This window comes from Pelophylax lessonae, assembly GCF_965119305.1.
Source record: "Pelophylax lessonae genome assembly, chromosome: 1".
In the NCBI taxonomy this organism is placed as follows: domain Eukaryota; kingdom Metazoa; phylum Chordata; class Amphibia; order Anura; family Ranidae; genus Pelophylax; species Pelophylax lessonae.
Window position 1 is genome coordinate 54,792,113 of NC_138768.1, and position 72,089 is coordinate 54,864,201.

At 45.7% G+C, this 72,089-nt stretch overlaps 1 protein-coding gene across 1 annotated transcript; it reads left to right on the top strand.

Annotated features, from left to right (window-relative positions):
• The first annotated feature begins 5,186 nt into the window (after positions 1 to 5,186).
• LOC309546477 (CD5 antigen-like) lies at positions 5,187 to 33,418 on the top strand. Its single transcript, XM_082246205.1, has 5 exons — positions 5,187 to 5,258; positions 8,098 to 8,124; positions 14,225 to 14,542; positions 28,794 to 29,111; positions 33,373 to 33,418. Exons 1-5 carry the CDS (start codon positions 5,231 to 5,233, stop codon positions 33,375 to 33,377), a joined length of 696 nt encoding a protein of 231 aa, XP_082102331.1. The 5' UTR covers positions 5,187 to 5,230; the 3' UTR covers positions 33,378 to 33,418.
• The last annotated feature ends 38,671 nt before the right edge of the window (positions 33,419 to 72,089 follow it).

Sequence of the window (72,089 nt, forward strand, 5' to 3'; positions counted from 1 at the left end):
AGGCCGAAAAACTCATCTTCATTTGTTCTGGGGCGGTTTTCTGCCTGAAAACGCCCCTGCCAAAAAACGCTGATTGCAGCCTATGAGTGCAGGCTCACATAGGATAACATGGTGGAGACTTTATTGGCAGTAGAAAAAAAAAACCTGACGCCAAAAACAGCCGCTGTAAAAACGCAAAGTGTACATGAGGCCTAATTTTTCCAATTCACGTACACCTGACTGCTGACCAGAAGTAGTTGCTTTCTTGAAACCCATCACCAATGGTGACCATTAGTGACTTCAGATGACAGCTGCCCACTTTGCAACCGTACAGATTTCACCATCCTTGTTCTCTTTATTTGTTCTCTTTATTTATTGCAACATTTTTTTTAATTTCAGAACAAATTTGCGTAGTAATTTTAGTTTATTAGGAAGTAAAAATACATATTTACTGGAAAGGAGATCACTTCTTTCTTCTAAATAACTCTAACAGGCAACCTTTTTGTATTTTTTATTACAAGTTCACAAACAATTTTTACCATCATTTTTTCTGTAATCCTTTATCTTATGAATAACCTTCAATAGCACCCTCCTAGGCAGTGTTGCCAACCCCCCGGAGTGAAATTTACTGGCAGAACGCCAAAATTTACGGACGGCACAAATTTTTTACTGGCACTGCAAAAATGTGAACCGTGCAAATATGAATAATTAAACTATAAACATGATGTAGATAGTGCTATTAGCAATGTGTTTAAGTTAAACAAAAGTCAGTGCCCACTTACATTATTGTATTCTCTCCCCCTTACATCAGTGACCCCTCCCCATCAGACTGGTCTGGCGGCGCTGTCACTGACCTCCCCTCAGGTGCACTGTGCAGGGCTCAGTCAGATGGCTCTGGTCTCCACTCCGCAGGCCGGGGCCCCACACATCTAACTTCTCCCGTGACCCCCATCCTGGCGGCGCTCTCACTCTTGACTCCTCTCCAGACTCCCCTGCAGAGACTGCAGACATGATATAAGAAAAGATATGGTTAGAGCCTGCGGACATTGAACAGGAGGTGGTCAGAGACTGCGTACATGGAACAGGAGGTGGTCAGAGACTGCGGACATGGAACAGGAGGTGGTCAGAGACTGCGGACATGGAACAGGAGGTGGTCAGAGACTGCGGACATGAAACAGTAGGTGGTCAGAGACTGCGGACATGGTACAGGGGGGTGGTCAGAGACTACGGACATGGTACTGGAGGGTGGTCAGAGACTGCAGACATGGTACAGGAGGTGGTCAGAGACTGCGGACATGGTACAGGCGGGTGGTCAGAGACTGTGTACATAATACAGGAGATGGTCAGAGCCAGCGTGGACAACTGGACATGGAAGTGCCCTCCTCACCCCCTCACAGTAGTTTCTTCCTCTGTCCCCCTTCATATTAGCTCTCCACATCAGTGTCCTCCTCCTAAGTCCCTTTCACCTCTCCATAGCCATATCAGTGACATTACTGCAGAGTGAAGCTGTGACACTGCCTGTGGAGAGGTGAAGGGGGCACAGGAGCAGGACACTGATGTCCTCTGCCCCCTGACTCATCTCTCTACTACTCCAGTCTGCTCTGCTAGCTGAGTGTCGGAGGCTCGGAGCCCCACTCACCAGTCCTCTGCTCTTCTGTGTGCTCTGCGGGCGGCTGCCTCTGCTGTCACAGTCTGCTGCTCTGTCCACTCCACCATCCGTCCAGACTCCAGCTGCATCTTCTAGTACTCCACAGGCACAGTTCAGACTCCACTCCACAGTCCACACTGTCACTAGCCGACGCCTGGCGGCCAGCCCGGCTGGAAAACTTAAATGACGGCGGGGGCGGAGGCAGGGGCGGGCGCAGGTGGGCCGTGGCACTCGTCCGATGATCTGACACTCAGTGGCAGTGCGAGTCTGCGTCTCTTCGAGAGAACTCGGCTTGCCTCTGGGATCTCCGGGAACTGCGCGCCGCGCATGCGCAGTTCTGACCTTGCCGCCCGCCGCCTTAGATTTACTGACACTTTTCTCCTGCTACGGGCATTTACGGGCAGGAGAAAAGTGCCCTGTTTTTACGGGCTGTCCGTAAATCTACGGGCGGTTGGCAACACTGCTCCTAGGTAGGTGATAGAGGAGAGAATATCATTTTTGGATCTTTTCTGCTTACCAGAATGATTGTCAGGTAAATTTATATTGCTGTCTGCCTACCAGAGAGCAGGATCTACTAGTGAGGTCTGCTCATGGTGCTCAGGTGCAGCTCAGTTTGTCTGAAGTGTTCCACACTGGTCCAATAGGGAGGCATATTGGACAGTGGGAGGAAACCTGACAAATGAGTGCACAGGCATTTAGTACAGCCCTGGTGAGTGTCAGAGGAAAGTGCTTTGGTGCATGCTGTGATACTGTATAAATGCCAAGGGCACATGTGCTCGGGTTCTTTCAGCAGGAGAGCGTTGTCTCGGAGGGAGGGGGCGGTTGCCCTTCCTCTGTAGAAGCTGCCATGCAGCCTCAGGTGGTCGACTTGAGGGCCTTAGAGTCAGAGAGGAGCTGAACCCAGGGGTCCTGCAGAGCTGACTGGAAAGGAGACACTGGAGAGGATCTGATTATGCCTACAGTGAGTACATATCGGTGTCATGGGGCCTGTCCTTTGAGGGCCACCTCTTCTGTTGGAAGAGTCAGTAGATGGGTGTCAGTCAAGGGGATACTAGAGAGTGTCCTGAAGATAATGTAGTTGCATCAAGTCTGCTGCTAGAGAGAGCAAGAGGACTTAATTCTTCCATACAAATGGCAGTATGGTAAGAGCAGTGTGTCTGCTTCCACAAATAACCTGGTGAGGCCAAGTGAGAGTTGTCCTTATCTACTGTGAATAGTTCAAGTTGGAGTATCCCACTATTCCCTTCTCCCATCCAAGTTCCACAATAAATATAAAATCAAAACCCCTGGACTGTTTATTGAGTAAAGAGCAACTGGGAGTGAGGATGGATAAGTGAGCTGTCCCTAAGTGACTGTCTGCAGATCAGAGGAGGCCCAAGAAGTCATCACACAGCAGGCCCTAAGGGGACAGTGCTACACTTCTAATTCAGAACCTCTCCATGATGCACATGAAAGCCCAGTACTTCCCATGCACTTCCCTGCAGCCTCTGTATATTGGATTACACCAGACAAGCCTGTCTCTGTTGGAGAAAGATGGTGTCCTTGTTTCTTGGCCTTTTGGCTGAGATTAAGTGTAGTATCTGTTCTTACCAGTGACCACTAAAGGTGCTCCTCCATCATTCTGGCCATCTGGCTGGCTGTGTAGTACTTCTGCTGGCATAATGGGGGTCCTGAGGGACCTTTCCTGTGGGAAAGAAACTAAATTCAGTGCCCAATGGGTAAAGTGGAAGTCAGGAGTATTTCCCTGGTGTGGAGAATTCCGAGGAGCCCTGTGCCTCCAGATTTGAGGTGTGCTACCTTGTCTGCCTAAGGGCCAATATCAAGCATTCCCTGGCATTGGAGACCCAAAGGGTGCCTGAATAACACTATGGGTTCGAGATCTCACTGTGTAAAACTGCACCTCTTGCTTTTTTCTGCACCTCAACTCCTGTGCGGGGGGGGGTTTGGCAGAGCCTCTCACCTAGTACTTGTTGTTGGTTGGCTTGGCTGATCACAAGAAGAAGGGTCTATCTGGCTTTTACCTAGGTTGACCCTTGTCAGGAATTTTGCACCCCAGGGGGTCATGGAAGGGTCCTTCCTCTTCAGCAGGGGATCATATGACACACCCTAGTGCACTTTTTTTTGTTCACTTTGGTGCTTTGTTTTTGCACACTGCAGGATCAGAAAATAGTAGAAAAAATGGTGTCCTTGCTCCAAGTCATTCAGCAGTCTGTGTAATCTGATTTATTTTTTTTGTTTAAAGCGGTTGTAAACCAGTGCCCACTACTGCCACCTACCAGTGCCCATCAGTACTGCTAATCATGGCTCACCAGTGCCACCTGTCAGTGCTGCCAATCAGTGCCTCATCATCAGTGCCACCTATCAGTGCTGCCTAATAGGTGCCACCTACCAGTGTCTTTCAGTGCCACCTATTAGTACCCATCAGTGCCACCTACCAGTGTCTATCAGTGCCATCTATCATTACTCATCAGTGCCGCCTATGGGTGCTGCCTTGCAATGCCACCTACCAGTGTCTATCATTGCCACCTATCAGTACCCATCAGTGCCACCTACCAGTGTCTATCAGTGCCATCTACCAGTACCCATCAGTGCTGCCTATCAGTGCAGCCTCATCAGTGCCTCCTGATGAGTGCCGCCTCATCAGTGCCACCTATCAGTGCCCATTAGTGCAGTCTCATCAGTGCACATCAATGAAGGAGAAAAATTACCTGTTTGGGAAATTTTATAACTATGAAAACAGGTTTTTTTTTTTTTTTTCTAAAATGTTTGGTCTTTTTTTGCTTGTTTAGGAAAAAATAAAAATCCCAGAGGTGAATAAATACCACCAAAAGAAAGCTCTATTTGTGCGATATGATAAAATTCCCCATGGGTACAGTGCAGCACGACCGCGCAATTGTCATTCAAAGTGTGACAGCGCTGAAAGCTGAAAATTGGCCTGGTATATGTGTCCAGTAAGCAAGTGGTTAAAAAACTAGAAAACAGCTAAAAGCCACAAGTAAAATCAATCATTTGAGTTCCAGTGATATTCAGCAAACCGAGCCGGACTCAGTGGGGCTGATTTACTAAAGAAGTAGACCATATTCTCTTTGCAAGGGAATTTTCACTTAGTGTAGCAAATGCAGTGAAAATTCACTTTGCAAAGATCACCCAATCACACGCAAGGGAAATTTGCATAAGACAGTTTTGGTAAAGCGCTCTATGGAGAGGTCACTATATTACACCTGAGGGAAAAGGGAAAAGTCACCTATTTGCCTCTGCAGCCTATAGACACAGGCCTACTGTGGCAAACGATAAATTTGGCCCTTCATAATCTCCCCGTATCACTATCGGTCGTTTACCTTAATTTATGGCAAAACAGTAACAAGCTGTCTACTTATATGGGAAGGTTTTAAACTACTGACCGTGTGTGGACATTTCTCCAAATTTCTACTTTCTGTTACGTGCAAGTTGCATAATTTATTGGCAGAAGATAAAAGATAGGATTTGATTCTCATTTCATGCATTCAGCAGGAATTTTGCTGAGGCCACTCATATTTGGCCATATATAATGTGTTAAGGTTTCAGAGCAGCGTTGGCACTCCATTCTGAACTATATTTGAAGCCATGAGAGTGATTGAGCTCTTCTTATTGGGTGAGCCTTCTTTATTCTCTTCCAGTTTGTGTTTCTATAGCAAAACCAAAAATGTAATATATTGCAATCATTAGATGCGGTGACCGCATTCGTTTTATTTTTATTGTAAGCACCCCTGCCAGTGTTGAATAGGTTTTCTCATCCCTGTAACATCTGACAAGGGAGCTGAAAAAAAAAAAAAAGATTTACTGGCTGATTTACCAGGTGAAAAACAGAAGAAAGAAGGCCTTAAAAAAAGAAAACAAATGCAGCAATCACATCTAAGAATTGGTAAGCTGAAATATAATACATGTTTGATTTTGGGTTTAATACCCCTTTAAAGGAGAAGTACAGCCAAAGCTTGTTTGGCTGTACTTTTCCTGTGGATCACAGGAGTGAAGTTCGTTCTGCACTTCTGTGACCCGTTTCAGCAGACAGCGGGCGTAAGCCAGCTGTCGGCTGATGTCACGGAGCTGGTCCAGGTTCAGAAAAGATTGAAACCATAAAGTCGGGATCCGCCCCTATGCCCGGACCGACACCTTGCTCAGCCTCTTAAGGCACTTCTCCACTGCATGATACCGCATGGTACGGTGTTGGAACGGTTCAGTACGGTACGGCGGCGCTTTTCCACTACATGGAACCGAACGGTGCAGCTCGCTTAAACAGTACCACCTCAGTTGTGGTTCCAAGATTGCTGTACCGGTACCATATCCCACAATCCTTTGCATGCAACCTTGACTGTTTGTCACTACTAGCCACTGATTGGTCAGAGAATTGTGGTTATCCCACCCACTTTACTTTAGTGGAAAAGCAAACCGTACCAAACCGTACCGAACATGCAGTGGAAAACCAAACAGAGCCTAGCAGGGCCGAGTGGAGCCGAGCCGGTACTTGCAGTGGAAAAATGCCATTAGCGAGCCGCTGAAAAGTTGAGCCGGCCGCTCCCGCCCCCTCCACAGCCCAGGGCTCTAGTGAGCGAAGGGGAGGGGGGGGGGCAGAGCAGAGAGCGGTAACTGATAGTCGCAGAGCTCTGAGCAATCGGCAGTGTTTGATCGCTCGGTTCTCAGTGTTAGAGCCAGTGGGGGACAGATGTAGCATGCTCCTAAGTGAGTATGGTTAAAAAAAAAAATCCTATTGTTCTCTTTTAATTAAGAAAAGTCTATTTCTCCATATTTAAAAATCCTTTTTTTGCTGCTGTGATCTAAATTCCTGTTAGAGGGTGGCTATGGACTGTGGGATTTGTTGATTTGTGTAGAGCAGTGCACGTGACTGCATATAATATGTACAGCTCATTCCAAACAAATGGAAATGAGGGGTAAAAGGAGTTTGTGAGCTAGAAGAAAACTGTAAGCCTGGGTTCGCACTTATGCAAATTAGATGCAGGTTTTCGTCGCATCCAATTCGCATGACAGGAGATTCTGACCGGCTCTGTTTCAGGTCTGACTTCATCCTGAAAAATGGGGCCTGATTCGTCCCTGAAATGGAGAACAGGGACGCACCGTACCCATGTTGTCAGCCACATCCGTTTCAAGCGTGAACCCAGCCCAAAGATTTCAAGAAAAATAGAATACAGGGCTATTAAGTAGTGGTTGTGTGTGTGGATACTTTTTGGAGAATAAGGATATCGTTTAGCCTTCATTCACACTGAACGTGGCTTTGAAATTGTGCAAGTTCATCTGAATTCGCACGATTTCAAAACTGCATTTCAGTCCGACTTCCAGGGCGACTTCAAAGACATCTGTGTGAGTTCATGCATAGATGTCTATTGAAATCGCCCCAAAGTCGCCAAAAGTAGTGCAAGAACTACTTTTGGAAATCGGGTGCGCTGCCGCAAAGTTGGCGTCACACTGATTGCCGGCAATAGGCTGCGATTTGACATGCGATTTGACCTGTCAAGTCGCATGTCAAATGGCGCTAGTGTGAACGGGAGCTAAGTGTCACTTTATAACACCTGCACTGTGCGACAGTCTAGGTATCCCGCAGTCCAACGTACCCCCTTCCCAGTGCCATGATGAGCAGCACGCCCCTCAGTGCTGGGCAAGAGGCATGTCTAGGGTACTGCAAAAAGCAGCTTTACTTAGGCTGGCCATAGACGGTGCAAATTGTTTTCCTGCAGCCATGGGAGGAAGGGGAGGGTGGGGGAAGCCATCACCGCTGGGAGAAGACAGTGATTATCACTAGCGGCTATAGCAGCCGCTTGCGATAATCGATCAATCAACTTGGTACATTCAGCCTGCTCATTAATAGTTTGAATCTCGGCCAGTTTCTGCTGAACTGGCTGGCTGAGATTAGAACCGTGTATGGCCAGCCTTACCCGATCGCCTGCTCCACTGGCAGCTTGCACTTTCCACTGAAGGCAACAACCATGTCAACCAAGTAGTGCAGAGACAGCTCTACTACAAAAAAAACTATTTTTGTTTTCCCTAGAGTTTAGCCTTAACCCTTACTTCAGCAGATAACACTGCTTAAAAATTAAAATGAAGCTCCTAATTAATACTGTGCTTGCAGCCTGGTTGCATTACTTGCATACTTAGTGAGTTCTTTGACATCTAGCCTGACTTTCCAGGACATAAAAGTGATGAATGGATGGAACAACCAGGGCCATATTTAACACAGGGCAAAAGGGGCAGCTGCCCCGGGCTAAGTCATTGTTATGGGGCCCAAGGCAGCTTCCCCTTGAGACCGCACTGCCTGCAAATAATTGATAAGTGGATTCGGGAGGGCCAAAGAAAATGTTTGCCCAGGGTCAAACTATTAATAAAGATGGCCCTGGGAACAACCACCAGTTTTATATGGCAAATGGCTTTGTGTGTTCCTCAATCACACAAAATAAATACAGTACATTTTTTTTCTTTTTTAGGATCAATTGTTGGATTTGCAGTTTCTGGTAAGTGTTCTTTAACACAGCTCAGCTAACTAACTAAACAGCTGCAACATATCATTTGGCTCACATAAGAGGTCCATGGCTGCCCTGGTAGGGTACTAGAAAAAGCATTTGTAATTGGACTTTGTTGGCACGACAACAGGACACAATGTCATAAAATTTCTATATTTTTATTATAGAATATTAAAAGATTATTAGGATGCAAACGTATACAAAGCATTATTTTAAAATTAAGGCCTGACAACCAATATATGAGAAACCCACCCTACCACACAATTCAAAATGTAAAGTACCCAAACAATAGGTAAACCGTGTGTTCCCAACAGAGAGCTTGTATGGTAGAAAACGGTTTGACAGTGGATTCCAACGGTGGCGGTGGGTTCACTTTATTCACGATAGCGCTCTCTACATGTTTCGCGCTACAACGCTTCTTCCGGAGAGCATCGTTATGTGAGCTAGTCAAACAGTCTACAGAAACAAAGGGATATGCATGAGATTCATACATCACAGCCCAATTTGTATTCCATGAATGCTTTGAAATATATCATAGCCATATTATATAAACTAATCACATAAAAAACGCCTGCATACAATCACATATCTTACCAGGTGGTGAGAAATTTGTTGCAGGATACAAGGAAAAAATCCACACACATCAAAACTTGGTATTTATACTACAGCAGCGGGTCAGCGCGTGCTTATGGCCCAGACCAGATGGAGGTGGGGGATATTTAAGGCTGCATTCACATGTCAGCGTATAATCGCGGGCAGAACCGCCGCGGTTCCGCCCGCGATTCGGAGATTTATTGCAAATAAAAGTACTCCAAAAAAGTACAAGAGCTTCTTTGGAGCGTATTGCGTCCCGCGATTTTGTTTGCGCGATGTTGCCGCGATTTGGCGGGCGTAAATCGCGGCAACATCGCTCGGCGTTTGGGGGGCTATTGCAAATCAACGGGCAACGCTAGGCGTCCCGCGATTTGCAATAAATCTCCGAATCGCGGGCGGAACCGCGGCGGTTCTGCCCGCGATCATACGCTGACATGTGAATGCAGCCTAAGGTGAATGAATTCTTCAAACCTAAACATATAAAAGGGTAAAGCCTTATAAAAAAGTATATCCCAGGGGGTCAAAAATGTTTGTAATAATATCATAGTAGAGAAGAAGAGAAAAAATCCTCTTATATCCTTACCCAGATATCAAGTGTGAGGATGGGTATGTTATATCTAGAATGCGAATATCAAAGGAGGATTTAGGCACGGCGTGGATCCATTTATGGAACACCTGATATTTCCAAAAACATATACCATAGTTCACTCTAAAGAGAGGAAAATAAATAGCCATATAAACATATAAGCATTTATTATGCTACTGTATATATGGATAGGCTGCATTGAGGGACCGTTCAGTTCCGCCAAAAAAACTGACAGGCGGATCTGAACGGTCCGCCTGTGTGAAAGGGGCCTTAGTGGTATTTAATCACGCCTGTGTTTTTTTATTTTTTGCTAAACAAAAATTAAAAAAAAAAAAAAAATGTTTTCCATATTTTCTTATAAAATTTTGCTAACAGGTGATTTTCTTCTTGACTGATGTGCGCTAATGAGGTGGCACTGATGAGTAATGATAAGCTGCACTGATGGAAACTGATGAGGAAGCACTGGTGGGCACTGATCAGGAGGCACCGATGAGGCTGCACTGATGGGTCGCACTGATAGGTGGCACTGATGGGCACTAAAAGGCAGCACAGAGAGGTGGCACTGATAAGCGGGACTAATGGGCACTGATGGACACTAATAGGCACTGGTAGGTGGCACTGATAGGCAGGACTGATAAGTGACACTGATGGCGCGGCACTGATTAGCAGTACTGATGGGCACTGATTGATGACACTGCAGGGCACTGATTAACGGCACTGGAGGGCACTGATTAGCGGAACTGGAGGGCACTGTGTGGGACCAATGTCCCTCTAACAGAAGTCGGTTAATGATTTTCTTCTTTTCTTCAGGCTGACAGTGTGAGGAGAAAAAAAAGCAGATAACTAACTTCCATTTACTTCCGTGATCAGCTGTCATTGGCTGACAGCAGATCAGGTGGTAAAGGGCTCGCTGTGTTTGGTCCTTTACCCGATCTGTGATCAGCTGAGTCCCAAAGAGAACGGGAGGATATCTATTTACACCCTCCTTGCATTTTAAGCCTGCACTGTAGCCATCTTTTAGCTATGGCACAGGCGCCAAGTAGTTAAGCTTTCTCCTTCACTTTCTTTGTGGCCACTGAGCCCAGCACCACTTCTTCAGGCATGCCAATCCATCTGGCTGCATCTGCCCCTTTACACCAATCAGACCGACTGACTCTTCACCAGCCCACCCGGCTGACTCTCAGATGATGTCTAGAGAAGGCCTGAAGACTTAAACACACTGCTGTTTTCAAGGGAGACTGACTACATGTGGCAGTCTCCCCCCTTTGTAGCCCAACAGTGCTACTCACTTTGTCCTCTATTGCTCCCATGCCTCCAGGAAGACGTCTTCCTCTGTGTTTCAGCAGGAATCCTCCACCATCCATGCCCCTGACCCAAGGTCACCCCCCCTCCAGACTAGGAGGCACCCCAGAGGGCCACGACAGCCTCCGCAGCACTGCATCTCCATCTTCCACCTGACTGCCCCGACTGGCATGGCTCGTGTCTATTTGTGAGGTTAGCTCTGCCCCCTGCCAGCCCACTACAGGGGATTGGCGGAGGCCTCATAAATATGTATAGCAGCGCCTCCTTACTTCCACCCTCTAGTTCTAGAAGTTTCTACAAATTTCCAGACCAGGGGGAAGTGCCAGAGAGCCCCTGAGTCACTGAACTCTGACCCAGATTCCACAGCTCAGGCTTAGCTAAACTAAATTGACCTACTCTAACACAACCTACATTATCTCTAGCACACACTAGGGTGCTACATATGAATATTATATATTTTATATCTAGCGAGTAGATTAAGCTTTAGGCTTCTTTTCACTATTACTTCCTTCTTCCCCTCAAAAGAGTAAAGTAGATCTATAGGCAACATTTTTTCATTTTAAGTAAGGGAGGGTTATAACCCCGGTTAGGTTTATTTTTGCCATCTGGGGAGATTTTCCTTCACTTCCTGTCCCATAGCCACAACAGAAAGTGAGAGGAAATCCCTGCAAATTAAGGAAATCTTTTGGGGACCCCCAGGTCACCAGAAATAGTGTCCCCATTGGAAGATTTTCCCTCTTACGTTTTTTGGGGATACCCAAATTTTGAGATTTTTGTTTTCTTTCAATTTCAATGATAATGGTAAATAAGACAATACGGAAGGATGGGCACAGACAGTAAAAAAAAACCTGACATATGTTCTAATCCATCTCTCTTCTATCCAAAACAAACAAAAAAAGGTTTTGCCGTTCTAATAGGAGCGACACAAGTAGCTCCGACCTAGAAAAAGGGTCCGGAGCTTCTTTGGGGCGACCCGGAGGCGACTGCCATAGACTTCAATGTTATGAAGTCCGTGGCGACCGCTCCGAGGTCGCGGTGCGCTGCTCGCACCGCGACCGAAGTAGCGTCGCTGCAGTGTGAACCGGCGCTTAAGTTATACTTTAAGTTGCAATTTACACACACAAGATAACAAGTCAGAGCCGTGATTCCCCCCACCCCTCTCAATGCAGCATAATCTGAGGTTACAGTCAGACAGAGTCAGCCTGAAGGCAGGCAGCAATGGGCATGCTCTCTTTAGAAAACCCATGGTGCTCTAGGAATTCTTTGTTCCAGATTTTGTTCTAAGTTTTTTGAAAATAAAAATAATCAAATTGCCAAGCAGCTTTGAAAATAAGAGATGCAGCTTTTGCTATAAAAGTTACTCCAGTGATGAGCTGGACCATTGGCAGTCTTCCTTCCACTCTGCCTTTAAGGAGATACTTAATGTCTCCTTGGTGGAAGCGAGCGTCAAGGTCTGTACAAGATGGTATATGGTTCCGGCGCGCATCATAAGGCTATGACCTCCTCGCCATTTTGTTTCAGGGGCTGCCAATCTCTGGGATTCGGTGGCAATGCCCTAAAATCAGGGGTTTCTGGAACAAAGTTTTTGTTACAATAAGGAAGGTCCCCGAAACACAAGTTTCCCAGCTACCTTGTATAGCCCTTCTTAACAAAAAAGTTACAGATAGCTCCCATTCAACACAACAATTAATTCATTTTATGCTTTTAGCTTCTTGGAGGTGCCCCTCAGTTCATATCGCTTTGTTAAGGCACAAAGGTTCCTGGATCATGCTCAATGAGCTTTTGGCAAGTAAACTTACTGACTCAGTGCCTAAATTTATGAAGATATGGGAGCCTGGAAGTAATTACATCTATATAGATCTGTATGTCGCCTTTTGTTTGGCACTCCTCCTTGGTCTTCTTAGGGGGATTTGACAAGGCACCAGCCTCCCCTGAGTTTCTTTCCCTCCTCTCCCCTTGCTTTTTCTTCCTCTTTGTCTTATCTCCATTTTCTAGCCCCTAGTTTCTTTTTGTTCTTCTTGTCTTTTGGGTCCTGTAGTCTGATGTGTTGACAGGGTCCCTGTCTCTTTCCCCTGTTATTGTCTTTTCTTCCTTTTCTTTTGTACTGGGGCTATGCTTGGGGTTATCCCCATTTTCAACTTTATGTAACTGTATGGTCATTTGGATGAGATATCCTCCACACACACCCTTTGCCCCTTTTTCTTTTGGTCACTCTGAATATTTTTAGTGTACATATGTTTATGTGTTCTGTGAGTGCCCATGTTCTTGGGGTCACATTCATTGAATCTGAAATGATGCTGTTCCTGCACCTTCATTGCTCCTCTTTTGATTGGGGCCCTGGCCCATGTAATCTCTTTGCACATTGTCCCCTTTGTACATTGACTTTCTTTAATAATAAAACAGATTGAAAGAAAAGTTAATCTAGTGCTGTCCCCATAGACACTCTGCTTAGTACCCTTCTTGCCATTGCTGTTTAACCCACTTGTTGTGAATCTAGGACATCATCAATCAACCCTCTGAGAATGCATGACTGATGATAAGCTTAGGCCCATTCTGACCACTTATTACGAACACAAGACCTTGCCCCCCGGAAAAGACACACAGACTTGTTTAAGTTGGAATTAGTGCAAGGCCACAGCTTTATTGAACTTATCAACTGTAACAATGTTAAATTACCACATAACGATACCAGTCAAGGTCTATACCGTGAGTATCATAACAAACACAGATAGTCTAATAGGCCTGTCTCCACCATCAGTGCGAGACAGGCATTAAACTGATCCCAGACTTAAACTTGAGGGCATGGTCCATAAAGGAATATCCATCGCTGGCAAGGTAAAACCGCCAACAAAGCTGTGACAAATTCGCAACAGCTGGGCGGGTGGGAAACTTTTGTGACGTCAGAATCTCCTCAGAGTGGTGGGACGTGGCCTTGCGTAGCCCCTTTTCTGGAGTTCAGGCTCCACCCCATCACCTCGTGCCTTAGTTGCCAATCTCGTCAAATCCACCTAAACTCCCCGTTTATCACAACGCCCACATATCTGCCAAGCTTCCAGCAGTCAAGGCTCCCTTTCCCTAGATGATGGGGTCAAGGGGCCTTCATTTTCATGCCAGTTCAAAGTACTATTGTCAAACTAAATAGAAAATCAGTTTAAAAAGTTATAAAATGAATCTTAAAGAATTATAGATTATCTTTGAAAGTACAGAGACAGGGGAAACCTGAAACTAAATGCAAGGGCAGCTGAAATCCTCCCTATGTGTATGTGTTAATTATAACAACAAGATACCTCAGGGTAATACACCATGGGAAAGTTAAAAAATACCCCAACCTTCAGCCCTCAACAATTTGCAGATATATGGGGAAGAAACGCTGCATGTCTTGGAACCTACTAAAATCAGAATATCAACACTGGTACAAATACAGAAATTATTAAACTGAGAGAGGATATGGCCTAGATGTTACTCTTGGGCATGGTAACCTCTGTGACTACCCTTACATTCACGCTGTGACACCATGTGCCGACATGGCCGAATAATTCTGCAAGTGGTTAGGTCATTCTAAGAATAAACTAAAATTGAAAAGTTTGACATGCTATACTCCCATTTCAGAAAAGTCACTGCAAATCAGATTGGTGGATGGACCCCACCACTGCAGCGGGAGGTTGGAGGTTCACCATGATGGAGAATGGAGCTCAGTGTGTAGCCACAAGTGGCATGAATTGGACTCCAAGGTTGTGTGTAAAGAGCTGAAGTGTGGATCCTTCATGAAGGGTAAGCCATGTGGCCCTTTGAAGAAAGGAAGAGGGCGAATCTGGCAGAATAAAGTGAAGTGTACTGGAGATGAAGAGGCCCTGTCTGAATGCCAAACTCAACTTATTAAAGCCCACCATTGCCCCCACAGGGAGGATGTCTGGATCACTTGCAGAGGTATGGGCTCATTTATTGTCTTATCATTGGTTGTCATTTGACCTCAACATATTGAAAGAACCTGAAGATCGAGTCTTAAATAGTAAAATTGTGCAGATGAAGTTCAACTTTAGCCAAAACTGTTTATTTTGTTTAATCTTGAGTAGGGATGAGATTTTTATTGCTGCCTGTGTCGTCAGTGTTCCATGTGTTCTTTGTATGCATCTTTGTGCTATATATGTTCTGTGTGTTTTTTGTGAATGTTCCATGTGTTCTCTGTAGGTGTGTGTGCCCTGACTGTGCATGTTCCATGTGTTCTGTGTATGCGTGTGTGCTCTGACTGTGCATGCTCTATGTGTTCTGTGTATGCGTGTGTGCTCTGACTGTGCATGCTCCATGTGTTCTCTGTAGGTGTGTGTGCCCTGACTGTGCATGTTCCATGTGTTCTGTGTATGTGTGTGTGCTCTGACTGTGCATGTTGCATGTGTTCTGAGTATGTGTGTGTGCTCTGACTGTGCATGTTCCATGTGTTCTGTGTATGCGTGTGTGCTCTGACTGTGCATGTTCCATGTGTTCTGTGTATGCGTGTGTGCTCTGACTGTTCATGTTCCATGTGTTCTCTGTAGGTGTGTGTGCTCTGACTTTGCATGTTCCATGTGTTCTCTGTAGGTGTGTGTGCTCTGACTGTGCATGTTCCATGTGTTCTGTGTATGCGTGTGTGCTCTGACTGTTCATGTTCCATATGTTCTCTGTAGGTGTGTGTGCTCTGACTTTGCATGTTCCATGTGTTCTCTGTAGGTGTGTGTGCTCTGACTGTGCATGTTCCATGTGTTCTGTGTATGCGTGTGTGCCCTGACTTTGCATGTTCCATGTGTTCTCTGTAGGTGTGTGTGCCCTGACTGTGCATGTTCCATGTGTTCCGTGTACGCGTGTGTGCTCTGACTGTGCATGTTGCATGTGTTCTGTGTATGCGTGTGTGCTCTGGCTGTCCATGTTCCGTGTGTTCTCTGTATGTGTGTGTGCTCTGGCTGTGCATGCTTTGTGTGTTCTCTGTTTGTAGGTGTGCTTTGACTGTGCATGTTCCGTGTGTTCTGTGTAGGTGTGTGTTTTCTGGCTGTTTGTTTTTTGTAACACTGCAAAGGAGTGATGGAAAGTACAACACTTATAGATAGCAGAAAGAAAGGGGTGCTAATGGTTCCCGAGGGTGTAGTAACCCTCAAACACTTCTTATAGGAAACAGGAAGTGGTATTCTGTAAATGAGAACAAAGATTGTTAACCACGGAGAGCAAAAAGGTGGCTAAAACATCAGTCGCTAACTGTGTAAAGCTAAATGTGTGCTCTAACCTTCACAGAACACAAGAATACTAAATACAGAACGCGGATCTGAAGAAAGTTTAAAAAAAATAAATGACATACTTAGATAAACAAAAAACTTCATGCAGAATACTATTCCACAGTTTTACATCTCTTACAATAAAGAATCCTTTCTGTATGCGAAGGTCAGATCACTTTCCCTAGTCAAAGTCACTAACTGTGTAAAGCTAAATGTCTGCTCTAACCTTCACAGAACACAAGAATACTATATACAGAACGTGGATCCGACTAATGTTTTAAAACAAATAAATGACATACTTAGATAAACGAACAACTTCATGCAGAATATTATTTCACATCTCTTACAATAAAGAACCCTTTCTGTATGCGAAGGTCAGACCACTTTCCCTCCAGTTACAAGTGACCTTAAAGGGACACTAAACTGGTTAAAAAAATAATCTATGCAAGTATGTGTTCTTAACTCAGAACAGCAAAGTCCCCTCACCTAATCTTCAAATTCTTTTATTTTTGTTTGCTGCTGTGATCTGACTTCCTGTTGGAAGGTGGCTACATTCATTCCAGGGACGTAACTACAGGGGTTGCAATTGCAACTTGGCCCCATGCTCCAGGGGGCCTGTGTGGCTCCCCTGTACACATGGATAGGATAGGATAGGATGTCACAATAGAGAACCAGGAAGGGGGTCGGTAAATATGTAATTTACCAGCTCCTTTCTTTTCTGAATGGACAGAGTCATAGTCAGTGACATTGTAATAATACAATTAAAATACCAAAAAATAAAAACTACCAGTGGATGAACTAGCAGGATCGCAAAGGTCACACTTGCAACCGGGCTCTGACATTCCACCACCGTGGGGAGGCCCCAAGATGGCAGGAAGGGAGCCCACTGCAGAACTTGTGAAAGGGTCCCGCTGGGGGACCGTAATAAAGAACAGAGGCGTAAGTAGAACCTTCAGGGCCACGATGCAACAAACCATGAAGGGCCCCCAGGACCCCTGGCCGGGGCCCTTCCCTTCTTCCCACTGATCCTGGGGCCTTTTACTCTCGTTGAGCGGCCCTTTTTTACTTTCCCGCAGTGGGACCCTTTCACAAGTTCTGCAGTGGGCCCCCTTCCTGCCATCTTGGGGCCACCCCATGGTGGTGGAATGCCAGGGCCCAGTCGCAAGTGTGACCTTTGCGATCCTGGAAGTTCACCCACTGGTGTCAGTAGTTTTTATTTTTTGGGGTTTTTAACTGTATTATTTATCATTTTATTTTATTTTTTCACTGACTATGACTCTGTCCATTCAGAAAAGGAAGGAGCTAGTAAAGTACATATTTACCAATCCCTTCCTGGTTCTCTATTGTGACACATCCCCTGCAGCAGCCGGCAGGAGAGGGGAGGGAGCACAAGGGGGGAGGGGGGGGGCAGCATAGTGGGGGGGGGGGGCCAGGGGAGCACACAGGGGCCCAGAGACAGCAGAACACAAGTGAACTGGATAGGAGGAGTGGCGGGGGCAGCATACAGAGGAACCAATCTCCTCCATTTTCCTCCTGCAGCTACTACAGGAGGAGAAAGGAGTACAGTGATTTCGCTACATGCTGCCCCCTCTGCCCCTCCTATCCAGGTGTACAGTTGAGCCGCACAGGCCCCCTGGAGCATGGGACCCAGTTGCAATTGCAACCCCTGTAGTTAAGCCCCTGATAAAGAACGAGAGTAAAGGGCCCCTGGATCAGTGGGAAGAGCCCCAGACTTGAAGGGAAGGGCCCCAGCCAGGGGTCCGGGGGGCCCTTCATGGTTTCTTGCACCGGGGCCCTGAAGGTTCTAGTTACGCCTCTGATTCATTCCCTGTGGTCCCTCTGTATGCAAGGATGTAGCCACCCTTAAAGTGTAAGTCCAGGCAAAAAACAAACTAACTCTAAACCTGCTCTCTGACACATTCTAAACCTAATCTATATAACCCTGTAAAGCAAAAAGCACTGTACTTACCTATTCTGCAGCCGATCCGGTCCGGTCTCCAGCTGCGGAAGCTGTGTGGAGGAGAGAACCGACAATGGCTGTGAAACGGCTGGGAAGTGACGTCACCCATAGAGTTACTATGGGGCTTCTGTTGTCGGCTGCCTCTCCTGCACCCGCCAACACACTGAAGCCTCCGCTGACAGCTGATGCTTGGACGGGATCGGCTGCAGAATCAGTAAGTATAGCAATTTTTTGCATTACAGGGATAGATAGATTAGGTTCAACACAGTCCCAACATAAGACAAGGCAGTTTGCCTCATTTACAATCAGCTCAGTTCACACCACTATGATGCGGTAGTCTGCGCTATAAAAAGTTCAGCACGCAGTGCTTTTTTTTTCAGTGCAATGCAGTGTGACGCAATTCACCACATAGCACTGCGCTGTGGCCAATGGAACTTTGTGACATTAACCACTTCATGACTGCCCTATAGCAGTTTTACTGCTACACTGCGGATAGGTGTGTGCAGGATCATGTATATATACGTGATCCTGTACTTCAGAGTAGGGGGCGGCTATGCGTCCCAGGGTCAGTTCGCTTATGCACAGCAGGAGCCAATCAGCTGGGTAATGCAGACTCTATATCTGCCCGGCACCCTCCGATAGTTCGGTACAGAGGCAGAACCGCAGTCTGCCTATGAATACAAGGAAGATTGCTGTTCTGTCAGTAAGGAAGGAATGGATCCTGCGTCTCTGCAAAGCAGGGATATGAATCCATGTCTTCCCCTAGTAAAAGGACCTCCCACACAATACACGAACACAGGCTAGGCACACATTTCACCCTTTGATTGCCCCAATGTTGAACCCCTTCCCAGCCAGTGTCATTAGTACAGTGACGGTGTATATTTTTAGCACTGATCACTGTATCAGTGTCACTGGTCCCCAAAAATTGTCAGTTAGTGGTTGTTTTGTCCGCCGCAATATCGCAGTCCTGCTATAAGTCGCTGATCGCAGTCATCTATATTAATAAAATGGAAGTGTCCCTGCTTCCGTCCCTGTGTCCGTGGAAATGCGCTACTGCGCATGTGCCGCACGAACAGCCGAACGCAGAGAGACTTCGGGCGGGCGGCCGGTGCTGGGTGGGCGTGTTAGACAGGAGCGGATCCCCGCCCACTTCACTTCCTCCTCAGAAGAGCGCAGCTCCGGAGGAAGAGGCCTGTCGGATGATGCCTCGAAGGCATTATCCGACATGACAGCGGCATCATCCGACGGGCCTCTTTCTCCGGAGCCGTGGGGGGAGCCAGCATGCACACAGCGAAAGAAGCAACAACAGCAGCAGCAGAAGGTACATCATAGCGAGCAGTCTCTCCGATCTGTCCCGGCTCCTCCGATCACCTCCCCGCCATAAGTTCCAGCAAGTCACCACCAAAACTTCCAGCAAGAGTCCACCAAACTTCCCACACACCTGCGGTAAATCCACACTGACAGCCCCGGGATCTCACCGATCACACACCGCACTCCCAGCGCTGCACTCTGCTACGATACATGCCGACCTCATGAATATTTATAGAGGGACCGGACAGGCCCGCCCCCCGACCAATCTGTTAATCCCCTCTGGAGGGAGGCGGCAGTTGAAAATTTGGTGTGTGTATATATGTATATGTATATATATATATATATATATATATATACACACACACACACACACACACACACGTGTATATGTATATATATACACACACACCAAATTTTCACCGCCTCCCTCCAGGGGGGATAATCGGATTGATCGGGGGGGCGGGCCTGTCCGGTCCCTCTATAAATATTCATGAGGTCGGCATGTTTCGTAGCAGAGTGCAGCGCTGGGAGTGCGGTGTGTGATCGGTGAGATCCTGGGGCTGTCAGTGTGGATTTACCGCAGGTGTGTGGGAAGTTTGGTGGACTCCGGTGACTTGCTGGAACTTATGGCGGGGAGGTGATCGGAGGAGCCGGGACAGATCGGAGAGACTGCTCGCTATGATGTACCTTCTGCTGCTGATGTTGTTGCTTCTTTCGCTGTGTGCATGCTGACTCCCCCCACGGCTCCGGAGAAAGAGGCCCGTCGGATGATGCCTCTGTCATGTCGGATAATGCCTTCGAGGCATCATCCGACAGGCCTCTTCCTCCGGAGCCGCGCTCTTCTGAGGAGGAAGTGAAGTGGGCGGGGATCCGCTCCTGTCTAACACGCCCACCCAGCGCCGGCCGGCCGCCCGAAGTCTCTCTGCGTCCCAACGGCTGTTCGTGCGGCACATGCGCTGTAGCGCATTTCTACGGACACAGAGACACTTCCATTTTATTAATATAGATATATATATATATATGTATGGGGGGGCGTGTCCTGGACGTGAGGCCGTGCGGACGTATCTCCACAGAGCTCCGAGGCCTACATTGTATCCACGCGGATATCTCCGCAATCCTGGCCCCCACGGCCATAATATTACCTTTGCTGGATTGCCCGCTTCCCCGCAAACATTTTGAGGCCTCTCTTGCGGGGATGCGAGCGGGCTGACCGCACGGTCATTTGCGGCCTACCTCCGTGATTGAAGCCGCGGCCTCGAGTACCGCACGGCGGCCGCCTCCGGAGGTGTAATCGGGACGCTGCAATCCCTGTAAGGTAGGACACGGCTCAAGGGGGGCATTCCGCCTACCATTCCACCACCACAACCATCAGGCTCCTCTCCCCTGGGATCCCATACTCTGAGCTCCAGCGCTCTCATCCTAGGCCCCGGTCGCCATCTTGGATCGGGCCCAGCGCTGCCCTGTATTACATCCCTCCTGCTATATCCACCGTGGGGAGATTTGGAGCCACCAGCACACTGCCTATACCACACAGGTGGGGCACGCATCAATTAATCCTGGGACTTGAGCCGCCTGCAGCCCACCTAATCTCCCCCTGGGATTGCCATCCATAACTGGCAGGCTCATCACAACCTGTACAAGAAGAGGTAACAGTTGGGTTTATACCATCATTACCTACTGCTGTAGTGAGCTCTCACCATCTCCCTGAAAGTACTGTCTGCCTCACTGTCATCTGAGCGGTACGGCCTGCAGGCTATTGCACCCTATTTGCCTCACTGTCATATGAGCTGGACTGCCTGCAGACTATTACACCTTGTCTGCCTCACTGTCATATGTGCGGGACTGCCTGCAGAATATTACATCCTGTCTGCCTCACTGTCATTCGGGAGATAGTGCCTGCAGAGTATTGCACCTTGTCTGCCTCACTGTCATCTGTGAAATACTACCTGCAGATTATTGCACCCTGTTTGCATCACTCGTTTCAATACCCTGGGCATACGCAGATATATGTCTTTCACTGTATTGAATATATATGCATCAATTAATGCAGTAATGCTCGGCGCTGATATGAGCGAGTGCTAAGTGCGCAGGTTTTTCGGAGGGGAGAGAGATCGGCTGGTTCCCCGGGGCCAATTTAGCTTATACTTGCTCACAATTTTCAACACCCCCGGGGGAACACCTGGTGCATGCCGTCAGCCAAGAAAAAGAATCGGGGGGGCACGCCAAAGCACTCCCTGACGACCTATCTGCTCCGCACAAAGGAAATCACCAAGATGTCTCAGGATGGCGCCCAAGCCCCTCCATCGCCTCAGGCAGTTCCTGCTCAACCACCTTCACAACCCAGCCCTCAACAAGTTCCCCGTGAGAACTCATGTATGGTCACAAAGGCGGATTTAGATGCAGGTTTTGCTGCTATGTATGAAAAATTAGCAGACAAATTTCAAACTGAAATTCACAAGGCCACTAATACGCTAACCCAGGAGATAGCCGCTTTGGGAGGCCGCACAGATTTACTGGAGACCAAGCACGACGAACTTTCTATCGCCCATAATGACCTTAGAAAGGACTTTGAGCTGCTTTCTGATAACTATAGCTTGTTACAATCACAAGTGGAGGACTTGGACAATAGAAATCGCAGGAATAACCTGCGCCTCAGAGGTATTCCTGAAACAGTTACAGATCTGATCCCCGCAGTTTCCAAGCTCTTCAAAGACCTGCTGCCTGACAAACAGGAATCGGATTTCACCTGTGACAGGATTCACAGGGCCCTGCGCCCCAAACCTCCTCCTGATAAGCCTCCAAGAGACATTATTTTATGCCTCAAAGACTTCCTAATCAAGGAGGATATTTTGCGAGCTTCCAGGAACACTCCCAACATCTTATTGGAGGGCACTCGCATACAGATCTATCCCGATATTTCCCAGGCCACACTTGAAAGGCGGCGCAAGATGAAAGAGGTCACCTCTGTGTTACAAGCAGCCCGTATCCGATACAGATGGGGTTTTCCCTTCAAGCTGACAGTCCCTCACAATGGCACAGTTTACGTGGTGTATAACCTGGCGGAAGGAAAAGAACTTCTAGTCAAACTGGGCCTACTGGAAGCTGCTCCTGAGGTTCGCCCTCAGAACACCCCTAGGCCGTCGCCATCTTGGTCCACCCCAGCAACCAGAAGAGATCAGCGAAGATGGCGGAATCCTTTTAGAGACGGCGGTTTCTGAGGATGTCCACTATAGAGCTAGGCATTCCTGGTGATACACTAAATCTCACTTGAGTGTCTCCTTGGATTTCTTGAACGCTGGTGTGCCCTTGCCCTAGTGTGGTCGCTCCCCACCATGGGGCGGCTGTGCTGGGGTGACTGTGCCCACTAGTGTGTCTGCAAAGATAATCTGATGGTTTAAACGCTCTTGATATAATTACTTGAATTTGCTTGTTTACCTTTCTCTCTCCTCTCCCGTGTGTCAGTCCCCTATGTACCGTTTTGCGGATGCCCGTGCGCCCGAGGCGGGGATGGTCCCCCGGGTCTCTCCGCGCCTTCGGTGCCCGGATTTCCGCACGCGGTTTTTGGACGGTTTTGTCCAATCGGTAATGTTTTTTTGGATGGGTTTTATTTTTCTGCCCATCTCCAAGAAATTTTCTCAGGTTCAAAATTTTTGTATGATCTTCTTTTATTTGATCAGTTGTTGTTTCAAAAAATGTTCGTTTGTTAACAGAAAGTCATTTTCTCAGGTCTTTATATACAACATGCAAGTATTTTGGTTGTTCTATACTTTTCTAGCCCCTAATTGGGAGCGAGGTTCACACTATACCGAGTCAGAGATTCAACCCCCAATCAGTCTGGGGCCCACTCCTTGGGTTCCCCAGAGGTTTTACCTGTTTGGTTATTTACACTCGGATCTGGTCATTTTTCCCTTTTCTCAAAAGTTTACCCTACAGGAATTTCAGTATGAATGTAGTCCTTTTAATATAAATTATGGGGATTAAAATTTTGTCACACAACGTTCAAGGGCTCAATTCCCCCAATAAAAGAAATAAGGCCTTCAAACATTATAAAAGGTTAGGAGCGGACATAATTTTATTACAGGAGACGCACTTTGCTACTGACAGACACCCTAAATTTTTCGATAAATCTTTCAAGCAGTTTAAATGTTCATCTTTCCATAATAAAACTAGAGGAGTTGCCATCTTTATACGTAATAGTATAATTTTTGATATATCATCCACGTACTGTGACCCAGAGAGCAGATTCTTGATTATTAAGGGGAGTATTGCAGGCAAGGCTATTACCTTAGCTTCTGTGTATGCACCTAATGACACGCATGCCACATTTTTTAGACAATTTTTTGAAGTTCTTGACAGGTTTGAATCCCCACACATGGTGGTTGGAGGGGACTTCAATCTAGCTGCCCATCCTTCATTGGACAGAAGTAATATTACGGCCTCATCCAAGGCTTTCCCTAAAAGCCTGAAACGTGCATTAAATGATAAACAATTGATAGACACCTGGCGAGCCCACAATGTTGGTACAAAGGGTTACACTTTTTATTCTCATCCACACGATAGCTCGGCCAGGCTTGATTATATTTTTTGTACCCCGGTTTGGCTGGCTAATTCCTCAGCTGCAGGTATACATGTCTGCCCTTGGTCCGACCACCAGATTGTGCTCTTCGAATCGGGGGGAGTGGGTCTGGGTGGCACGACATTTAACTGGAGACTGAATGACTCCTTACTGAATGATCCGGCGTTGGTTGCCCAGATCTCCTCTTCACTGATAGATTATTTCCAGATTAATGAGGATGGGATTTCACCCACTCCTGTGGTGTGGACGGCTCATAAGGCAGTCATCAGGGGAAATCTGATTGCCCTGGCCTCGGCCAGGAACAAAGCTAGATTGTCAGACATTAAATCCCTCACGAAAGAATTAGATCAACTATACTATAAACATAATCTCTCCCCCTCCTCTACACTTATGGATCAGATCCATATTAAAAGAAAAGCTTTGGATGACATCCTTTCTAGTGATACTGAAAAGGCCCTTAGGTGGTCCAAAGCCAAATTTACACTCCACAGCAACTCCACATCCACTATGTTTGCAAAGAAACTAACTCAAACAACAAGACCTACTCATGTATACAAGCTCAGAGGGCCAGACGGGAGGATGGTTTCGCACCCCAAGGAAGTCTTGGAAATCTTTACAAACTTTTACAAAAACCTCCTCTCGGTGCCCTCTACGCTACCTGTAAATGAGTTTCACCCCTGGATAGATAACCTTTTTGTCCCGTCTCTGTCAAGTACACAAAAGGATACTTTAGAGGCACCTTGTACAGTAGATGAGGTCCTAGATATGATTAAAGCTCTCAAAACCTCCACCGCCCCCGGCCCAGATGGCTTTTCCTCTTCCTATTATAAAACCTTTGCCACAATTCTTGCCCCCAGACTTGCTAAATTATTCAACCATGTTCTTCAGGGAGGAAACTTTCCAGCAGAAATGCTCCTGGCTAACATGTCCCTCATCCCGAAACCGGATAAAGATCATTCCTTTCCTCAAAATTATAGGCCCATCTCGGTCATGAATAATGACCTTAAACTATTCGGCAGACTGCTAGCTAACCGACTATCCAATGTAATTCATAAATTGATCCACCCTGACCAGACCGGGTTTATTCCAGGTAGACAGCTTTCAGATAATATTAGGCTAGTCGCTAATATTATTAATGACGCCAATCTTAGTAAATCCCCTTCATGCCTTGTGAGTCTTGATATTCATAAGGCTTTTGATAGCGTCAGCTGGCCTTATCTAGAACACCTTCTTCCTAAGTATGGACTAGGAGAAGGGTTCATTCATGGATTTAAAGCTCTATATCAGTCCCCTCAAACAAGAGTTCGCCTTCCCGGGTGTAACTCTGAATTTTTCACTATACATAGAGGTACGAGACAGGGTTGCCCACTTTCCCCCCTCCTGTTCGCTCTAGCAATTGAACCCTTGGCTACAGCCATTAGAAAGAATGGCCTTATTACTGGGCATTACAAGGGGGATAATGAATACAAATTAAGTATGTATGCCGATGATGTTTTATTATTTTTATCCAAACCTCACATTTCCCTCCCTCACTTGCTGATCGAACTAGAGAGATTTCGATCCATGTCGGGCTTAGGGGTAAACCTCTCCAAATGCTCTATTATGCCGATTAATCTGCCTAATTGGATGCAAACCTCCATCAGAGAGAGTTTCTCTTTCACCTGGTGTTTGAGATCTTTTCGCTACTTAGGGGTCCAGATTACTCCCCATTATGAATCAATATTTATATCCAACTTCCCTCCAGTATTTAAAAAATTAAGTTTGCTATTGAAGACGTGGTCTTCATACCACATCTCGTTTCTGGGCAGAGTTACAGCCATAAAGATGAATCTTACCTAAGGTCTTGTTCTTCTTTAGGGCCCTCCCCGTTAATGTCCCTAAATCTCATATTAGCTCTTTTCAGCGGGAGATCTCTAAATTCATATGGAACGGTAGGAGATCCAGATATAACAGTCATATACTTTATGCCCCCCAATCCCAGGGTGGCCTGGGCATTCCAGATTTATGGTCCTATTATCTCTCCGCCAAACTCATTCAAATGGCTCAATGGAATGCAGACCCCGAGAGCATTCCCTGGCTTTCGTTCGAACAGGCCGCAGTTTTTCCGAACTTTCTCTCGGCGGGTCTCTGGAATGGTGCACAGCCGTCTAGTTATAACGCAATTGCGAACAAAATTGTTGTTCATTTATACAGGCTGTGGCAGAAATTTAAAACCCCCTTGGGTCTGTTGTCGCGAGTCTCTCCGCTAACATCCTTTTTGGGACACTTTGACTCAGGTTTACTCCCTCTAAGCAGAGAGGACTTATCCCCTTGGATAACCAGAGGCCTGGTGAACCTCAAAAAGCTCTCCATAGGCAATATTTTCTGTACATTTGAACAACTGGTAGATTTATACGGTCTTCCCAGCTCTGAAAGGGACCACTATACTCTAGTGAGGGCATTTTTTCAATCACAGGACCTCCTCACACTAAACCCTCCATTTACCATTTTCGAAAACATTTGCTCCACCTCACCTAGAGATCGAGGGCTTATATCTAGCCTTTATTCTCATATTGTTACTAGTACCCTCCCAGATAAACATAAGTATATGACTGGATGGGAACAAGACCTAGGCTGTAGTTTCTCCATTCCGGAGTGGCAACACATGATTTCAAACATGCGTAAATGTTCACGCTCTAGTGCATGCAGGGAGACACCCCTAAAAGTAGTTACAAGATGGTATTTGACTCCCTCCTTGATTCACTCCTTCTACGATTCAGTCTCTCCCCTCTGTTTCAGGGGCTGTCCAGAAGAAGGTAATTTACTTCATATTTTTTGGAGCTGCAAATGTTTGCGACCCATATGGGATCAGGCACAGAGACTGGTGACCAGATTGGCTGGGTCAGAGGTTTCTCTCTCCCCTAAGATATGCTTGCTCTTTGTAAAAGTCCCTGGTGTCCCGAAATCTACATCTAATCTGATTCATACTTTGGTGTGTTCCATTCAATGGATGATAGCTTGTAATTGGAAATCAGATACTCTAGTATGGTCTCAGGTGCTCTCCAGGATGGAATGCATCAAACTAACAGAAAAAATCTTTCATTCCCTTCATAGCACCATGATGACATTCCATGCTAAATGGGACTCTTGGGACAATTGTGTTGGACCAGTTAGTACTTCTTAACCTATATGGTATGTCTAACTAGACAGTTCTGACCCCTCAGGTGTATTTGACTACTTTATATTCTGCTATATTATGACCAACGTTTATTGCACACTTGCTATGTTTTCAGAGTATTTTTCTATGCAATATATTTTTATATATAGATTCGATGTTACATTGTTGACCTGTGTAAAAGTTAAATTGTTTTCTTGTATTGACTTTCTAATAAAATCTTTTGTAAACAAAATATATATATGTATACACACACACATATATATATATATATATACAGTGTATATATATATATATATATATATATATATATATATATATATATATATATATATATATATATATATACACACACACATATATATATATACGTATATATACATACATACATATATACATACATTCTAGCGCCCATTTAACGGGCTTAATGTCTAGTTAGTAATAAAGAAATAAATAAATAAACAAAAATTCAACAAATCTATCCCATAGTTTGTAGACGCAATATATTTTGCACAAACCAATCAATATATGCTTACTGGGATTTTTGTTTTACCAAAAATATGTAGCAAAATACGTATTGGCCTTAATTGATGAAGAAATTTAATTGTAACTGTTTTTTATTGGATATGCTTCATAGCAGAAAGTAAAAAATATTGTTTTTCGTTTTCAAAATTGTCAGTCTTTTTTAGTTTATAGCGCAAAAAAGAAAAAAAGGCAGAGGTGATTAAATACCACCAAAAGAAAGCTCTATTTGTGAGGAAAAAAAAGGCACAAATTGTATTTGGGTACAGTGTCACACGGCCGCACAATTGTCAGTTAAAGTAGCGCAGTGCCGTATTAGGAAAATTGGCCTGGTCATGAAGGAGGTAAATCTTCCGGAGGTCAAGTGGTTGAAGTTTAAAAAAGAAAAGGTTCCTATGTGATGTGCTTTTTAGAGCACATCGGCATCACAGCCTTCTCACCTGCACACCAGTAGCTGTGTTTTAGATATAGTAGGCAAGGGTTAAAACCTCTGTCAGGGGTTTTTACTGCAGATCTATGCACTTTATTTGTTTGGTGGTGTTGTCACAGGGAAAGAAAGGGATGCGAAATTCAAAATTTTACAGTTGTCACTGGAACAGGAAGTGAAGGAAAATCTTATCTGTTTCATTAATACCTATCTAAAAAGGGAAATTAAACTAATTTTGAGAGGTTTCTTCCCATTTCCTGTTGTGCCTCAGGGACAGGAAGTGAGGAGAAATCTTATTGGGGGGGGGAGACACTAAATTCAAACTTGAAAGAAAAAAACAAATTAGCTGTAGATACACTTTTAAATACACGACTTTCCATGGAATTTGCAATATAGACTACTTATATTTTATCACCTCTTGGTTGGATATACACTGCCTGGCCAAAAAAAAGTAACCACCAAAAAAAAAAAGTAACATACTCTAATATTTTGTTGGCTTTGATTACGACATGCATTCGCTGTGGCATTTTTTCGATAAGCTTCTGCAATGTCACAAGATTTATTTCGGTCCAGTGTTGCATTCATTTTTCACCAAGATCTTGTATTGATGATGGAAGAATCAGACCACTGCGCAAAGCCTTCTCCAGCACATCCCAAAGGTTCTCAATGGGGTTCTGGACTCCATTGAGTCTCAATTTGAGCCCGATCAATCCTGGCATTGTCCTCTTGGAATATGCCTGTGCCATCAGGGAAGAAAAAATCCATTGATGAAATAACTTGGACATTCAGTATATTCAGGTAGCCTGCCTCATTATTTGGGCACATGCAGTAACTATCCAATAGGAGATGTCCTGCATGCTTAGTTTAGTTAGTTGCTTAGTTAATTCCAGGTGGCGACTTTTCTTGTGGCCAGGCAGCGTATATAGTGCACTATTAAGGTTGGTACTAACAAGTTTTAATACCATAATATATATTTATCTTCATTTAGAGCCATTCCAGGTCAGGCTGGTTGATGGGCCGGAAAAATGCGTGGGTAGACTGGAGGTCTACCATGATGGCCAGTGGGGCAGTGTGTGTGATGACCTTTGGGATGACAAGGATGCCAATGTCACCTGCAATCAGATTAAGTGTGGCTCTTGTCGGCCATACATTCGGGGTAGGAAGCGGTTTGGCCAATCAACAGGAACAATTTGGCTAGATGATGTTGAATGTACCGGAAAAGAAATGTCATTGGATAAATGCAGGCACCGTGTTTGGTCGTACAACGACTGCAGCCATGAGGAAGATGTCAGTGTATACTGCACAGGTACACAGCTATCCATCTTCACTTACTGTACATGTCTACCATGTATTTATCTATCCTTCTTCCATTCCCTCCTTCCTTTATCTCTTTAATATCTATGTTTGCCCAGTATGGACCCCCTGTTAGCTGTCAGCTGCCCCCTGCTCCCTCATTAAATGTCATGATGAGGGTGCAGGAGGCAGGGCCGGGTCGCCCAGTCTGTGTCAATAGACACAGACAGGGTAGCTCCGGGGCGAGCACCCACAGGTGCCCCCCGAAGAGGAAGGGCCTGGAACACCTGGGGGGGACCCCAGAAAAGGAGGATCAGAGCTGCTCTGCACAGAGCAGGTAAGTATGACATGTTTGATATTTAAGTTAAAACAAACAAAACAAAGGTTTAATATCACTTTAAAGTAAGAACAAAAAGCAAAACTTTTTGTTCGTTTCTCATCCAGGCTGCCGTGACATGGTTCTGTCTGGGTTCCCCCATAGTCTCGCAAACATGGAACCCAGATTGTTCCAAATCAGCATCATGAGTTGGCATGGTTCAGGCAGGCCACTCATCAGCACTATAACAGCCAAAAACACTCTAGGTCCAGGAAGCAAAGCGCCATGCATTACTATGGTGATGGTGGCCAGCCCATCCACACCATACCAGTGCATGACTCTGATCCAGGGCCTCGGCATGCAGCACCACCCCCAGCATTCTGGAAAAAACATAAGTCCACTTCCTCCAGACCTCCTCCATCTCCTGCCCTCTGCCACACTGCTCAAGCCAAAGGTAGGGCTCTAATGTAAAGAGGGTACCCTGTGACTGAGGGGCTTTGTGATGGGTTGGCCTGTATGTAGGCAGGTGCAGTCTACTTTCTCCACTGCAGGCATAGCTCCCAACCGACTTCGTATCGGAACAAAGTCCCTCTGTCCCCCTTTCCTCCTCATTTGCCCCATATTTTGGTCTGATATATATAGTTGTATGAAAAATGCACTTTTTATCTTTCAAAAAGTGTTTCCCCGTCATAAACCTTTTATCCAATTTCTAAATTCATGCATATGTAAATTTCAAAAGCCAATATAAAGGAATAGTAGTGGTAAATGAAAAGGTACTTGTGGATTTAAATAATCTTGTTTTGTATAATTGTCCTTTAGGGGGCGTGGCATGGTGTGTGTTCTATGCTTACATACTTTTGCTACCAGGTGTCCATTGTTCCTATCTCAAAAAGTTGGGTAGTATGCACTGCCGGTGGCACTCTTCCACAGCAACATTGCAGCTGGAGAGGAAGTCAAGAGAAACATTGTTACTATATGGTTTTCTGGGTCAGTGAGAAAGCTTTCCGATTGGATGCTGCCACCCTATGTGATTCTTGCAACCATCTTGAGTCAGGTAGAGCCTATTTAAGGCCCTGTGACCCAGGCTTGGCATGCATTTTTCTAGTGGGTAGAGTAGGGGCGTGGTACCCTGCCTGATAGGGACAGAACTAGTGGAAGGAAAAGGTTCCTGACGAGGAGGAATAGCGTAGCACTTGCAACTTCCTGCTTGGGCACAAGATGGCGAGGCCACATTCTGCCCCTCTCAATGGACGCTGTCAGTTTGGCTGAAATGTTGTTGGACCTGTGAGTGTTATCCGCTTGGGCTGTTTTCCCACTGGGTTTATTGTGAACTGTCTTTGCAATTTTTCAATAGAAGTTCTTTCAATGCACTTGGACAGTGTGTGTTGCACCCCACCTACACATGTGTCTGGGGGACTGTGTGATTGTGGGATGTTCTGTGATGGGAGAACTGTGTGGTCATGGAGGGGGGGGGGGGTTGACTCTGATTTGAAGAGGGGCTTCTTAATTGAACTAGAATATGCATTGAAAGATTTCCTGAAGGCCAGGAAGAGCACAGTCTAGATGATGACCACAAGGACTGCTTAAGAGATAAGTTCATGCCAAGCTTAGGGTGCCTAAGCGAGAAAAGCCCCGAAGAAGAAGCAGGAGGCTACCCTTGAATTAACCCCTCCAGCGAAAAATCATTGGCATAACCTTCATACAGGAGGAGGAGGTGGCTATTGCAAAATGAATGCAGCATCTCATCTAAAAATGTCGTGAGCCTGGTACGCAGCCTCTTGGAACTGTTTGTCCAAGGAGTGTTACATGAGCAAAAACGCTCTCATAAAGAGTATTATGAGTGCAAAAGTAGCCTCACAGTGACTAACCAGGGCCACAAGATGGGCCAGTTTCCTGTTATTGAGGTTGCCTGGTTAATACTAGGTCACAATAGATGAGCAATAGAGAGGAGCCATTTGAACTCAAAATGTATGCTCATGAAGAAAGTCCAGCTGAAACAAACATCAAACTTCCCAGTGTGGCAGGTAACATAATAAAGAAGGTTATAAGGTTTCGTAGTAAGAGAATGGACTAACAATGCGGTACCATTGAAAAGGAGGAGGAGACCCGTATAAGAAGGTGGCCCAATCTAAATTTTGCACCAAGGCTCATTCAATCATAGCTATACCATTCTATCTATCTAGTTACAGTATCTCACAAAAGGAAGTATACCCCTCACATTTTTGTAAATATTTTATACTGAAGAAATGACACTTTGCTACAATGTAAAGTAGTGATTGTACAGCTTGTATAACAGTGTAAATTTGCTGTCCCCTCAAAATAACTCAACACACAGCCATGATTGTTTAACTTGCTTGTAACAAAAGTGAGTACCCTAGATGAAAATGTCCAAATTGAGCCCAAAGTGTTAATATTTTGTGTGGCCACCATCATTTTCCAGCACTGCCTTAACCCTCTTGGGCATGGAGTTCACCAGAGCTTCACAGGTTGCCACTGGAGTCCTTTTCCACTCCTCCATGATGACATCACTGAGCTGGTGGATGTTAGAGACCTTGCACTCCTCCACCTTCCATTTGAAGATGCCCCACAGATGTTTAATAGGATTTAGGTCTGGAGACATGTTCGGCCAGTCCATCACCTTTACCCTCAGCTTCTTTAGCAAGGCAGTGGTCGTCTTGGAGTGGTGTTTAGGGTCATTATCATGTTGGAATACTGCCCTGCGGCCCAGTCTCCGAAGGGAGGGATCATGCTCTGCTTCAGTATGTCGCAGTACATGTTGGCATTCATGATTCCCTCAATGAACTGTAGCTCCCCAGTGCCGGCAGCCCCAGACCATGACACTCCCACCACCATGCTTGACTGTAGGCAAGACACACTTGTCTTTGTACTCCTCACCTGGTTGCCACCACACACGCTTGACACCATCTGAACCAAATAAGTTTATCTTGGTTGCATCAGACCATAGGACATGGTTCCAGTAATCCATGTCCTTAGTCTGCTTGTCTTCAGCAAACTGTTTGCGGGCTTTCCTGTGCATCATCTTTAGAAGAGGCTTCCTTCTGGGACGACAGCCATGCAGACCAATTTGATGCAGTGTGCGGCGTATAGTCTAAACACTGACAGGCTGACCCCCCCACCCCTTCCACCTCTGCAGCAATGCTGGCAGCACTCATACATCTATTTCCCAAAGACAACCTTAGGATATGACGCGGAGCACGTTCGATGAACTTTGGTCGATCATGGCGAGGCCTGTTCTGAGTGGAACCTGTCCTGTTAAACCGCTGTATGGTCTTGGCCACCGTGCTGCAGCTTAGTTTCAGGGTCTTGGCAATCTTCTTATAGCCTAGGCCATCTTTATGTAAAGCAACGATTCTGTTTTTCTCAGATCCTCAGAGAGTTCTTTGCCATGAGGTGCCACGTTGAACTTCCAGTGACCAATATGAGAGAGTGAGAGCGATAACACCAAATTTAACACACCTGCTCCCCATTCACACCTGAGACCTTGTAACACTAACGAGTCACATGACACCTGGGAGGGAAAATGGCTAATTGGGCCCAATTTGGACATTTTCACTTAGGGGTGTACTCACTTTTGTCGCCAGCGGTTTAGACATTAATGGCTGTGTGTTGAGTTATTTTGAGGGGACAGCAAATTTACACTGTTATACAAGCTGTACACTCACTACTTTACATTGTAGCAAAGTGACATTTCTTCAGTGTTGTCACATGAAAAGATAGAATAAAATATTTACAAAAATGCGAGGGGTGTACTCACTTTTGTGAGACACTCTATCTATCTATCTATCTATCTATCTATCTATCTATCTATCTATCTATCTATCTATCTATCTATCTATCTATCTATCTATCTATCTATCTATCTATCTCTCTATTTAATTTCTATCCAACCATCTATAATATGGTTTATAATTAATGCAATATCTCTCTATTTTCACAGGATGAAAGCAAGCAGCTAAAGGCACAGTTGAATGCCGCACATTTTGATATACTGTATAATTACATGCCTCCGCCACACGTCAGATCAGATGATTCCATTAATTCCTGCAGTCATACCCCTTCCTTTGTCACCTAAACTTTCCCTTCCCTTCGTTGTGTAAATCACCAGAGAAGCTGAGCAGAATTTAAAATCATTGGATAGGAAAAACAATTGAAAAGTATTTGTTTTAATAGTGTTAGGCTACTTTCCTAAATTTTCAGTCTTCAAGAGCAGACTATAAAACTGCAATTTAAATTGGCATATAGATTTTCTGCGGTGTTATCACTGAAAACCTGTAAGGAAAGTAAACTCACCTTACAATTTTGAAATGAGCCTTCCCAGTATACAGAAAGAAAGACCTTTTGGGTCGGATATGAGCTGTATTCAGCCAACAGTTGAATGGGATGTAATCTGAATGCCTAAAGCCATTACGCATAATAGGAAATAACCAAATGATATATTCAGTAAGGAGCACACAAAGACATTATGTATTATATAGCCGAATATATAAATCATTCATTCCAGCCATATCTTGGTATTAATTTGTGATCAATTGACAATGAGTATTGGGTTTTCTAATCAATGTTGATTTTTCAAATAAATTGCATATTTCATAAAAAAAAAGGGTTTATATTTTACTAATGAGTTTATTGATTTCTATATATATTTATATGCTTTATGGCCAAAACAATGTGGACACCTGACCCTCACACCTATATAAGCTTGTTGGATACTCCATTCCAACACTATGGGCATTACTATGAAGTTGGCTCCCTATGTGGCTATAACTGGCTCCATTCTTCTGAAATGGCTTTTTACAAGATATTGGAGTAAAGGCCCGTACAGACGATAAGAAAATCTGTAGGGAAAATTCATCCGACGACCGATCTGCCGATTTTCGGATTGTTAGTATGGTGCTTTCGACAGCCAACTCCGACTTTTTGGCTAATAAAATCCTGATGTGCAGGCTATAAAATTGTTGTTGTCCGTAATACAACGTCCGATTTTCGTCTCATTAGTACAGATTTCGACAGAAAAAAATCTTAAGAGCAAGACTAGGCATGCTCAGAGACGAAAGAACACATACAAATCAATCCAACACATGACATCACTTCTGAAGCAGAATTCTGTCGTACGGGAAAATTCGTATGAAAAAAACCTCTTCACTTTCCACATCAGACTAACATGCCACAAAAAACAGACGACAGATCGTTCGATAATCTGATCGTGTGTACGGGGCTTATGTCTGTGGGAATTTGTGCCCTTTCAGCCAAAAGAACATTTGTGAGGTCATGTTCTGATGTGGGATGAGAAGCCCGGATCCACCGTTGACTTTCCAATTCATCCCAAAGGTGCTCAGTAGGGTTGAGGTCAGGGGTCTGTGCAGGCCATATCATTAAAGTATATCTAAACCGGATAACTAAAATTTCATACGTTCCTTAACATAGTAAATGTCATTCTAAAAGTTGTTTTCAATCTTTTCAAATCTTCAGCTTTCATTAGAATTATACACTGGTATGGACTTGTACTGCTGATCCTGCCTGTATTGTGTGCCTTTTCCTCTTCTAATAAACTTTGAATTTATAAAAAAAAAAACAAGAATTATACACTGAACAAAATTATAAAACGCAACACTTTTGTTTTTGCCCCCATTTTTCATGCCCAGAACTCAAAGATCTAAGGGCCCTTTCACACGGGCGCTCCGTATGTCCGCAAATCATCCTATTTTTTTGCAGATGATTTACGGACATAATGTAAGTCAATGGCATTGTGGATGTCAGCGGAATACCATCCGCTGACATCCGATTTTCTTCCTTTCAATTCTGTTCCGTTTTTTGGAACGGAACAGAACCCTATTTTTCCTCCGTTCAAAAAACGGAAAGGAAGCAAAATCGGATGTCAGCGGTGTCATCCGCTGACATCCGCAATCCCCATAGACTTACATTATGTCCGCATGTCATCCGCAAACGGATGGGTGATATGCGGACATACGGAGCGGATGACACAAGTGTCATCCGCTCCGTGGAAAAAAAAAAAAAAGGACCAGAGCGGAGGCAAAAAACTGATCGCTTGTGTGAAAGAGCCCTTAGACTTTTAATTATGTACACAAAAGGCCTATTTCTCTCAAATATTGTTCACAAATCTGTCCAAATCTGCGTTAGTGAGCACTTCTCCTTTGCCGAGATAATCCATCCACCTGATAGGTGTGGCATATCAAGATGCTGATTAGACAGCATGATTATTGCACAGGTGGGCCTTAGGCTGGCCACAATTAAAGGCTACTCTAAAATGTGCAGTTTTATCACACAGCACAATGCCACAGATGTTGCAAGTTTTGAGGGAGTGTGCAATTGGCATGCTGACTGCAGGAATGTCCACCAGAGCTGTTGCCCCTGAATTGAATGTTCATTTCTCCACCATAAGCCGTCTCCAAAGGCGTTTTAGAGAATTTGGCAGTACATCCAACTGGCCTCACAACCGCAGACCACGTGTAACCACACCAGCCCAGGACCTCCACATCTAGCATCTTCACCTCCAAGATCGTCTGAGACCAGCCGCCTGGACAGCTGCTGCAACAATCAGTTTGCATAACCAAAGAATTTCTTCACAAACTGTCAGAAACCATCTTAGGGAGGCTCATCTGCATGCTCATGGTCCTCATCGGGGTCTCGACCTGACTGCAGTTCATCACCGTAACCAACTTGAGTAGGCAAATGCTCACATTCGATGGTGTCTGGCACTTTGGAGAGGTGTCCTCTTCACAGATGAATCCCGGTTTTCTTAGATCTTTGAGATCAGCTCATAAAAAATGGGGGCAAAAACAAGTGTTGCGGTTATAATTTTGTTCAGTATACTTTGTGAGCCTTGCATGAAGGCACATTCTGTTATGGGGTGACTACTGTCTTCCAATTTTTCTCCTATGTTGTCATCCTGCCATATGTGCCCCAATTGGAGAGTATATTCAGGCATGCTAACACACAGTGATTGGCCCACCATTGTTACTTTAGGAAGCTGACCCAGGGGGTGTCGCTAGGATTGTGAAAGAGCTGAGGCACTAACAATGGCAGGAATTTAAATTGGCAGGGTGCAAGAGTCAGGAAAGTGTGACACACAGAGTGCAAGGGTACATAATGCACAAAGTACAGTATTGGTGCAGGTCTAAGGAATATGCATTGCATGGGGTGGAGAGGACAGGAGTATGTGACACACTTAGTGCAGGAGTTTGTAACCCACACGATGCAGGGGACAAGAATGTATATTGTGCAGCGCACCCATAACGTACAAACTGCAGAGTTCAGGAGTAGATAATGCAGGGGACAGGCGTTTGTAATCAACAAAGCGCAGGAGTCAGGAGTATGTAACACACATAATTCAGGCTGTAGAAATAGGAAGGGATAGCACGGCCGCCACACACCTCCCCGGTCTCAGTCGTTAGCAGGTAAAAGCAGCCTCAGCTCGATTCATCAAAGCCATGCCCCAACATGTTTCGCCCTGTTTCTGGGGCTTAATCGTGGAGTTCTCAGGGGCAGCATGAAACATGTTTGGGGCATGGTTTGGATTAATCAAATTGAGGCTACTTTTATCTGCTAACCACTCGGGCCTGGGCGAGGTGTGTAGCAGCTGGGCTATTTCTTCCTACTTATGCAGCATGCTTTGGGTCTGGATACACCTTTCCCAAGCCTGCACCCTCACTACTCAGCAGCATCCAATTAATCGGACCTTGTTGACCTGAGCGGGGCCATTAAGCATTAATTGTGGGTCACACAGAATTCTGGGTTCAAGAGGATGTAACACACAGTGCACTGGGGCCAGGAGTATGTATTCTACAGAGTGCAGGGATCAGGAGTACATAACGTACAGAGTACAAGGGTCTGGAGTATGTGATGTACAAAGTACATGGGTCAGGAGTATTTAATGTACAGAGTGCAGGGGTCAGGAGTATGTAATGTACAAAGTGCAGGGGTCAGGAATATGTAATGTACAGAGTGCAGGGGTCAGGAGTAGGTAATGTAAAAAGTGCAGGGGTCAGGAGTATGTAATGTACAGAGTACAAGGGTCTGGAGTATGTAATGTACAAAGTGCAGGGGTCAGGAATATGTAATGTACAGAGTGCAGGGGTCAGGGGTATGTAATATGCAAAGTGCAGGGGTCAGGAGTATGTAATGTACAGAGTACAAGGGTCTGGAGTTTGTAATGTACAAAGTGCAGTATGTAATGTACAAAGTGCAGGGGTCAGGAGTATGTAATGTACAGAGTGCAGGGGTCAGGAGTGCATAACGCACAGAGCTCAGGGATCAGGATAATGTAACACACAATGAACAGGGTCCAGGAGTATAATGCACAGTACGTCTCTTTTTCAACACTCTCTTCACCCAGCACAAATTCCCTCTGCAAGCAAAAATTCACACTGCACCAAATACGTATATCCCACCACCACCAATCTCCTATCTCCCCCAAGCTAAAGACAGAGTGAGGGGAGGCCTCTGCAATGGGGCAAATATAGACATGAATTGGCTAAAAAAGAGCTGGCGGTCAGCAGCGCTGAAATGCATTTTTTTTATAAAGCACCTAAATTTGACAAGGTATCACCTATAGTCCATATGCAGAAGACCTCAAACCTGGATGGGGGGGGGGGGGAGCAGCACAGGGAGCCAATCAGGCAGCTGTGCTCATGTGTTAACAAGGAGTATGTTGATAGGAGAAGAGAGCAGAGTGACAGAGAGATGAGCTCATGACCCAGCTGCTTCTCCTTTTACTGTCCAGTCATAGGCTGTTGGAGGGACATGACCTGTAAGCTTCTGTAAGGAAAAAAAAAATCTGATTTCCTACCTGGGCAGACAGGTTTGTGCTCTGTTATGGGGCTGAGTAAATCTCAGAACTAAACTGACAAAAAATACAATTCTTTTGGAAGGTAAAACACTCCCTTATAAGCATTTCATCTGTGTTTTTAGCTTTTGCTTGGTGTACAGCTTCAGAATAGCCTTCTCTCACTATTTTCCAAGCCATCTGCAATTAGCGCAGATAGTTTTTCCTACAGCCTGATGCTGCAACAAGCAAATATTTCACATATAAGGTGCTCAAAATACACTGATCCAAAAATAGCGCCCTACGTTGTATGTGGATTATGTGCTAATCATAGTAACACAAGCCGGTGAACGGAACAAAATCTCAGCTGGGTTACGAATCTGTAATAAGCAGCATGTATTTACAGACACACCAAATATTTCCCAGTATTTATTATGGTCGCTGGCAGAGCTTACTGGAATGTTTGTTTCCTCTGCAGGCAGGTATTTTCAGAGTCATCAAGGGGATATAGCTGTTTTTATATATTTTCAAAGTATGCCATTCTTTCTCTATGGGACCCATGCTCTGCTGGTCGTATTGCTCACCCCTACTGTACCCCAGTGCCTGAAATATGTATCTTGGATTTACAGGGTTGGAAGGGTGCAATCATATATAGAAAATATATAAATGCACTATTCATCATCATTTGCACCAGCCTTCCTCAACATTTTTCCTCCAGAAGAACCCCTAAAATAATTTTTAGGTCTCAATGAATCCCTGCTTTAACCATTTCATTGGAGGATAGTGGGAAGAATTCCCCTGGCGTTGATGGCCAATGGGAAGAATGCTCTCTTAATTGGTGGTCAATGTGAATACCTTTGGCATTAATAGACGGTGGGAAAAATGCTCCCTGCTGCAGGGCTTTGCTGGGACCCAAAGCCCCTCATCAGATCTGTGCATGCTCAAAATCTAGAAGAAGGGGTGAGGGTCTAACTAGGACTTAACTAACTATTTCTAAATCTTTTTGAGAATATAATGCAAGGAGATGACATTAAGGTAGGAATAACAGTCAACTTAATAATGGATCTAACATAGGAGATAACATCAGAAAAGTGCAGAGGCCACTGTTACAAAGGATTACACAATAAAGACAACAATAGTAATCACCAGTGAACAGCAGGTTAATATGAAATATGTGATAGATTCTATGCAGATCCCTTCAGACTCTAAATCAGCACTAAGAGGGTTGGCCATTGCCATTGATGATGTGGTCACTGCCACTGACGGTGTGGCCATTGCCATTGGTGACGTGGCCACTGCCATTGACGATGTGCCCAATGCGATTGATGAAGTAACCAAGCAATTGATGATGTTGCCAACACCATTGATTATGTGACTAACGCCACTGACGATGTGGCTAACTCCACTGATGATGTTGCTACTGCCATTGAAGATGTGATCAAGCCAACGATAATGTGGCCACTGCCGTTCATGATCTAGCCAATGCCATTGATGATGTGACCAAGCCATTGATGATGTAACCAAGTCATTGATGATGTGACCAATGCCAATGATGATGTGGCCAATGCTACTGATGATGTGACCAAGCCATTGATGATGTGACCAAGTCATTGATGTGGCCAATGCCATTGATGATGATGTGACCAAGCTATTCATGAGGTTGCCAATGCCACTGATGATGTGGCCAATGACACTGATGATGTGGCCAACAACACTGATAATGTGGCCAACAAAATAATGATGTGACCAAGCCATTAAAGAGGTTGTAAACTTGTTTAAAATTTTTTTTTTTTTTTTACAACCTGCAAGAGAAAGACATAATGAGCTAGTATGCATCGTCACTGGCTGCATTAAAGGTAAATATCTCCTAAACGGTACATGTTTAGGAGATATTTACAGTACCTATAGGTAAGCCTTAATATAGGCTTACCTATAGGTACAACTTCCTGAGGAGGGTTTACTTCCTCTTTAATGATGTGGCCTATGACACTGATGATGTGGCCAATGCCATGATGAGATGGTCAATGCCATTAATGGTGTGACCAAGCAATTGGTGATGTGGCCAAGCCATTGATGATATGGCCAACACCATTGATGATGTGACCAAACCGTTGATGATGTGGCCTTTGCCATTGAAGGTGTGGCCAATGCCACTGATGGTATGACCAAGCCATTGAAGGTGTGGCCACTGCCATTGATTATGTGGCCAATGCCACTAATGGTTTGACCAAGCCATTGATGGTGTGGTCAATGACACTGATGATGTAGAACAACGCCACTGAATATGTGGCCAATTCCATTGATGACATGGTCAACACCATTGATGATGTGGCCACATCCATTAATGATGGCTGCACTTTTAATCCTCTTATTTTCTCTGGTCAGCTTAATAGCTTACTCTTAAAGAGCTGAAAGAACACAATAGAAATAGCGTGGAATAATACCAGGAATGGCGCCTGACAAATTCTGTCAGCGGTACATGGTAACTTCATAAATGACACCGAACATTGTTTAACGAGTATGTATGGGACATGGTGTCCTGTGTGGGATAAAGGCTTGAAGGGCATCAGAACAGCACATTTAAACGTCAATTTGTATGGGCAGGAATACCACAGATCATGTGATGTCAACAAAGAGGCCAAAAGCTATAAACATGAGTAGAGGTGAATGGAAAGTCATGGCTCGTGACTGAGAATTCTAGTAACATTATCTAGTAGGGCAGGGAGGTTATAGGTTTTACGCATTAAAACAATTTGCACATGGCAGCTGACATACACTTGTCAGTATAAGGAATACGCTCACTGAATGTTTTTAAGTTTGCCCAAAGCAATAACTGGCGCTGCCAGATATAATTTCACAATCAGTAAAAATAGTAAATCAGGTGCGGTATGTCATATGAAGATTGAATACAATAAACCAATGGCTAAAACCAGTATATGGTGCAATGTAAAAATACACAGTAATAAATATTGATAGATAAATAAATAAATGCACAGCAATAATATCGTGAATAAGTGCAAAATGGTGACAGTGACCGTATAAATTATGAATAAAATCTAATATATAATATAAAATATAATATAATGTGACCATATAAATATACAGTGCGTACGGAAAGTATTCAGACCCCCTTAAATTTTTCACTCTTTGTTATATTGCAGCCATTTGCTAAAATCATTTAAGATCATTCTTCTTCCTCATGAATGTACACATAGCACCCCATACTGACAGAAAAACACAGAATTGTTGACATTGTTGCAGATTTATTAAAAAAGAAAAACTGAAATATCACATGGTCCTAAGTATTCAGACCCTTTGCTCAGTATTTAGTAGAAGCCCCCTTTTGATCTAATACAGACAGGAGTCTTTTTGGGAAAGATGCAACAAGTCTTTCACACCTGGATTTGGGGATCCTCTGCCATTCCTCCTTGCAGATCCTCTCCAGTTCTGTCAGGTTGGATGGTAAACGTTGGTGGACAGCCATTTTTAGGTCTCTCCAGAGATGCTCAATTGGGTTTAAGTCAGGGCTCTGGCTGGGCCATTCAAGAACAGTCACGGAGTTGTTGTGAAGCCACTCCTTCGTTATTTTAGCTGTGTGCTTAGGGTCATTGTCTTGTTGGAAGGTAAACCTTCGGCCCAGTCTGAGGTCCAGAGCACTCTGGAGAAGGTTTTTGTCCAGGATATCCCTGTACTTGGCCGCATTCATCTTTCCCTCGATTGCAACCAGTCGTCCTGTCCCTGCAGCTGAAAAACACCCCCACAGCATGATGCTGCCACCACCATGCTTCACTGTTGGGACTGTATTGGACAGGTGATGAGCAGTGCCTGGTTTTCTCCACACATACCGCTTAGAATTAAGGCCAAAAAGTTCTATTTTGGTCTCATCAGACCAGAGAATCTTATTTCTCACCATCTTGGAGTCCTTCAGGTGTTTTTTAGCAAACTCCATGCGGGCTTTCATGTGTCTTACACTGAGGAGAGGCTTCCGTCGGGCCACTCTGCCATAAAGCCCCGACTGGTGGAGGGCTGCAGTGATGGTTGACTTTCTACAACTTTCTCCCATCTCCTGACTGCATCTCTGGAGCTCAGCCACAGTGATCTTTGGGTTCTTCTTTACCTCTCTCACCAAGACTCTTCTCCCCCGATAGCTCAGTTTGACCGGACGGCCAGCTCTAGGAAGGGTTCTGGTCGTCCCAAACGTCTTCCATTTGAGGATTATGGAGGCCACTGTGCTCTTAGGAACCTTAAGTGCAGCAGAAATCTTTTTGTAACCTTGGCCAGATCTGTGCCTTGCCACAATTCTGTCTCTGAGCTCTTCAGGCAGTTCCTTTGACCTCATGATTCTCATTTGCTCTGACATGCATTGTGATCTGGAAGGTCTTATATAGACAGGTGTGTGGCTTTCCTAATCAAGTCCAATCAGTATAATCAAACACAGCTGGACTCAAATGAAGGTGTAGAACCATCTCAAGGATGATCAGAAGAAATGGAAAGCACCTGAGTTAAATATATGAGTGTCACAGCAAAGGGTCTGAATACTTAGGACCATGTGATATTTCAGTTTTTCTTTTTTAATAAATCTGCAACAATGTCAACAATTCTGTGTTTTTCTGTCAGTATGGTGTGCTATGTGTACATTCATGAGGAAGAAGAATGAACTTAAATGATTTTAGCAAATGGCTGCAATATAACAAAGAGTGAAAAATTTAAGGGGGTCTGAATACTTTCCGTACCCACTGTATAAGTGAGTATTATATAAAAATCAAGTGGAAAAAATATAATAAAAAAATATTGTGACCAGAAATAAACGTGAAAACACTAGCCAATTGCTAGGTGTAGCCAATTTGGATTGGCAAGAAAATAAATAATTATAACGTGATTTGACAGGAAAAATTGATCTCAGATATACTAAATCAGTGTAACAAGTGAATGAGTGAAAAACAGTGGGCTAGATATTATATAAACACATGTAGTAGACATAAATTAAATTAGAAAATGCCATAAAAAAGTTCATGAAAAATAGTAAATGTAAAAAAACATCCTATTTTAAAATTGTGAAAGTTCATAACAAGGTGAATAAAACTTCAGGGAGATTGCAAAAAGTGAATCCCGAGGTGATCCAAAGAACGCGGGTGCTGGGTGAGGAAACCAGTGCTCCCCTCTTTGTAACTTCCCGCACTCACCAGAGGGCGGCACCACTACAGGGGTAACCAGCGTATAAGGTATTAGAATAGGCCCCTCAGCCAGGCAGGTCCCGCACTCCACTCTCGTCAAGGTTTAAACACAATTGCAGTCTCCCATAGGTGTATAGATATATTGTGGACGATATATCCTCATGTATATAGTGCATCCATCAACAGTATGGGCAAATTCCAGACAATGCAAGGAAGAAAAACTCCATATAGTGAAGTACTGTATAAAACTGTTAGTTTATTAATAAGAATTCAAAGTACTCACATATAGGCCCCATTCACACTAGTGCGACTTGTCCCGCGATTTTGGACTGAAAAATCGCATGACAAGTCGTTTTCCATTATTTTCAATGAGCCCCATTCATATCAGTGCGTTTTGAAGTCGCACCGACTTCAAAGTAGTTCCTGCACTACTTTGCCAAGATTTTAATGTGTTTTGAGGCATATAGCCTTGCCATTGCTTTCAAAATCGCGGCAAAAATCGCGCCGCGAAATCGCGGTAAAATTGCATCGCAATAGTGTGAAAGGGGCCTTAAAATCAATGGACTGTGAACACAGGTAATAGGGACTGCAAACCCCTCGTATAGCGGTAGTTTCCCCGGAATCAGGCGGGAAATTAAAAAACAGTACCCAAAACATGACATGATACATTGTAATCTGTTAGGATTACATTGCTGTATCAATCATTTCACCTCAGTTTTGTCTTTAGTGCTTTGTCCAGTGCCCTGCCTGAACTTTTACTGTTTTATTCTTTTTATTCATATTTTTTTATTAATAATATATTAATTCATTTAATTTTTTAATACATTTTATTCAATTTTACTGTTTTATTACTAAGAATTACAGGCCTACAATATAAAACAACAGATTTCCATGCAAAACAATTTACCCATTTGACATTCAAAAATACTGACATAATCAGACCGCCAGGGAGGGTAAAGTGTATTTTTTTCAGTGAAAAACTGCTGCACAAATACTGTGTGACATAAAAATTTGCAACGATTGCCGTTTTATTCCCTAGGGTCTCTGCTAAAAAAAAACTATATATAATATTTAACGGTTATAAGTAATTTTTTAGTAAAACATACTGATTTAAACTTGTTACATAGTTACATAGTTAGTGAGGTTGAAAAAAGACATCAGTCCATCCAGTTCAACCTATGATGTGTGTGTGTGTTTGCTTTTAACCGTACATTGTATACCCCTGTATGTTGTGGTCTTTAAGGTGCCCATCTAATAGTTTTTTGAAACTATCAATGCTCCCTGCTGATACCACTGCTTGAGGAAGAGAATTCCACATCCTTACCGTTCTTACAGTGAAGAACCCCTTACGCACTTTAAGGTTAAACCGCCTTTCCTCAAGTTTTAGTGAATGGCCACGTGTCTTATTGTATTCCCTTTCTCTGAAAAGTTTGTTCCTTATGCTAGGGTCGCCAGTACAGTATTTGTACATTGATATCATATCCCCCCTCAATCGTCTCTTCTCCAGAGAGAATAGGTTCAGTGCTTGTAGTCTTTTGTAAACAAAAAGTAAAAAGCCTGTTCAGCAAGTGGTTATTAAAATGCTGATGTTATAAAAAGAAAATGTACACTGACCATAAAACTCCTTTAAAGGATATATTTTCTCTCATATGCTGACAAACCTTACAGGGCATACTACACCTTGATCTTGCCAACTATTCCTTTGTATCTGTATCAGAGGGTTCCCCCCTGGGTTGGCATATCTGAATCAGAATCCTGTTCCTTGTAGGGTTCTATGGAGCAACCCTTCAGTGCATGTGAGATTCTCAGGGTGTGCGTTCCCCTATTTGGAGTCAGGGGGGTGCGCAGTGAACTCGGTAAGTGTATCTTCAAACATTCCAAGTTAATCATGTATAGAGCAGGGCTTAACCACTTAAGCCCCGGAAGATTTTACCCCCTTCCTGACCAGGGGGTATTTTGCGATTCGGCACTCCGTGACTTTAACAGACAATTGCGCGGTCGTGCGACGCTGTACCTAAACGAATTTGACGTCCTTTTTTTCCCACAAACAGAGCTTTCTTTTGGTGGTATTTGATCACCTGTGAGATTTTTTGATCATGCGCTATAAACAAAAAAAATAGCGTCAATTTTGCAAAAATAATATTTTTCACATTTTTTTTATATGAAATTCCCCCCAAAAAAATGTAAAAATCTAAATTTTTTAACATTTTCAGCCAATTTGTTTTATGCTACCTATGTTTGGTAAAAAAAATCGCAAAAAGCGTATTTTTATTGGTTTGCGCAAAAGTTATCGCGTTTACTAACAAAGGGAAAGATTTTTGTCATTTTTGTTGTTTTTTTTTTTTAACGCGCAATGGCGGCGATCTGCAATTTTTTTTGCGGTACTGCGATATTGCGGCGGACAGATCGGACCCTTGACTGACATTTTTGACACTTTTGGGGTTACCAGTGACATTTCTACAGTAATCAGTGCTATATTACTGTAAAAATACACTGGTAGTGAAGGGGTTAACTTTATTTGAGAGGGAGGGGCTGTGTGTGTCCCTAGGGGCGTGATTCTTACTGTGATTGGCTGTGGCTTGAGCTGTAGGAACAATGATCAACGGTCCTACATTGTAGAACCGTGTGATCAGTGTTTCTACACCGGGGAGAATGACAGGCGGCTTGTTTACATTAGCCGCCTGCCTTTCTCCCTCTCCCCCGACGATCGCCGAGTGACCGGCGGACATCGGGTCCGCCGGTCACACGCGCGGGGGGGGTCCGTGACTGCGCGGGAGCGGGAGCGCACCACCGGCGGCACGCTCGCTCCCCAGAGCCTCACAGGCTAGCGGCGTAGACCTACGTCACTCTGCCTGTGAGGGGCTGACTGCCGCAGTAAATATACTGTGAGCAGTCGGCAAGCGGTTAAAGGATATATTTTCTCTCATATGCTGACAAACCTTACAGGGCATACTACACCTTGATCTTGCCAACTATTCCTTTGTATCTGTATCAGAGGGTTCCCCCCAGGGTTGGCATATCTGAATCAGAATCCTGTTCCTTGTAGAGTTCTATGGAGCAACCCTTCGGTGCATGTGAGATCCTCAGGGTGTGTGTTCCACTATTTGGAGCTTGGCAGTGCGCAGAGAACTCGGTAAGTGTATGTTCAAACATTCCGAGTTAATCATGTATAGAGCAGGGCTTAATAGACTCTTATTATTGTACTATAAAAAAAAATGAATAAAACTTTAAGTAGGGGTCTGGGAAATTGTAGCATTACTGTACATAACAACAAAAAGAGGTTCCGCCAGCCTATCACATTATCCTCATACACTGTTTATTCATAATTAATAGCAAATTATATACTCACAAACAAATATAGTTAGCAGGCATATCAATGAGTCAAGAGCCTCTACCGGCAGATCTGTAATACTTGATCCACAGCTCGGGAAAATGCCCTCAAGGTCAAATATGGCTTACGAGTTTCGAGCGGCAACCCCTCTTTATCAGAGTATCTGTGTATATTATTTTCTTTTATTTATTAAGCCCTTGACGCTAGGGATCGAACGATTATCGGCAAAGCCGATATATCGAGGGCCGATCTGCACTTTCCCCGATATATATCAGAATTGGCCACCAAGGTGACCGATATTGCCGATATTTTGGGAAAGTGCTGCAGCTAGTGGCATCACCCCGGTACCGGCGTCCATTGCCGACGGTCGGCTGTCTTGCAATGACAACCGATGTGGCTGAGAAGCCGCTCGGCTGTCATTACAAGGATCATGAGTGGACGTCCACCCTCCCCCCCTCCCGCCACCTTCCGGGAGACCCGTGCAACCAGCCTACATGGCCGGCCGCCGAAGACCCAATCAAAGCCGCATTCGGCTCTGATTGGGTCTACATGCAAAAACCCTGAAGTGATGTCATGACATCACTTCCGGGTAATCGGTGCCAGATTAAAAAAATGACAGCATTCAAAACAGCCAAACTTGGCGTCTTAAAAATGGATTTTTGTAAAATCTTACCGTAAAATCCTTTTCTCTTAGCTCATCGACAGACGTAGTCCTCGGTGATACACCACCTTCGGGTTATGTTACCTCCGCAGGAGCAGGACTAGACAGGAAATTAAAAAGCTCTGGCCACACCCTAGGGGCAGTCCCAGAGGGTATATCCTCTCTCTCTCTGCCTCAGCATATCAGTTATGTGAAAAAGCAGTGCTTAGAGAATTTAACCCAACCCAACTCCAAAACAGAGGGGCGGGGACTACGTCTGTCGATGAGCTAAGAGAAAAGGATTTTACGGTAAGATTTTACAAAAATCCATTTTTCTCTAGCGCTCATCGACAGACGTAGTCCTCGGTGATACACCACCTTCGGGACGTCCCAGAGCAGTATCACAACTGAGGGGTGGGAAAATGGAAATCAAATCCCAATCTAGAAGGCCCAACCGGTGCCAACTAGAAGTTTACAATGCTCATCCTTAATGATGAGACTCAACAAAAAAAGAGAAAACAATTTTTTTTTTTTTTTCAAACAGAAAAAACCCTTGAGGTAGACCACCGGTCTCCTCAAATTGCGGCCTGCAAAACCTTGCGGCCAAATGAGGCATCCGCCGATGCCGTCACATCAATTTTATAGAATTTTGTAAAGGTATGTACCGACGACCAGGTGGCCGCCTTACATACCTGGACCACTGACGCCTGATGGCGAAAGGCCCAGGAAGTACTGAGCGCTCGAGTGGAGTGCGCCCTAACAGGGAACGGAGGACTCTGACCCTTAATAGAATAAGCCTGTACCACCGTTTGTCTAATCCATTTGGCAATGGTCGCGGCAGATGCAGGCAAACCCTTTCTGGGGCCATCCGTGATCACAAAAAGTGAATCCGTCTTACGGAATGATTCCGTAGCTTTCAGGTATACCCTGATTGCCCGAACCACATCTAAGGAATGCAACGCATGTTCCCGATGATGCTTGGGCTGAGGACACAAGGAAGGTAGTACAATATCTTCATTCAGATGAAAATCTGAAACCACCTTAGCAGTGGCGTAGCGTGGGGGGTGCAGGGGGGGCCGGCCGCACCGGGCGCAACATCTGGGGGGGGCGCGCTCGCACCCGCAGCTCTGCCCTGCCTGGCTCACTTATTCTCTCACACTGCAGTGCTGGCTGTGGCGGCAGCGCTGTGCGAATCCGATCCGAGCCGCCGGGTCGCCGCCCACTGTGGAGGGAGGGGGGGGGGTTGTGCCAGGCGTGCGGAGAGCGAGGGACAATCTGGGGGAGGGACAGTGCACTGCAGCGGCCGCCCAGCGCAGCGCTGAGCGCGGGAGCCACACCAGACCAGCCCAGGCAGCAGCAAGAAGAAGCTGGCAGCGGCGGCAGGTGACACAGGCCAGAGAGGAGAGAGCCAGTGGCGACAGACGCAGGAGGAAAACCTAGGATCCGGAGGACCTGGAGGAGAAGAGAAGACATAGCCTGCTGTGATCGGGTGCACCTGCAAAAAAAAGGTAGGAGTCACGAGTGACACAGGACAGGAGTCAGGACTGAGTATAGACCCCCCCTTACAGCAGGCCAGGGTGAGGTTAGGTCTGGGGTCCCCCATATAGAGCCCCCCCTTACAGTAGGCCAGGGTCCGGACCTCACCTCACCCTGGCCTGCTGTAAGGGGGGATCTATATGGGGGACCTCACCCTAGCCTGCTGTAAGGGGGGATCTATATGGGGGACCAGGTCCCCCATGTAGATCCCCCTTACAGCAGGCCAGGGTGAGGTGAGGTCCCCCATATAGATCCCCCTTACAGCAGGCCAGGGTAAGGAGAGGTCCCGTCCCCCATATAGATCTCCCCCCTTACAGCAGGCCAGGGTGAGGTCCCCCATATAGATCTCCCCCTTACAGCAGGCCAGGGTGAGGTGAGGTCCGGGGTCCCCCATATAGATCCCCCTCACCCTGGCCTACTGTAAAGGGGGTGATCTATATGGGGGATGGGACCTCACCTCACCTCACCCTGGCCTGCTGTAAGGGGGATCTATATGGGGGACCTCACCCTGGCCTGCTGTAAGGGGAGATCTATATGGGGGACCTCACCCTGGCCTGCTGTAAGGGGGGATATATATGGGGGACCTCAACCTGGCCTGCTGTAAGGGGGGATCTATATGGGGGACCTCACCTCACCCTGGCCTGCTGTAAAGGAGGATCTATATATGGGACCTGGGATCTATATGGGGGACCTGGGATCTATATGGGGGACCTCACCCTGGCCTGCTGTAAGGGGGGATCTATATGGGGGACCTGGGATCTATATGGGGGACCTCACCCTGGCCTGCTGTAAGGGGGATCTATATGGGGGACCAGGTCCCCCATGTAGATCCCCCCTTACAGCAGGCCAGAGTGAGGTGAGGTCCCCCATATAGATCCCCCCCTTACAGCAGGCCAGGGTGAGGAGAGGTCCCGTCCCCCATATAGATCCCCTCACCCTGGCCTACTGTAAAGGGGGTGATCTATATGGGGGACAGGACCTCACCTCACCTCACCCTGGCCTGCTGTAAGGGGGGATCTATATGGGGGACCTCACCCTGGCCTGCTGTAAGGGGAGATCTATATGGGGGACCTCACCCTGGCCTGCTGTAAGGGGGGATTTATATGGGGGACCTCACCCTGACCTGCTGTAAGGGGGGATCTATATGGGGGACCTCACCTCACCCTGGCCTGCTGTAAAGGAGGATCTATGGGGGACCTGCCCAGGCCTGCTCTAAAGGGGGATCTATAGGGACCCTGCTCTAAAGGGGATCTATGTCATAGATCCCCCCTTTAGAGCAGGATCCCCATAGATCCCCTTTAGAGCAGGCCAGGGTCCCCATAGATCCCTTTTTAGAGCAGGGTCCCCATAGATTCCCCACTTTAGAGAAATGTCCCCATAGATTATATGGGGACCATTCTCTAAAGGGGGATCTATGGGGACCCTGCTCTAAAAGGTGATCTGTGGGGACCCTGGCCTGCTCTAAAGTGCTTAGGGGGTAAGGGTTTCTTTAACTAATCTAGTGGAAGAGACTCAAGTGCTAAAATCCCGCAGGTTAGGGGGCGCAAATTACTTGCCTTGCCCCGGGTGCTGACAACCCACGCTACGCCACTGCACCTTAGGAAGAAAAGATGGCTTAGGATGAAGTACTACCTTATCCCTATGAATCACTAGGTATGGTGACTGGCATGATAATGCAGCCAGTTCTGACACCCTGCGAGCAGAAGTAATAGCCACCAAGAAGGCCACCTTCTGGGATAAAGTAAGCAAGGGAATCTCCCTGATGTTTTCAAAGGGAGGTTTCTGTAGAACCGACAAAACCAAATTAAGATCCCAGGGCGGTAAGGGCGCGCGGACTGGAGGAGCCAGGTGCCGCACCCCCTGGATGAAATTCCGCACCAAGGATTTGGTAGCTAAAGGCTTCTGAAAGAAGATTGCTAATGCTGAAACTTGACCCTTGATGGTGCTCAAGGCTAGCTTCTGCTCAACCCCTTGTTGCAAAAAGGCCAATATTCGAGTCACCGAATAGGTACGTGGAGGAAATCCTAAAGATTCGCACCCTGCAATATAAGTCTTCCATGTGTGATAATAGACTTTGCTGGAAGTCGCTTTCCTTGCTTTAATAAGGGTAGGAATGACTGAAGCTGACAAACCTCTGTCCTTCAGTAGTTGGGTCTCAATGGCCAGGCCATTAAACCCAGCGACTGTAAAGCATGATGGTAAATTGGTCCTTGAGACCACAGACACTCCCTGAGACAAAGTTCCCACGGAACGTCTACGACTAACATGTCCAAGTCGGCCAGGCCGGCTTGAGGAGGCCAGCCTAGAATTTCTAGGACCACTGTCGCTGATTGGATCTGAACCAGGTGTCCCTAGAGGTATCTGGCCCCGACCATCCGAGAAAGTCTGGTCGTTTTCTGTTCCCACACATTTATCAGATACCTGATAGTTATCAGGAAAGGTGATCTTTTCTGGTTGAACCTCAGGGACCGAAGTCACCCGACTAGAGGCTACTTGGCCTATCTGGTCAACCAGATCCGATTCCTGTGAGGTATCGGGACTAATCTTAGGAAAAGGTAAAGGAAAAGATCTATTCAGGGAACGGTAATTACCGCTTCCTGTAGTACTTAAATGTTGGAAGGGAAGAATCGCACCGGTAGTAGTGGTTGATGCTCGATCTAATGTCCTGAATACCGGTGAAAACGTCCCCCCACCCTGAAACCCAGTGGGGGCGCACCTTCAGGCTGTGTACTCCTTTGCTTCGGGTTTGGCTGGGTTGGTCCTTTGCTTGTCCGACCAGCCCTTCTTGAACCCTCCTGGAGGAGTCTTGCCTTTCCCGCTTGTTCCAGCCGGGCGCCCTTTATGGGCGGTAAAGAAAGGTCCTCGCTTGTTGCGAGGTCCCTTAGCTTTAGCAGCCTGTGGCAAAAAAGTGCTCTTGCCCCCAGTGGCATCCTTAATGATTTCATCTAGGTTGGCCCCAAATAGACGATTCCCCTGAAAGGGGAGATTTGTCAAGGTCTTCTTGGAACCTAGGTCAGCTGACCAGCATTTTAACCACAGCACACGTCTGAGGATCACCGCTGTCCTGGATGCATGCCCTAATAGGGGAGTAGTGTCCAAGGCTGCGTCACAGATAAACTGTAGCCCTTGTATAATCTGTTCCATCAAATCAGATGTCTCCTGGGGAATATCTTTTCCCCTAAGATCTTGGCGTACCATTTTCGCCCATTCCGTAAGTGTCTGGGAAACTAAACCAATAACAATTACTGGTCTAAATGCTGACCCTATCAGAGAGAAGATGGTGCGGGACTCTGCTTCCATCTTTCGATCCACCGGATCCTTAAAGGACGAAGTGTCCTCCACTGGGATAACCGTGGCTTTATTCAGCCTGGAAATAGGTGGATCCACCACTGGTGGTACCGTCCATTTCTTAATGATGGATTCCTCAAACGGATAGCGTCTAGCAATACGCTTGGAAATAGTAAAGGTACGTTTAGAATGCTCCCATTCTCCTTTAATCTGATTACCGAAACATTTAGGTACAGGAAAAGCCTTCATCGTCTTGATGGGCTTATTAGTACCAAAAGGAATCTCTGTTTCAGTTGCCTCTGCCGGTAAAGCCTCAAGTTTTAAGGTTTCCTGCACTGCCACAACTAGTGTGTCCACCAATGCTTCTTCCTGAATAATAGCAGGAGAAGAAACGTCCTCCTCACTGTCTGAGGGGGCTTTACCTGGGATAACAGCCCTTGCAGAGGAACCTGCAACTGCCGTGACCACCTCTGAATCTGAGTCAGAGGTGTCAGATGGTATAGGGGTAGGCGGGGGTCGCTTCCTTGACCCCCGTCCCTGACAGGCCGCCTCCACCCGAGCCACCATAGACTCCAAAATTGCTGTAAATGACTCTATACTCTGTGCACCGGCGGGTCCCGTGGCCCCCTCGAGGGAAACAGGTGGGGGAATATGTGTGGCAGGGTCCATGATAACTCCAGTTACTTCCTGGATAATATAATTCAAAAAATAAAACTTTTTTTTTTTTTTTTCGACCCCCAGCGCCACAAAAGCCCCTTAGTGTTACCTGCTAGGGATCCCTATCGATCGAGAGAGAGAGAGATAGACCCCCAGGCTCACCACTTGATGCTCAGAGTTTAACTGCAACAGGTTACAGCGCTGTCTTAACAAACAGGAAGTCTTTTGGCTGGCTGCCCAGGAAGAAAGGAGGCGGCTCCGCCCCTCTGTACGCCTTCCGGCGCCTCCCCCAAGCTCCACGAGGTGTTTGGATCACCTCAAACATGGCCGCCCCCATGCTGGAGACACGAGGCTACGCCAAAATGGCGGCTCGTGCGATCCAGCAAAAAAAATGGCGGCGGCCCGTACTGAATAGCGGTGTGCTGCAGGGCACACAACACTCTCACTGCATGGGGATATGGCGTGGTTGGCGGTACCGGCCCTGGCGGACCGCATGGCCGTTCGGGAGGCCTGCTAATAGCTGGAGATCTGATTAGGAAGGCAGTCTACATGTCCGTGGCTTCTGACTGGTAGGTAGCTTATTCTTAACCCATAAGATTCCCAGAAAGCCACAGATTACATCTTTAAAACATGTATACAATTAGATTGTTAGCTCCCAAACCAAGCCTCCTGGCTTTTTGCACACATAAAATCACACTCAAAGTAGGAGGATCTGTGACATGTTATAGGATAGAGGGGGACTCTATCTTACCATACAGAGAGGGGCCCGCGTTCACCACAAAACCCGTCAGGGGGAAAGGGGGAACATAGTACTCACCATACCGGAACCAGGCGGGCACCAACTCCTGACAGTACCCCTCTCCACCGGGGCGGGAGGGCTGTCGACCGATACGGACGCCGTGACTCATGGTCTTTGGCGTTTCGGCGAGACGTTTAACTCGCGTGGACAGTCCTTTAATGGGACTTTGTCGCGGCCGACCCAGCGCGGAGCTATGGCCTGCACGCGCTCGTAGGCTGAACTGGGGTGACCACCGGATCTCAACATCCAGCCCGTCGCCCAGTTCAGCTTTCTTGCTTGAAGATCTCACAGGAACACTGGAGAAAAAAGCTGTCTAAAAAAATCCTTTAAGAAAAAATTCTTGCCAGGACCTAAGATCCCAGCAAGGTGTCTAGGTCCTTACTCCTAACTAGACAGAAAATAACTGATTTGCTGAGGCAGAGAGAGAGAGGATATACCCTCTGGGACTGCCCCTAGGGTGTGGCCAGAGCTTTTTAATTTCCTGTCTAGTCCTGCTCCTGCGGAGGTAACATAACCCGAAGGTGGTGTATCACCGAGGACTACGTCTGTCGATGAGCGCTAGAGAAATGCTTTTAAGTGCCGAGGAGGGGTTTGGGGTCTTTTAGACCCCCAGATCCCTCCACAAGAGTACCTGTCAAAGATGAAAAATGTAAAAAAATTTTTTTTTTAAATGTACGAAAATATCGGCCCATATTGGCCGATACCGATATATGCATTGTCCAAAATATCGGTATCAGCAACGAAAAACCAATATCGGTCGATCACTACTTGACGCTGGCTGGGACCCAAATATGCGGTCTCTCGGCTCCTGGGCCTTGGAGACGAGCGGCGGCATATTTGCATGAATTGGGGTGAATGCAGCTGTGCATCATGTGCGCTCCTGGCACATATACCGGCAGCTAACGGAAAGCTCATAATCACTACTTGCGACCGGGAGCTTTCTGATCATGTGACCGCGGGGACAGCAAATCACTGTGGTCACATGATCACAAACCCCACCTTCCTGCATCTGAAACCTCAGGACGGGGTTGGGACAAGAGGCAACGGCACAAAGGGGTTAATAAACAAGGTATGAAGGTAATGCGCTAGGCTGGTGCACCCTCTTTTTGATGTTTTGCAGTGCTGCATATAAAAGGACACCAACAGTCCTTAGAGGGTGGCAAGGAAGAATGGCAATGTATCAGTCTCTAAACACCACATTTGAGTGCAGAAGGTTTTTTTTACTCTGGTCTGGGGAATTGGGTTTATTATAATTAGCCATGTCTGCACTGTGCTGGCAGATCTCATTATCAGTTGTAAACTACACTCGCCTGCCACTTTATTAGGCACACCTTGCTAGTACCGGTTTGGACCCCCTTTTGCCTTCAGAACTGCCTTCATTCTTCCTGGCAAAGATTCAAAAAGGTGTTGGAAACATTCTTCAGAGATTTTGCTCCATAGTGACATCATAGGATCACACAGTTTCTGCAGATTTGTCGGCTGCACATCCATGATGGGAATCTCCCATTCCACCACATCCCAAAGGTGCTCTATTGGATGAGTGTGGAGGCCATTGGAGTACAGTGACCTCATTGTCATGTTCAGGAAACCAGTGGTGAGATGATTGGAGTTTTGTGACATGGTGCATTATCCTGCTGGAAGGAGCCATCAGAAGATGGGGACACTGTAGTCATAAAGGGATGGACATGGTCAGCAACAATACTCAGGTAGGCCGTGGCTTTTAAACGATGCTCAACTGGTACTAAGGGGCCCAAAGTGTGCCAAGAGAATATCCCCCCACACCAGTACACCACCACCAGCCTGAACCATTGATACAAGGCAGGATGGATCCATGCTTTCATGTTGTGTACAACAAATTCTGACCCCACCATCTGAATGTCGCAGCTGAAATCGAGACCAGGCAACAATTTTCCAATCTTCTATTGTACGATTTTGGTGAACCTGTGCGAGTTTTAGCCTTAAGCCTCGTACACACGCAACGATTGTTGGCCGTGAATTTTCGGCCAACGTCCGATCGGCCGATTGTCGGCTTGTTAGTATGATGCTTCCGACAACCGACTGCGACTTTTCGGCCGAACAAAATCTGGTGTGCATGCTATAAAATTTTTGTTGGCCGTCAACAGAACGGCCGATTGTTCTTCAGTCAGTACAGATTTCGGCAGACAAAAATGTGATGAGCAAGACTGGGCATGCTCAGAGAAGAAAAAACACACGAAAAGTAAACCATCACATGACATCACTTCTGAAGTTGTTTTTTGTTGGCCGATAAAATTTGTGTGCAGTCTAGGCACATTCCAACCAACACAACAACACTGGACAAAAGACGGCTGATCGGTCGGCCGATAATCGTTGCGTGTGTACGAGGCTTTAGTTTTCTGTTCTTAGCCCGTACACACGATAAGAAAATCTGAAGGGAAATTTAGTCCGACGACCGATCTTCTGATTTTCGGATTGTTAGTATGATGCTTTCGACAGCCGACTCCGACTTTTCGGCTGACAAAATCCTGGTGTGCATGCTATAAAATTTTTGTTGTCCGTAATACAACGTCCGATTTTCGTCTCATTAGTACAGATTGACAGAAAAAAATATTAAGAGCAAGACTAGGCATGCTCAGAGATGAAAGAACACATACAAAGCAATCCAACACATGACATCCCTTCTGAAGTAGAATTCTGTCGTACGGGAAAATTCGTATGAAAATAACCTCTTCACTTTCCACATCAGACTAGCATGCCACAAAAAACGGACGACAGATCGTTCGATAATCTGATCGTGTGTACGGGGCTTAAGACTGGGAAGCCATTAAAGTTCATGTGTGTAAAGGCAGCTGTCCCAATACTTTTGCTAATATAGTGTATATCTCTGCCCAGGATGGAATAAGCTTAAAGGAATCCAAAAAAAGTCAAATTATGACAACTTCAAAGGTGGTCCCTAGAAATTGCTGACATAACTGGAGCGCTAGACATATTTTCCGAGTGTGAGAGAATCTAATAATCAGGTGCTTGTCATTTGTAGGTGGGGAGCCCTGAGGACTGCAGCAACAAAAATGTTCAAGAGACACACAGGAAAAAAATGGAAAAGGAATGAGAATGAGGAAGGACAGAAACAAAGAAGAGAGACAATGAATTAAAAAAAAAAAAGAATTTGGAGGAGCGGAAGTGGAGAGCAAATATTTGATGTCTTATGTCTATATATCAGTAACATTTCCACCCTAATTATAAATAAATCTCAGTACAGTCGGGGCTTTTGGATAGAGGGGTGGAGCAGAGAAGTTATCAAATATGGGATTTATGCCAAAAATGATTGTGGTTCATGGAAGAAAGTAGAAGATATTTGCACATGCCTTTTCTGGACCACGGTTTTATTTTTAGGGCAGGTAACACCAGAGATGTATAGTAACTAAGTAGAACTACTTCACTACTGTACTTAAGTACGGAAAGGCGGTATCTGTACTTTCCTAGAGTAGAATTTTTTTCTCCTACTTCCACTTTTACTTCACTACATTTTTTCAATGATTTCAATACTTCTACTCCGATATTTTTTTTTTTTTGTGCTGCATAGTTACTCGTTACTATTATAAAAATTACCACTGCCAGAACAGTAGATGGCAGGTTTCATGAAGCTCAAAACATGTGTATTATCAGCGCATACGAAAATAAATGCTACTGTATGTATAAATAAAAGCTGCATTTGAAATAATAAAAAACAATATGATGTTCAAACTTTTGACTTCTTTCTTTAACCACTTAAGCCCCGGAGGATTTGGCTGCTTAACGACCAGGGGGTATTTTGCGATTCGGCACTGCGTGACTTTAACGGACAATTGCGCGGTCGTGCGACGCTGTACCTAAACGAATTTGGCGTCCTTTTTTTCCCACAAACAGAGCTTTCTTTTGGTGGTATTTGATCACCTGTGCGATTTTTTGATCACGCGCTATAAACAAAAAAAGAGCGTCAATTTTGCAAAAATAACAATATTTTTCACATTTTTTTATATGAAATTCCCCAAAAAAAAATGTAAAAATCAAAATTTTTTAACATTTTCGGCCAATTTGTTTTATGCTACCTATGTTTGGTAAAAAAAATCGCAAAAAGCGTATTTTTATTGGTTTGCGCAAAAGTTATCGCGTTTACTAACAAAGGGAAAGATTTTTGTCATTTTTGTTGTTTTTTTTTTTAACGCGTAATGGCGGTGATCTGCGATTTTTTTTGCGGTACTGCGACATTGGGGCGGACAGATCGGACCCTTGACTGACATTTTTGATACTTTTGGGGTTACCAGTGACATTTCTACAGTAATCAGTGCTATACATATGCACTGTTACTGTAAAAATACACTGGTAGTGAAGGGGTTAACTTTATTTGGGAGGGAGGGGCTGTGTGTGTCCCTAGGGGCGTGCTTTCTACTGTGATTGGCTGTGGCTTGAGCTGTAAGGACACTGATCAACGGATCTACATACTAGATCAGTGTGATCAGTGTCTTTACACCGAGGAGAATGACAGGCAGCTTGTTTACACAAGCTGCCTGACTTTCTCCCTCTCCCCCGCCGATCGCAGAGTGGCCGGCGGACATCGGGTCCGCCGGTCACACGCGCGGGGGGGGGGTCCGTGACCGCGCGGGAGCGGGAGCGCGTGGCCGGCGGCGTGCGCTCGCTCCCCAGACCCTCCTAGGCTATTGACGTACCGCTACGTCACTCTGCCTGTGAGGGGCTGACCGCCGCAGTATATAGTCGTGCGGCGGTCGGCAAGCGGTTAATAACTACATAACACAGTACTTTTACTTTCAGTACTTGAGTAGCAATTTTTTTTTCAAAACTACTGGTACTTTTACTTTCAGTACTTGAGTAGCAAAGTTTTTAAAAAAACTACTTGCAATACTTAAGTACAAAAAATGTTGAATACTTTAGTACTTCTACTCAAGTCACTTTTTGATCGAGCACTTCCACTTCTACTCAAGTCACTTTTTGATCGAGCACTTGTACTTTTACTCAAGTATGGGTTTCGAGTACTTTATACAACTCTGGGTAACACCATCTGCACTCCAGTGTGTTTTTTTCTGCTTCAAAAACGCATAAATAGTAGGTTAAATGGTTTCCAATGTCATAGTTCACACCAGTGCGTTCCAGTTCTTAAAAAAAAAGTAGAACATGCAGCATTTTTTCTACACTGAACTGTACTGGAATGTGGTGAAACGCATCAAAAAAAACCCTGAAATGTACCAAAGACGCACCAGAATGCACACAACCTTATTTAAGGTGAATAAAGAGGGGAAAAAAACCACACCGGAATGCATCAAAAATGCAGAAAGGCATCTGAACTGTGTTCCCATGTTGTAAACCGGCCTTTTGGATCATGAACATTCTTCTTTATTAGCTTTAGTTTTGCAGATGATAAGGACCCCTCTTAAGCGATGAAAACCAACTATAAATTTCTCACTCGCTGGTACCTTGTTCCATGGAGAATAGCTAACTATTCTTTCCTAAGCTTCCGAGGCTGTCCAGAAACAGTTACGTATATGCACATATGGTGGACCTGTCCACTGGCCCAAGATTTCCTGAAGGCCATATTTACTCTTGCTTCTTAAATGTTTGCCCCCGGAACCTTCCATTGCCCTCCTTATTCTGAAGACAGGCTGTTTGTCGCGTAAACAATTCAAACGAATGATTTAGCTTCTCATGGCTGCCAAGCAAACCATATCGAAATCTTGGAAATCCCAGTCTTTGGCTGCAACCAAAAAAAAAACTGAGTTAGCAAACCGCTGAAAAAAATAAATAAATAAATAAATAAAAATAAATAAATAATAAACCTGCAAGACAATGACATAATGTGCTAGTATGCGTCTCATATTAGCACATTATGAAATACTTACCTTAGAATGAAGCCCCCGCAGTAGTTCGCGGGCTCCGGGGCTGTGAGTGGCCAGAGCCGCGATGATGTCACGCCCACGCATACGCGCAGGAGCCCTCCGTTCTGCCTAGGAGCTCTGAAGTTCCAGCATGAAATGCCGGACCTTCAGAGCGCATGCGCCGCTGATATCAGCGGCTGCATGCAGGGTGAATATCTCCTAAACCGTGAAGTTTTAGGAGATATTCATTTTACCTACAGGTAAGCCTTGTGGGTAAAAATCACCAAGTGGGGTAAACAACCACTTTAACAACACACTTATACACGCAAAAATGGAAGCTATTGACAAGGATCAGATTCCCAAATTCGACAAAATCTGGCAACCCTGGATTAAGCACCACCTACAGTACCTCCGGACTTCCATGAGTTGGTCCTCATGTCATGGTAGCTAACTATTTTGTCTTCTATTCCTACAGCCACAGCAGTGGTTGGGTCACACCTTGTGGTCTCCCCTATCCCCCCCCCCCCCTCCCCTCTTCTTCCGTCTACCTCCTTTCCACTCTCTTAAAGTCCCAAAGCTTGGGCTTGGATATGGTCAATTATGTGTCATGCTGACTAATATCCTATCAAAGGTGGTCGTTTCCCCACAACTGAGCTCTCACGTTCCCTTGGTAGTTCATGGCACTAGCTTAGTTTCTGAGTCCCCCGCTAGTTTCTCTATTTTATAGTGCTTTGCTCCTATTATGAGGGTTCCAGCCTCATCCGAATACTCTCTATATTCTCTACTGGTTGCACCATTAGAATATAAGTGATGCTTAGTTTAGATTTCTGTGTTCCTACAGGTAGCATCCTTAAATTTTTTCTTGCCTCATACCAAGTTGGAAGAGTAAGCTGTAGCCAATTAGAGCACTAGACCTTTAAAAAGTCTAGACAATCCTGTAGGTAGGAACACCTGCAAGGTGAGCTCCATTCATATCATTCCACATCTAACAAACCTTTTAAAAACTTTCAGCCAAAAGGAGCATTGGAATATTTAAAGGACAGGACCAACTCTTAGATTTGTGATCAGAAAAAAATGCCATTTATCTACAAAAGGAATGTCGCTATTAAAATATGGTTACGGTTGAAACATTCAGCTTGAACACTATAGCATGTGAGAGATATAGCCATTGGCTATGAACTAAGGACCTCACATTACAGAGAACTGACTTTTTCCAGGAAACTTCATTATAAGATAAGATCTAGCATGGTTACACAAATAGTGCAGAAACACGTTGGTCTACAAAGTTTCCCATCTTCCACTGTCGATTGTTACATCAGTCATTGAATATTTACATGAATATATTAGGTTCTGGTGCATTTTATATACTTTTAACCGGTTGTCGACCGCCGCACGACTATATACTGCGGCAGTCAGCCCCGGCCAGGCAGAGTGACGTATGGATACGTCACTCGCCTGTCACTGACTTGAGAGCCAATTGCGGGCGGGCGCGCGCCCGCCGCGGCTCGTTCACTGACAAGTCAGTGCGTGTGATCGGCGGACCCGATGTCCGCCGGTCACACTACAATCGCTCCAGTGAAGGGAGAAAGGCGGAGCGGCTTATGTAAACAAGCCGCCCGTCATTCTCCCTGGTGTAAAAATGAAGATCAGACGGTTCTACTATGTAGGACTGTTGATCTTTGTTTTTACACCAATAGCAATGTCCCTATACAGTTAGAATCACGCCCCTAGGACACACTTAACCCCTCCCTGTCCAATACAGTTAACCCCTTCCCTGCCAGTGTCATTTTTGCAGTAACAGTGCATATGTATAGCACTGATTACTGCAGTAATGTCACTGGTAAGCCCAAAAGTGTCAAAAATGTCAGTCAAGGGTCCGATCTGTCCGCCGCAATGTCGCAGTACCGAAAAAAAAATCGCAGATCGCCGCCATTACGCGTTAAAAAAAAAAACACCAAAAATGACAAAAATCTTTCCCTTTGTTAGTAAACGCAATAACTTTTGCGCAAACCAATCAAAATACGTTTTTTTGCGATTTTTTTTACCAAACATATGTAGCATAAAACAAATTGGCCGAAAATGTTAAAAAAATTTAGATTTTTACATTTATTTTTTTGGGAATTTCATATAAAAAAATGTGAAAAATATTGTTATTTTTGCAAAATTGACGCTCTTTTTTTGTTTATAGCGCATGATCAAAAAATCGCACAGGTGATCAAATACCGCCAAAAGAAAGCTCTGTTTGTGGGAAAAAAAGGACGTCAAATTCGTTTAGGTACAGCGTCGCACGACCGCGCAATTGTCCGTTAAAGTCACGCAGTAAAAAATCGCAAAAAAACCCCTGGTCTTTTAGCAGCCAAATCCTCCGGGGCTTAAGTGGTTAAAGGGATTGTAAAGGCAGAAGGTTTTGTTATATTAATGCATTCTATGCATTACGATAAAAAGCCTTTTGAGTGCAGCAGCCCCCCTCAGCCCCCCTAATACGTACCTGAGCCCTGTCTCGATCCACAATGTTGCAGCAGTGTCTTGGCTGCCTGGGACTTCCCTCCTGATTGGCTGAGATAGCAGTGCGGCACCAGCTAGCCAGCTAGATAGCAGCGGCTCCCACTGCTTTCAATCAAAGCCAGTCAACCGATGAGGAGAGAAAGGGGGCGGGGCTGGGCCGTGGCCCCATGTGTGAATGGACACAGGGAGCTGTGACTCGGCTTAGATGCCCCCATAGCAAGATGCTTGCTGTGGGGGCACTAGTGAGAAAGGAGGGGCCAAAGAGGGACTCAATAAGAGGAGGATCCAGGCTGCTCTGTGCAAAACCAACTGCACAGAGCAGGCAAGTATAACATCTAGCACCCTCCTAGGTAGGTGCTAGAGAGAGAGTATAGTTTTTGGGTCTTTCTGCTTACCAGAGAGATTGCCAGGTAAATGTATTTGGCTCTCTGCCTACCAGAGAACAGGATCCAATAGTAAGGTCTGCTCATGGGGCTCGGGTGCAGCTCAGCTTGTCTGAAATGTTTCACACCTGTCCAATAGGGAGGCATTTAGGACAGTGGGAGATAACCTGACAAGTGAGTGCACAGGCATTTGTTACAGCCCTGATGATTGGCAAAGGAAAGTGCCTAGGTGCATGCTGGGTGACTGTATAAATGCCAAGGGCACATTTGCTCTGGGTCTTTTAGGTGGAGGGAGGGGGCGGCTGCCCGTCCTCTGTAGAAGCTGCCATGCGGCCTCAGGTGGTCGACTTGAGGGACTGAGAGTCCGAGAGAAGCTGAACCCAGAGGTCCTGCAGAGCTGGCTGGAAGGGAGACACTGGAAAAGATCTGATTCTGCCAACAGTGAGTACAGATCTGTGTCATGGGGCCTGTCCTGTGAGGGCCACTCATTCAGCTAGAAGAGTCAGCGGATGGGTGTCAGTCAAGGGGATACTAGAGAGTGTCCTGAAGATAATGTAGTTGCATCAAGTCCACTGCTAGAGAGAGCAAGAGGACTTCATTCTTCCATACAAGTGGCAGTATGGTTAAAGCAGACATCTCAAGTCTCCCGCAAGTCGCGAGAGACTCCCGCTTTCCGCCCTGAGCTCACGGACACCCGCAAGCTCAGGGCAATATCCCGGCTGTGTGTGTGACTGTGAGTCACAGTGAGTCAGATGAGATGACTCATCGATGCAGGCAGAAGAGTGTGTCAGCTGTCAGCAAGCTGAGCCTGCACAGAGAAATCACAGGCGGAGTGATATGAGTCATGCACTCCGCCTGTGGGAGGAGCTGCAGAGAGCAAGCAGCGGCTTTGCTCTCTACTACAGCCACATCGTCTACTCCAGGAGGCATTTTGGCGCGCGGGACCAATCATCGTGACACCCCACTCTGTGACAGACACAGTGACCTAACCTGAGAGTAGCACCAGAGATCCAGCACCTGAGACCAGTACCAGCACCAGTGACCAGGCCAGTACCAGCACCAGTGAAGAGGCCAGTACCAGCACCAGTGACCAGCACCAGCACCATTGACCAGTACCAGCACCAGTGACCATGCCAGTACCAGCACCAGTGACCAAGCCAGTACCAGCACCAGTGACCAGGCCAGCACCAGTGACCATGCCAGTACCAGCACCAGTGACCAGGCCAGTACCAGCACCAGTGACCAGGCCAGTACCAGCACTAGCACCAGTACCAGCACCAGTGACCAGGCCAGTACCAGCACCAGTGACCAGGCCAGTACCAGCACCAGTGACCAGGCCAGTACCAGTACCAGTGAAGAGGCCAGTACCAGCACCAGTACCAGCACCAGTGACCAGCACCAGTACCAGCACCAGTGACCAGGCCAGTACCAGCACCAGTGACCCGGCCAGTACCAGCACCAGTACCAGCACCAGTGACCAGGCCAGTACCAGCACCAGTGACCAGGTCAGTACCAGCACCAGTGAAGAGGCCAGTACCAGCACCAGTGACCAGCACCAGCACCATTGACCAGTACCAGCACCAGTGACCAGGCCAGTACCAGCACCAGTGACCAGGCCAGTACCAGCACCAGTGACCAGGCCAGTACCAGCACCAGTCACTAGGCCAGTACCAGCACCAGTGACCAGGCCAGTACCAGCACCAGTACCAGCACCCGTGACCAGTACCAGCACCAGTGACCAGGCCAGTACCAGCACCAGTGACCAGGCCAGTACCAGCACCAGTGACCAGCACCAGTACCAGCACCAGTGACCAGCACCAGTGACCAGGCCAGTACCAGCACCAGTGACCAGGCCAGTACCAGCACCAGTGACCAGGCCAGTACCAGCACCAGTGAAGAGTCCAGTACCAGCACCAGCACAGTGACCAGGCCAGTACCAGCACCAGTGACCAGGCCAGCACCAGTACCAGCACCAGTGACCAGGCCAGTACCAGCACCAGTGACCAGGCCAGTACCAGCACCAGTGACCAGCACCAGTGACCAGGCCAGTACCAGTACCAGTGACCAGGCCAGTACCAGCACCAGTACCAGCACCAGTGACCAGGCCAGTACCAGCACCAGTGACCAGGCCAGTACCAGCACCAGTGAAGAGGCCAGTACCAGCACCAGCACAGTGACCAGGCCAGTACCAGCACCAGTGACCAGGCCAGCACCAGTACCAGCACCAGTGACCAGGCCAGTACCAGCACCAGTGACCAGGCCAGTACCAGCACCAGTGACCAGCACCAGTGACCAGGCCAGTACCAGCACCAGTGACCAGGCCAGTACCAGCACCAGTACCAGCACCAGTGACCAGGCCAGTACCAGCACCAGTGACCAGGCCAGTACCAGCACCAGTGACCAGCACCAGTACCAACACCAGTGACCAGCACCAGTACCAACACCAGTGACCAGGCCACTACCAGTACCAGTGACCAGGCCACTACCAGTACCAGTGACCAGGCCAGTACCAGCACCAGTGACCAGGCCAGTACCAGCACCAGTGACCAGGCCAGTACCAGCACCAGTACCAACACCAGTGACCAGGCCAGTACCAGCACCAGTGACCAGGTCAGTACCAGCACCAGTGACCAGGCCAGTACCAGCTCCAGTACCAGCACCAGTGACCAGGCCAGTACCAGCACCAGTGACCAGCACCAGTGACCAGGCCAGTACCAGCACCAGTGACCAGGCCAGTGACCAGGCCAGTACCAGCACCAGTGACCAGGCCAGTACCAGCACCTGTGATCAGGCCAGTACCAGCACCAGTGACCAGGCCAGCACCAGTACCAGCACCAGTGACCAGGCCAGTACAAGGACCAGTGACCAGTACCAGCACCAGTGGCCGTTACCAGCACCAGTGACCAGTACCAGCATCAGTGTCCAGTACCAGCATCAGTGTCCACACCAGTGACCAGTACCCGCACCAGTTACCAGACCAGTACAGTACCAGCACCAGTGAACAGTACCAGCATCAGTGACCAGTACCAGCATCAGTGACCAGCACCAGTGACCAGGTATACTGATTACATTTCATTTCATTATTCTCTGGTAGTGTTAAATTGGAAAGGGGGGGGGGGGGTGCGGCGCAGGCGTGCGTGTGGGGGGGGGGGTCGGCGGCGGCGTGTGTGGGGGGGGGGGCTCACCTCCCTGAAATGACTTTGCCACCTCCCTGAAATGAGTTTTTGCAGGTTGGGATGTCTGGTTAAAGCATTGTGTCTGCTTCCACAAACAACCTGGTGAAACCAAGTAAGAGTTGTCCTTATCTACTGTGAATAGTTGAAGTTGGAGTATCCCACTATTCCCTTCTCCCATCCAAGTTCCACAATAAATATAAAACCAAATCCCCTGGACTGTTTGTTGAGTAACGAGCAGGGATGGGTGTGTAAAAAGTCCCCTAGTGACTGTCTGCAGGTAATCAGAGGGAGACCCAAGAAGTCATCACACAGCAAGCCCTACAGGGACAGTGCTACACATGTTTATTATTTTTACTAAAAAAAAACAAGACTTTAGTATCACTTTAATCTAATTTTAAATATATTTGCAATAAAATGGATGGCTTTTAAAATGTGTTTTTTTGTATAACCTCTATAAAAATCCCAGGGGCAGTTGTATTTTGACTTCTTTGTAAGCACATTTAGGGATGGAGGTACTTTAGGTATTGGTGGTGGGTCCTTCTTCTTCTCTAGTTCTAGAATCTGGTATGGTTGGAGCAGACATTTATAGCCACTACCGAATCTTTATTGGTAGCTTTTAATACTTCCCAATCAATAAGAACAAGTATGCACCCAATGAAGAGCTTCTAATCTTCATACTTGTTTCAACATGCCTCACAATTTTTTGGGATGGGAACGAGGGACAGCTATTAGCAAAAGTATGCAGGCATAGGACACACCCCCTGACACGCCCCCCTTCAAGGAGAATTATACAAAAAAAATGATTCAAACTGGCGGCCCTCCAGCTGTTGCAGAACTACAAGTCCCATCATGCCTCTGTCTATGGAAGTCATATTTGTAACTGCAAATCCTCATGGGACTTGTAGTTCTGCAACAGCTGGAGGGCCGCCAGTTTGACACCGGTGGGTTAAACTCACAGGTGTTTTTTTTTTTACCACTACTATTCCTTTATATTAGCTTTTAAAATTTACAAATGCATCAATTCACAAATTGGATGAAAGGTTTAATAGTGGGAAACAGTTTTTAAAAGATAAAAAGTGCATTTTGTATACAACTATATAGATCAGACCAAAATGAGGGACAAATGAGGAGGAAAAAGGGACAGAGGGACTTGTTCCAAATCAGGGACAGTCCCTCGAAATCAAGGACAGTTGGGAGCTATGACTCAGAAAGCATTTAGGCCCCTTTCACACATGCGGACCATTCAGATCCGCCTGTCAGTTTTTCAGGCGGATCTGAACGGACGCCCCATGCATCTCTATAGGGCATCGGATGTCAGCAGAGACATGTCCGCTGACATCCGATTCGATCCTGTCCATCAAATCCGGAGGGATGGAAACCCTATTTTCCATCTGTCTGGTGGATCGGATCGGAATGGACACGCGGCCCCTTCTCATCAGATTCCCCCATAGAGAAGAGCGGGGACCTGACAGCTCTGTCTTCGCACACAGCGACGACAGACTTCAAGTGTGAAAGGGGCCTTAAAGTGGTTGTAACCCCACTTTAAATACTTGTATCTACAGGTAAGCCTATATTAAGGCTTACCTGTAGGTGCTATAAATATCTCCTAAACATGCACCGTTTAGGAGATATTTACAGTGAATGCAGCCGATGATGTCATCGGCGCATGCGCTCTGAAGGAACGCCACCCATGCCTTTCCTTCAGAGCCCTATGCCGTGGATGGCGCCCCCGGCCAATCAGATGGCCGGAGGACGCGAACCAGGAAGCAGGATGGCCGAACATATCGGCCGTCCTGTCGCTGAGCGGGCAGCACTGCGGGGGCTTCGTTTTAAGGTAAGCATTTCATAATGAGCTAGAATGCGATGCATACTAGCTCATTATGCCTTTGTCTTTACAGGTTTTTATTTTTCTCATTTTTTTTAGGAGGGTTTACTTCCTCTTTAAGGAAGAAGAAGATCCATATAAAGGAAGAAGATCCCTTAAAAAGGCACACACGAGTTCTTTTGTAGAAAGGAGTTTAGGGATGGCGAGCTAAGTGTTTCTGTTATGGCAGGACTCCATTAAACCTTTTTGGCTCGATTTTGGCTTTAACAAGAAAGGCCTGTGTGTGTTTGATTGCTGTGTTTAGTTGAGTCAACCTTTGCTTTTCTGTGCTGTTTGCACACCCCATGAAGTAAAATAGAGGGTCCAGTAATGTCAGTGATTGTTGTTCCTACAGCACTGGACACAACCATGGACTATGCCAGATTTGGTTTTCTGAACTCTGAATGTGCTTGTTCAAAGACCATGGGGCACATACGTGCTCAAATAGACCCCGCTGCAATTTCAACATTGTTCCATCATCCCAATACAGGCTGTTCCTAGTGGAGCCAGGTTCTCTTGGAGAATGAGATGTTGCAGAAGCAGCAGCTGACCTGGCACATGCAAACATACCTGAGTTCTATTTATCTGGGCGTGCTGCCCAAACTGCCTTGGCGGAGACATCTAAAGAGAGACCTGTTCTGACCCAGCTTGGGTAGTCAAGTACATTCTATTTATACTGGCGGCAAAGCTGGAAAAATTGTAGACCTAGTAGAAGATACCTGTCTTTAAACCTGTGAGTAGGTCCGAAATTCTTTGTTGAATGAAAATGGTGCGCTAAAACAAATGAATGGATCCAACCTAAGCAACTCAAAATTACAATCAAACATAAATGTTGGATAATAGGTGCATGATTATATAAAGGAATATGTTTCAAAAGTCCATAATAAATAAATCATGAGTGTCCATATGTGATGAATTCAAACTGATGATTCAGGAATACAGTGCTTCTTAAAGTGGAGTTCCACCCTATTTTTATACTTACCTCCATCTTCTCGCTCCGGGTCACCTGAAAAAGAAATGGATAATCGCATATTTTTTTTTTTTTACTTACCTCGTAGCGAAGAAAATATACTCACCTTACTTCCTTCTTCCTCCTTCCTCGGCCGCGGCCCGTCGTCACTTCCTGTCTCTGCAATGATTCCTGGGAGCTGGACGTCATAGCTCCCAGGAATCATTGCGCCTGCACCGGCCCCGACGTCAGTTCCGGGTCGCGCGCGTCATCCCCTTCTAAACAGCTTCTGGGCATGCCCAGAAGCTGTGGAGGGGTGACGCGCGCGACCCGGAACTGACGTCGGGGCCGGCGCAGAGCATCGTGGGACCACAGAAGGCGGAAGAAGACGCCGAAGAGGACGCGCTGGCTTCAAGCTGCCCACATCTGAGATGGCAGCGCTGGACAAGACGTTTGCAAGGTAAGTATTTCGTCTTGCAGGTAAGTGCAACCCGGGACAGATCAGAGGCTAGCCATTGTGGAATGCACTAGCCCTGACTGTCCCGGGGGTATTAAAAAAAAAAAAAAAAAATCCAGGGTGGAACTCCGCTTTAAACTTCAGTGTAGAAAACCCACCACCAAGTGAAATTCCTCCTTACCAGACGGAAATAAGGTGCACGCAAAATCATTTATCATTTATATTCACCAGGCACTGAATATCGGTAGCAACTTTAACTTCTATCAGCGCACCCTCCCCACACATACATATGAAATTCTTTGTTGCTTTTACACAACATCACAATAATATTTCTGTGTCTTGAACCAAAAACAAGGCGTGTTTTAAAAAACAGGCGGACATCAGGTAGGTAAACCCACCATTTTTATCCCAGAATTCCAGTAGTGAAAGTGAGAAGGGGGGATATGATCAACATGTATAAATACATAAGGGGTCCATATAGTGAACTTGGTGTTGAGTTGTTCGCTTTAAGGTCATCACAGAGGACAAGGGGGCACTCTTTACATCTAGAGGAAAACAAATTTCGTCTCCAAATACAGAAAGGTTTCTTCACCGTAAGAGCTGTGAAAATGTGGAATAGACTCCCTCCAGAGGTGGCTCTGGCCAGCTCAGTAGATTGCTTTAAAAAAAGCCTGTATTCTTTCCTGGGTGTACATAATATAAATGGGTATTAATATTTATAGGTAAAGTTGATCCAGGTAATATCTGATTGCTTCTCGGGTGATCAGGAAGGATTTTTTTTCCCCTGCTGTAGCAAATTGGATAATGCTTTGTTAAGGTTTTTCTCGCCTTCCTCTGGATCAACTGCGGATATAGGATTGTGTTTATGGGATTGTATGGTTTGGTTTTCATTACTGTTTTTTTTTTTTATTGGTTGAGTCAGATGGACTTTTTTTTCAACCTAACTAACTATGTAACTATGTAAATCTTTGCACCTAAGTTACTATCTCTGCACATTTCATAGGAGGATCTAGGGACACCGATGGGGTGATGTTATGGTTGTTTTCTCCAAATTATATGAAAAACGGTGAACCATTCAGCCCAATGGGGTTGACCCATAGATGATCATTTTGCGATGGACATACCTTTAAAAGCCAGGTCACAAAGAAAGTGTATTTCCTCATAGCAACCAAATTTCACCTCTCAGCCATTTCGAAAAGAACGATGAAAAATCAGTGGATGGTTACTATTGGTTACTGCACTCAGAAATTATTTTCTCGTGTTAGATAAGAAAATAAACTTTCCTACAAGGTTTATAAACATAAAGCCTTAGCCCGCATTCACACTGAAGCGGCACGACTCCTGCATGACTTCGGGGGCGACCTGTGAAGTCCCGTGCACCGTGACTTCGGCACAACTTGCACGGACTTCAGATAATGGAAGTCAATGCAAGTCGCCTCTAGGTCGCCCCGAAGTAGTACAGGACCCTTTTTCTAAGTCGGAGCGACTTGTGTCGCTCCTATTAGAACGGGTCCTGTACCAGTCAATGGACTGCGAGGGACAAGTCGCCTGACAAGTCGCGGCAGTGTGAATGGAGCCTTAAGCCTCGTACACACGCGTTGAAAATCGGCAGGGAATTTTCGTCCAACGACCGATCTGCCGATTTTCGGCTTGTTAGTATGATGCTTCCGACAACCGACTCCGACTTTTCGGCCGAAAAAAATCTGGTGTGCAGGCTATAAATTTTTTGTCCGCTGTGAAAACACGTCCGATTTTCGTGCAGTCAGTACAGATTTCGACAGGGAAAAGTCTAATGAGCAAGTCTGGGCATGCTCAGAGAAGAAAGAAAACAAAGAAAGCAATCCAACATGACATCACTTCTGAAGTAGAATTTTGTCGGGCGAGAAAATTTGTGTGCAGTCTAGGCACATTCCAACCAACAAAACACCACTCTGGACAAAAGACGGACGATCGGTCGGCCGATAATCGTTGCGTGTGTACTAGGCTTTCGCCTTTTCGCTGCCAGAGCTGCATTTGCAATTTGTGCACACATGTTTAAAAAATATTTTTAGGCCTGAAGATTAAACAAAACCCCCCAAATTTTTTTTTTTTTTATAAAAGCAGACACCCTAGAGAATAAAATAGTGGTAGTTCCAATTTTTTATGCCACACGTTATTACTACAAAGGTCTACGGAACGCAGAATTTCAGTAAAAAACACACTAAAGTGAGTTTTAAGGCAAACAAACGCAACACCTTGCCCACATTTTTGCTCAAATATAAAAGATGAGGCTGCACCGAGTGAATAGATACCCAACATGTCAAACCTTAGAATTGTATGCGCCTGTGAAATGATGACAAATTTCAGTATTTTCTATGGGTGACGCTTCAAAAGCCTCCTATAGGTAAGCGTTTAATGTTACAGAGGAGGTCTTGTGTTAGAATTATTGCTCTCACTCTAGTGTGCGTGGTGATATGTAACATGTGTATTGCAATCAACGTTATCACGGGTAGGCACCACTGACGCATGCATTTACTTTTGTACATGCGTATATGTGGGAGGTTGATCGCATTGCAAAACATCCTTTCCCAGCTAATCTAGCTGGGGACATGGAAAGGCTGACCCAGCCGTTATGTCATAGATGTTGCTATACAACTATATAGATCAGACCAAAATGAGGGACAAATTAGAAGAAAAGAGGGGCAGAGGGACTTTGTTCCCAATCAGGGACAGTCCCTCGAAATCAGAGACAGTTGGGAGCTGTGGCAAAGGGTCTAAATACTTATGCCAATGGGATATATTTAGAATTTTCCTTTTTCATACATTTGCAAACATTTCTAAAATATTGTTTTTACTTTGTCATTATTGGGTACTGAGTGTAGATTAATGAGAAAGAAATGAATTTAAACAACTGTAGTATCAGGCTGCAACATAACAAAATTGAAAAAAGTGCAGTAGTCAGTAGGCTCCAAAAGGCAAGCATTCATATAAAGTTTGGCCACACACTAGTAGAATTTTGTTTAACCACTTTCAGACCGGAGCATTTGGCTGCTCAAAGACCAGGCCCTAGTTTGCGATTCGGCACTGCGTGACTTTAACGGACAATTGCGCGGTCGTGCGACGCTGTACCCAAACGAAATTGATATACTTTTTTCCCCACAAACAGAGCTTTCTTTTGGTGGTATTTGATCACCTGTGCGATTTTAATTTTTTGCGCTATAAACAAAAAAAAAAGAGCGACAATTTTGAAAAAATAACAATATTTTTCACATTTTTTTATATGAAATT

What these genes read in the sequence shown, in the direction of transcription:
- LOC309546477 (XM_082246205.1), top strand. Translation starts at nt 5,231, where the DNA reads ATGAGAGTGATTGAGCTCTTCTTATTGG. An exon ending in GATTGAGCTCTTCTTATTGG is followed by an intron (nt 5,259 to 8,097) that starts GTGAGCCTTCTT and finishes TTTCTTTTTTAG; the next exon opens with GATCAATTGTTGGATTTGCA. An exon ending in TGTTGGATTTGCAGTTTCTG is followed by an intron (nt 8,125 to 14,224) that starts GTAAGTGTTCTT and finishes CTCCCATTTCAG; the next exon opens with AAAAGTCACTGCAAATCAGA.